The 72,089-nt window shown below is 40.5% G+C and overlaps 1 protein-coding gene and 1 non-coding gene across 2 annotated transcripts; both read left to right on the top strand.

Annotated features, from left to right (window-relative positions):
• The first annotated feature begins 27,943 nt into the window (after positions 1–27,943).
• TNFRSF11B (TNF receptor superfamily member 11b) lies at positions 27,944–57,201 on the top strand. The gene is made up of 5 exons (XM_068983815.1): positions 27,944–28,093; positions 46,385–46,754; positions 50,597–50,791; positions 54,108–54,332; positions 56,026–57,201. Exons 1-5 carry the CDS (start codon positions 28,064–28,066, stop codon positions 56,412–56,414), a joined length of 1,209 nt encoding a protein of 402 aa, XP_068839916.1. The 5' UTR covers positions 27,944–28,063; the 3' UTR covers positions 56,415–57,201.
• On the top strand, positions 35,532–35,670 carry LOC138088858 (small nucleolar RNA SNORA42/SNORA80 family). Its single transcript, XR_011145763.1, has one exon. It is a non-coding gene; the product is annotated as a small nucleolar RNA SNORA42/SNORA80 family (small nucleolar RNA).
• Positions 57,202–72,089: the final 14,888 nt, after the last annotated feature.

Below are 72,089 nucleotides of genomic sequence, written 5' to 3' on the forward strand. Positions count from 1 at the left end.
TGACTAAACAATTGAGACCTTACCAAAATTAAAATGTGGTATTCCAGTCCTACAGAAAAAGGGGGCCACACTCAGCCTAACACTTATGCAGCTGTTCCTTCCCAAATGAAGGCTCAACATGGCTGAAGTTGACCTTATATCAAGTTGTTTCTGATAACAATGGAAACAGAAAGACCAGTAGACAGCATGTGGGCATACTCAGTTGCTCAATCATGTCCAGCTCTTTGGGACTCCATGAACTGTAGCCCATCAGACTCCTCTGTCCATGGAATTTTCCAAGCGAGAATACTGGAGTGGGTTGCCATTCCCTTCTCCAGGGGATCTTCTCAACTGAGGGATTGCGCCCATGGCTCCTGAGTCTCCTGCATTGGCAGGCAAATTCTCTACAATTGAGCCACCTGGGAAGCCACCCTGTAGACAGAGATAATGCTAAACATGGCTTAATCTTTGGCCACAACAAAGTCAGACTCCATGCAAATCTCCAAGAAAGATCAAAGACTGTAAAGAGAAGAGGCTTTGGGTCCAGTGCTTGAGCACAAGTCATACCTGTGACAAGCACTATCTTTGCGATCATTAACCAAGATGCTTAATTTCTTTGTGCTTCACTTTATCCATAAGATTGGCATCATTGTAGTTCTCACTCATAAAATTATTGGGAGGATAAAGAGAATAAATGATGGATGCAGTATATGATGCATGGAAAGGGCACTGTAACCCTCAAAGACATATAATGCTTCCTCCCAGAGATAAAGGAGCAAAAGGAAGTAGTCAGTCATGCTCGCTTTAGAAGGAAAAAAGTGTGAACACATAATGAAAGTCCACTTGGCCCCAGACACTGCTTAACATACATTAATTATTGACCACCTATAAGATGTCAGTATTTCAATTTCACAGGTAAGAAAACTGGGTCTCAGAGAGACCACACAATTCACTCAAGATTGGAACTTCCCTGGCAGTCCAGTGGTTAAGACTCTGAGCTTCCATTGCAGGGGGTAGAGGTTTGATCCCTGGCTGGAGAACTAAGATCCCACATGTCATAATGAAGCAACATGAATTCCCAGATGATGTTTTTATTCCCTACACCATCAGTCCTGCTTAAGCTACTCCAAGAACACAGAAAAACTATGTGTTTCATTTCAAACCACTCCTGGGCATGGAGCAGCTCATCAACAGCTACTGTAGAGTCCTTCCCACTCCCTCTCTTGGTGAGAAGCCAAGAAGTGCACTCTGCTAGGTAGCATCCAGGACTGGGGCATCTCTGCCCAGCCCAAGGTGCTGACTGCTGGATTCAATGTGCAGCGGTGTTCCTCCTTGATTTTCAAAGTCCTGAACTGCCAACACTCCTTCTCATGTGGGAGCACACAGAACTGCAACAGGGACCTCTGCCTTCCCACCTTGGTGGAAAGAGGCCCCACATCACAGAGCTCATGCCTGCTGCCAGGAACCCACTGAGAATCATCACCATGCTTCCCAAAACTGTCATTCGTTTCCAGAAAGGGAGTGAAATAAATAGCCTTTTGATTGGTTGCTTCTCAGCTTCTTCAGAGAGTTAACCTAAGGCTGCCTGGTAAGCTGCTGTCTATGGGGTTGCACGGGGTCGGACACGACTGAAGCGACTTAGCAGCAACAGCATACGCAGGTGGGTCTAACACACCCCGAGTGGATGGATGGTAGATCAGGATGGGAAACATTCGGCTTTATTTTGGTCTCAGGGGACGGGGAAGGGCTAGGCAGAGTGTGAGTTCATGTGATTGAATGAGGCTGTGTGTGTGTGCTTAGTCACTTCAGTCATGTCCGACTCTTTACGACTCTATGGACTGAAACCCGCCAGGCTTCTCTGTCCACGGAATTTTCCAGGCAAGAATACTGGAGGGCATAGCCACACCCTCCTCCAGGGCATCTTCCTGATGCAGGGATTAAACTCACATCTCCTGCATCTTCTGTAGTGCAGGTGGAAGAAGTCCCATCATTTCCATAAGAGGGCCATTTTGTTGGGTGTAACTGTAGCATAATGGGTCAGGGAACTCGGAGCAGAAGCACCAATGAAGGTGTCACAGCCCTGCAGGAATCACACCTCCAGGCTGCCCAGAACCAATGTCAACCAGGTTACACCCACTGTACCCATCTGATCTTTGGTTCTTGGGTAGGGATAATGGTTCATTGCCTTTCTGTCCCTGTATGAGTGGTTTTTCTCCATTTTGGAAGGATAGCAGGCTCAGCATAATTGTGAACTCCATGAAGTTAAGGACTCTGTCTCCCTCTTCACCATGATATTGAGCCTGGGAAGCATCTTGTCACCCCGCTTGTTTAACTTATATGCAGAGTACATCATGCAAAATGCCAGGCTGGATGAAGCACAAGCTGGAATCAAGATTTCTGGGAGAAATATTAATAACTTCAGATATGCAGATGATACCACCCCTACGGCAGAAAGCAAAGAAGAACTAAAGAGCCTCTTGATGAAAGTGAAAGATGAAAATGAAAAAGCTGGCTTAAAACTCAACATTCAGAAAACTAAGGTCATGGCATCTGGTCCTATCATTTCATGGCGAATAGATGGGGAAACAATGGAATCAGTGACAGACTTTAGTTTTGGGGGGCTCCAAAATCACTGCAGATGATGACTGCAGCCATGAAATTAAAAGACTCTTCCTCCTTGAAAGAAAAGCTATGACCAAGCTAGACAGCATATTAAAAAGCAGAGACATTAATTTGCCAACAAAGGTCCATCTAGTCAAAGCAATGGTTTTTCCAGTAGTCATGTATGGATGTGAGAGTTGGACTATAAAGAAAGCTGAGTGCTGAAGAATTGATGCTTTTGAACTGTGGTGTTGGAGAAGACTCTTGAGAGTCTCTTGGACTTCAAGGAGATCAATCCTAAAGGAACTCAGTCCTGAATATTCATTGGAAGGACTGAAGATGAAACTGAAACTCCAATATTTTGGCCACCTGATGCGAAGAACTGACTCATTGGAAAAGACCCTGATGCTGGGAAAGATTGAAGGCAGGAGAAGGGGACGACAGAGGCAACTCAAAGGGTGGAACCTGGCTTTCAACTTCAATCACTTAACCAACCTGTTGAATCTTGCTATCATCAGAGCCTGGCAAGCTCTGTAAGGGGAGACACAGTGAAATTCTCAGGGTGTCTAGAACCAGATTCATCAAGCATCTATGCATGAAATCATTAGGCTACACGTGATAGACCTTAATCCCTGTAGGCAGTTACCTCTGCTTTCCAACTTATCCCTTCTCTTTGTTGCATACATGCATACTTAGTTGTGTCCACTCTTTGTGACCCCAAGGACTGTAATCTGCTAGGCTCTTCTGTGCATGGGATTTCCCAGGTGAGAATACTGGAGTGGGTTGCCATTTCCTACTTCAAGGGAACTTCCCTATCCAGGGATCGAATCTGCATCTCCTGCACTGGCAGGCAGATTCTTTACAAATTGTGGCACCTGGGATGCTCTCTCTTTATTGAAGAACTTGCTATTCCTCAAGGAGGATGATAGCTACTTATTCAAGCCATTATACAGCTGCCATCATCCCTTCCATGGCTAATTTTTTAGAGGTTATCCAGCAATGGTAATTTTCTTACTTGCTGGTGGTATATAATATTCTTGAAATTATTATGAAATTCATATTTACAATCAAACTACTCCTTCCATAATACACTTGAGCAGCTCAGACATTAGAGAACTGCAAATTCAGTCTGTGGTTCATATTTTTCTTTCCACATAGAGAAAAATATTTCTCAAATACTGAGATTAGGATGTGAATTTAGCTTCTTGGGGATGAAACATCAGTGGACTGATGGCCTTTAGACTATTTCTGCAGAATCAAGTGAGCTTGCTAAAAGTAAATTGTTGGTCTTAAAACACTATCAACAGACCTTTGATATAATCAGAGGACATGACTTCAGCTATTTATTTAGGTAACATATTAGAGTGGGCATAAAAGCCACAGAAACACACTCTAGCCAGCTTGTGTAGATGAAGGAATTTGTATGTCCTAGGCAGTTCAAAAAATCAAAAGAAAAGCAAATTTCCAAGTCCTTGGAAGGAATGGAAAGAGTACAATTCTGGGGTTCAGACCTACTATCATCAGTATTCATCAACTCCAACTATCTTTTTTTTTGGGGGGGGTTCTCTCCACTCCAGAGTCTAAACCCCAGGGTCCTGGGAGAAAAGTTCAGAAAAGCATAGCATGGATTGTATGCCTGGTTGCTCACAGTGCCTGGCACATGCTAGAAGTTCAAGTTCAATAAATTGTTACAGGAGTGAATGACCAAGCTCTCTGGGCCTTATATCACTCAATCAAAAAAAAAGAAAAAAAAAGAAATGGGACTTTCCTGGTGGTGCAGTGGATAAGAGTCTACCTGCCAATGCAGTGGACTCAGGTTTGATCCCTGATCTGGGAAGATTGCACATGTGATAAAGCAGCTAAGCCCATGCGCCACAACTACTGAGCCTGGCTCTAGAGCCCAGGAGCTGCAAATAATGAGCCCAGGCGCTGCAACTGCTGAAGCCTGTGCTCCAGAATAAGAAAAGCCACCACAATGAGAAGTCCGTCCACTGCAAGGAAGACTAACTACCGCTCACTGCAACTAGAGAAAGACCGAGTACAGCGATGAAGGCCCAGTGCAACAACAAACAATTTTTAAAAATGGAATGTGATGATTCTATGACGTCAGTATTACTTGCGTATAATTGCTGTAATGTATTACCACAAGTTGGTGGCTTAAAAATCCCACGAATTTATATCATATGGCTCTGGAGGTCACAAGTTTGAAATTGAGTCTTATAGAGCTAAAATCTACATATCATCAGGGCTGGTTTCTTTTAGAGATTCCAGGGGAGAATCAGTTTCTTGCTTCTATCAGGTTCTAGAAGATGCTGGCATTACTTGGCTCCTGGCTCCATCACTCCAATCTCAGCTTATACTGTCACAATTCCTTCTACCCACTTTGATCCTCTTGCCTTTCACTTATGGCTCTTTATGATTAGACAGGCTTTCCTGGTGGCTCAGTGGTAAAGAATCCACCTGCAATGCAAGAGGCTGCCTGCAGTGTAGAAGACGCGGGTTCAATCCCTGGGTCAGGAAGATCCCCTGGAGAAATAAATGGCAACCTATTCTTGCCTTGAAAATCCCATAGACAGAGGAGCCTGGAGGGCTACAGTCCATGCAGTTGCAAGAGTCAGATATGACTTGGTGACTAAAGCACCACCATGATTAGATTAGGCCCACCCAACAATCCAGCATCATTTCCTCATTTCAAGATCCTTAATTTAATTAAAGTTGTAAAGTCCCTTCTACCTTGTCAGGTTAACATATTCATATGTGAACACCTTCAAGGGACTATTTTTTGTCCCACCATAAGACGCTTCACAATTCTAAAATTCTGGAATGCTTTCATTGCTGATATTGATACTAGGAACTGGACTTCCCAGGTGGTGCAGTGGATAAGACTCTGCCAATGCAGAGGACGTGGGTTCTATTTCTGGTCTGGGAAGACTCCACATGCCTCAGAACAACCAAGCCCGTGCAGCACAACCACTCAGTCTGCACTCTAGAAATTGCAAGCCACAACTACTGATACTAAGAACCGTGGAGTCCACCTGGTCCTGTTGTATGTGGACCTTACAGTCTATTACAAAGTTAGCAAAGCTGTCTAATGGTAAATCAGAGCTACTGAAGGAGAACTTATGTATCAGATGATTCCTGTCTCTTGGATGAACTAGATGGCTCAATGTCTATGCCATACATGTAGGGATAAGAGTAAACATTTTTGTTACAGTATTTCTACTGACCTCACCTTGAAATGGCATTACTGAGAGGGCACTGTCTAAAGAAACCACTCACATGGAATTCTCACATCCCCAGAAGGGAGTTTGACTCAGAACCAGACTAAGAACAAGATACTCTCAAGCACTGAAAAGATTATTAAAGATTATTGTGCCCCACTCCCATTTGTAACTTAAAAACAAAACACCTCTAAAGGACAAAATAGGAACTAAGATAAATATCTAACTTTATGATGACTACTGAATGCTTGTTTTGAAATATTTCTCAAAATTTTAAGAATTGCCATTTTATTCTCCTGCCTTCTTGTTGAAGCACTAAATGCATTCTTAATCTTTTTGTTGGATGGTGCAGCCCAAACTATTCATGACCCACCAGAAAAAAAACAAAACATCTTTAATTAATCAAAACAGCAATTTCTAGATGTCATTTTATAATACCTTGCTGCTGCTGCTGCTGCTGCTGCTGCTGCTGCTGCTGCTAAGTCGCTTCAGTCATGTCCGACTCTTTGTGATCCCATGGACTGCAGCCTACCAGGCTCCTCCATCCTTGGGATTTTCCAGGCAAGAGTATTGGAGTGGGTTGCCATGGCCTTCTCCTTATAATACCTTACGGTTTTACTAATACAATTAAAAGGGGCTCTGGCATTCTAAATGCTAATATAATTAAATTAAATATGGATCCAAAATTTATAATACCTAGGACCTAAAACAAAATCCCACTATGGATCTCAGGCTTTAAAATAGTCTATCCATTAAACAAAAATGCTTTTATTTATAATTACTCGTGTTTTCATTTTTAAAATCAAAGATATTAACTTCTAATCTGAGCCCCTGAGCAGCCTGAGATAATAAAGAGTTGACATTGTCTGAATAACTGTTTTATGTTGATGTATCAGCAAATACTTTATAAGTTTTTAATCTTATATGTAATACATAATTAAATCCCTAAAATACTACAGGCATTATTATTATACTGATTATAAGGGGAATAAACAGGTTCAGAGTGGTGACTTAATTTGCTGTAGGTCACACAGCAGAGCAGAAATTTGAATCCAAAGAGTTGGTCTCTTAACCATGATACTCTGCCAGTTCCCAGTTTTGCCATATTGGTTAGCTATCCCTCTAATCAGGTTTAAGGGTTGTCTATGTAGCCTTTGTTTTGCTATTTCTTTTCTTTTTGTTTTCTCTCTCTCTTTTTTTTTGAGAGTAAATTTATGATTTCCAATAGTCTGATGGTTTGAACCAGATCTATACATCAGAATAACTCAAAAAAAAAGAATTTTCAGGTATGTTTTTGACAAGCCCAACTGTAGAGCTTCTGATTTTGTGCACTAAGGCAAGTAGGTGCCTGGGGGTAGGTAAAAGCTCCCTCTATAACTCTAACCTGGACTCCTGAGGAAGAACACTGCATCAGGTCTTATTAGACACTGAAAAGAGGGCAGAAATTCCATCAGTATCTCCAAGGACTTGTACAAATACAGGAACTCCAAGTGGTGTTAGAAAACTGGTCAACAAAAGTATCTAACAACTTCAGAAAGATTGTGAATCTAGTCTAGATGGAAAGAAAACTTTACAGCAGAAATGTGGTACCTTGCTTGACACATCACAGCAAACCCCATGAAAGATTTAAAGATGAATCAACCACCTACGATACTTTGCAGCCCCTTTTCCTGAGTTATAACCTGCCTTTGCATTCATGAGAAGAAAATTAGGGTGGAGTGGAGCAACAGAATAAAACTCTAGATGAAAAAAAAAAAAAAAAACCCTCCACTGGAAATACATTGTGGTTAGAGCTAAATAGTCCCAGTCATTTAAAAATGGAGCAACTGCTTCCAGGAAAGAGCAATGGGAAATAACCCCATATATTTTATTCATCTTTAATGCTTTCTGTTCTCCAGACAAGCTCTCACAATTCTGCAAAAGGGTTTAGCCGGCTTAAAAAGACATGGTGAGAAGTCATTTCAAAGGATCAGTGTGTTTGACATACTCAGACTAATTTTGCAGTCTATCTGCATTATTTCATATGAATTATTTAAAATAATCTACAACCCACCAACACAATGACTTGTGCCTTCTTTCATTCTCTATTTAATGTTCTTGTTGTTGTTAAAGTCAGAAGACAACTTTTTGGCTTTTTGTTCTATTTATACTTGTGAGAAAGGCAAAGGAATTTTTTTTTTAATTGGAGGATAATTTCTTTATAAAGGAAGCTTTAAAAAATGTTGATATCTGTTTGTACACAGAGTTGATTTTTTAAAATGTCCTAATTTGGTGTCCTAATTTTGCTTCCTTGTTGTGAGTTTCCATGTGTAAACAACAGACACTAAGTACATCATTAGGACATACTAAATTTTTTCCATAGCCCTGGGGCCATCTTACACTCTGTTTTTTTCATTAGAGCCCCACACATGGTATTTTTAGTAAATTTTCAGTTCTTAGGATGTGGTCCTTTTCCATTGAATACAGATTTTTCCCTGATTTGCTTTTAAATTATATAACTGTTGCTAAATTAGGCATAAAAAAAAAAAAACACCACCACTATCTCTCTTGATGTTGAATTAGTATTTAATTTAGCGACCTAGTAGAAATATCAACAGTTACCCATTCAAGTGACAAAATTAAAAAAAAATTTTTTCATCAAGTCATGGCTTGGAAAGAATAACTGATTTTACTACTCAGTTACAGGACTTGACATTGATTTTCCGGTTCTATGACAATGATCCCACAATCAACAAATATCAATTGAATGCCTATAATTCTGAAAGCAAAAGGCTGTGCCAGGGCCTGAGTTGGAGATCCATTAATAACTCTCCACTTCTTTTTTTCCTGTTTTGAAGACAGTGTTGGAAGCTTACCTGGCATCCACACCATTCCCTGCTTCCTCCCTCACACACACACTTCCTCCCAGCAGACAGAATCTGCCATCCAACACGGAGACTGAAAACACCAGGTACGTATTCTCCCAGCCTCCCTTGCGTTTGGAGCGCCAGTTGTGGCCACTGCAAACTGAAGGGAAGTCTGCTGAGACTGGGTAAGAAACAGAGGAAACAGGGCAAGAAAAACGTGGCTCTTCTCTCTGATTAAACGGATTTTGAGAAAAGTTGCCCCCTTTCAGTTTTTTTTAAGATACTGTTGTTTTAAAAAATGCTGAGGGATTAAGCAGCCATCTTGCAATCATGAGGGAAAAAGCTAAAGACCAGAAACCAATATCCTGAGAAAAAGACCAAGCACAAAAGAAAGAAAGAGATTGCATTCTCAATGCTACTTTGAGCCATTGCATTACACCTGGAATTTCCCTGCTCCTGCAATTTGGGTAATCCGTATTTTGCAACTGAAGCCATCCCAACTAGTATGAAAGAAAAAGTGAAAGAGAAAGTCACTCAGTCATGTCTGACTCTTTGTGACCCATGGACTGTAGCCTGCCAGGCTCCTCTGTCCATGGAATTTCCAGGCCAGAATACTGGAGTTCGTAGATGTTCCCTTTCGATCCTAGGTCTCCTGCATTGCAGGCAGATTCTTTATGGTCTAGGCCACCAGGGAAGTCCCAATTCCTCCCAACTAATATACCTGCTTCAAACTTTAACTGACACATTAATGCTCTATTAAACTTCCCTCAGTAGCATCTCTGACCCACTCCACAGCACCTCCTATGTCCCATCACCATCCATGTGGAACAAAATGATCCTTACTTTCAATTCCCATGTTACTCTGGCATACAAATGCTCATTTTCTTACTTAGGTTTTCAAAGCTCCCTCATTCACTAGCTCTCAAATGCAATGCAACATGTCTGGCTGATGTAACCACCTGCTCCATCTGTTGGTGGCAGGCAGAATTAAATGTCTTTACTAAGAGAATCTCTGCTCACTCTTGGGAAGGACAATGATAGTAGCTGAAAGCTCAGAAGCAGAGGAATTATTTGTTCTCTTATATTGAAGCCATCAATCGTCTCCTCCTCAAGATCGTAAGCATCTTAAATGAATGGATTATTTCTTTCTCTTCTTTCATCTTAATTCCTCCAGTACTCTGCAGCAAGTTTAGCAGTTTAGCACATCATATCTCCTCAATAACTGTTTGTCAAAATGGGCTGATAATTATGGAATTTAAATGTTAAAAGCACAATGACACCTTAGAGATTATTTAATATAACCTCCGAATTTCAGATAATGTATATAAAAAGACCCTAAACTTAAAGGAGACTCAATAAATGATGGTATTTTTTTAATCATTTTACTCAGTAACTCTTCAACTGAATTCTAGTTGATATCCTATTTGTTTCTTTTAACTGTTGGACCCTTGCCTTGATTTGCCAGCTCTGGGCTTCCCCAGCCCCGATGACCTCCCATTGCACTCTGTGCTCACCTTTAGCACCTTCTGTTTCAACTTGTCAATTATCTGTCTTCTTTACTAGGTTGTAAATTCCTTGAACATGTGAACCCTGATTTATTTGTATCTATCCAGAATACAATGCTTAGAACCTAAAAGTTTCTTACAATATCTGTTGAGCAAATTAAGAACAAATATATTTATGTTGGGAAAAGGGCCTTCCAAGAAAAGTTTTTATAAAAGCCTTTGTGATATACACATTAGGCATTCATCTATTCACTCAACAAAACTGTTTTGAGTTTTGTCTATAAGCAATAGATTCAGAGATTTGTCTATGAGCAATAGATTCAGAGATTACTGCTCCTTGGAATACATAGGTACATCCCATGGAAAAAGTAGGTCTTTACTCATCTTGGCTTTTCCCAGCCAGCTAGTTAATCTCTAGTATAGGTAGTTACTCATCCAGTTTGACTTGGACTTGCTACTCCAACAGTCCCTTCCATGGAAAGTTATTAACTTTATGAGGTTCTAAAGAGACTGCAAATGTTTCTCAACACTTTCACACACACCACTGCTCTGCGGAAGGGCTGGCTCTTAGGTAATGCAAAACAACAGAGGGCTGACTGACTTGTCTGCCTCCTCCCTACAAGTGTGGCTTGGAGAGCATGAGTTCAGCTCTAGGCCCACAAGCTGACATGCCAACTGGCAAAGTCATTTCTTTGGAAATGATTTAGTGCTTTTTTAAAAAATTACTTGTGAACTGAGCAGGGCATTAAAAAATGTCCAAAACGAAACTCCCCATTGAAACGTTGAGGTCTCTCTAAGCAAGAATAACCTACTCCCGACTTTGTGGGTCAAGAAACCATTAGAAAGAAATCATCTCAACTGCCCAAAGATGGTCTTGAGTCCAACCACCAAGGCGCCAAAGCCAACACCATATTGACGCAGATGGGTAGCCAGCCAGAAAAGGTAGCGCTCCGATGTTAGGCTCCCTCTGCTCCTCTAGCCTGGGAGTGAAGGGACGGGAAGAAGGGAGGAGAGAAAGGCAGGCCAAAAAATCAACAAGGTGCAACATGTCTCACAGCCACGTCAGCCACGGCAGGGTCCTGTGATGCTGTTGACTAGTTTTAGCTTTATGGAGACAGAGCCAGCTTCTGTATCAGATGAGTCACTTGTAATCTTCCATCTTGGTACCTACCCACAGGCCTCAAATAATCAAACAAGGAACTGTTCTGCTAACAGTTGAAAATACCTTTTAGAGCTTCCCTGGTGGCTCAGTGGGAAAGATTCTGCCTGCCAGCACAGGAGACACGGGTTCGATCCCTAATCTGGGAAGATTCCACATGTAGCGGAGCAACTAAGCCAGTGCACCACAGCTATTAAGCCTGTGCTCTAGAGCTGGGGACTCGCAACTGCTGAGACCCCATGCTGCAACTTCTGAAGGCAGTGCACCCTAGAGCCTGCACTCTGCAACAAGAGAGCCATCGTAGTGAAGTCTGTCACCACAACTAGAGAGTAGCTCCAACTCTCTGCTGAGAGAAAAGCCTGCACAGAGACGGAGACCCAGCACAAAGATAAATAAATAAAATTATGTTTTTAAAGAAGAAAACACCCTTTAATCTACAGATGCTTGCCATCAAATGATGGACAACAGCTTGAATTAAGCAGAAACAGCAAAATATAATGGAGCACAGAAGGTTTGAATCTACAGTTCAAGCTCCTGCTTTAATTTTGAGCCTATTTCTTGCTAACTCTGTCACTTTGGATTGGTCACTGGTCCTCTCTGAGTGCTACTTTCTTATATTTTCTAATTTTCTAATAGAAATGTTAACTATATTTTAACTTACCTACTTGTCAGTTATTGGTCAAAGGTTAAATGATTAAATGATCTCATGATGCTCTCTTGATTTAAAAAAACTGTACAAGGTATTGCCTGGTGATCCAGTGGGTAGGACTCTTCCATGACCTTACTGCCAAGGCCTGGGATCAATCCCTACTTGGGGAACTAAGATCGAGCAAGCTGCTGTGTGGCCAAAAATAAACAAACACACAAGTAAATAAATAAGAATTTTTAAAAATAACTATAAAATTTTGGATTGTGTCTTAAGGGTTATATGATAAAAGAAGAGATTATATTTAAAGTGAGTGTGACAATATAGGTAATGTGTGTGCGTGCTCAGCTGTGTCCAACTCTTTGTGACACCATGGACTGTAGCCCACCAGGCTCCTCTGTCCATAGTATTCTCCAGGCAAGAATACTGGAGTGGGTTGCCATTCCCCTCTCTAGGGAATCTTCCTGACCCAGGGATGGAACCTGGGTCTCCCACCTTGCAGGCAGATTCTTTTATTGTCTGAGCCACCAGGGAAGCCACCACCAACAACAACACACATCCACTCCTACCCACATCTGGGCCTCCAGTAGCCTTGTTTTTTCTGCCTGGAACCAATTTCCTTCTCATCTCTGTCTCTGAAAGGCCTGCTTATTTCTCAAAACCCTTCACTTTTAGGAAGACTTGCCAGGAGCCAGACCTTCATCAGTCCCATTTCAATGTATCCTTCCTATGTACTTAAAATAGAGCCACAACCTAAGAGTTGAGAGTTATGTTTTATTCGGAGGAAATTTTTAGGACTTAAGCCCAGCAAGCCGCATCTTAAGTAGCCTTGAGAGAACTGCTCCAAGGAGGCAAGGGGAGGAGCCAGCTCATACAGAAATTTTGTAACAAAGGGCAGGTAGCCTGAACATCAAGAGATTATTGTTAATGAAAAGAAGCCAGATACCCCAAGTGAAGGAGTTTAGCACTTTTCTATTTATGGGAGGATGCAAGAGTCTGGGCTCGCTGAAATCATTCCTTTCATATGCATCTCAGTTATCTGGGACCTGTTTCCTGCGTTTTCACGCCCTGAGTTCCGCGGGCTCCCAGGAGGGAGTGGCTGCCAGACCTGCAGATAGGTTTCTCCTTCTGTGCGCCCTGGAGGGCTGGAATGGCTGAAGACCCCGACATCCTTGTTTATTAATACGGCAGGAAATACTCCATTTCTCAGCCTAAACTCCTAAGGACTTCACACGATGCTGCTGGGCTTAGTCCCTCAGTCATGTCGCTCTTTGTGACCCCATGGACTGCAGCATGCCAGGCTCCTTGGTCTGTGGGGATTCTCCAGGCAAGAATACTGGAGTGGGTTGCCAGGCCCTCCTCCAGGGAATTTTCCCAACCCAGAGATCAAACCCAGGCCTCCCGCATTGCAGGCAGATTCTTTTTTTTTTTTTTTTTTTAATTTTTTTATTTATTTGAATTGGAGGTTAATTACTTTACAATATTGTAGCGGTTTCTGCCATACTGTCTTTATGCCTTCTGACCTCCTGTGCCACTTCTTTTTTGTAATTTTTAAAAAGCATGTGTAACAGTATAGGCCAAGCTCTGATTAAAGAGACGAGGCGATAAACTCCCAGAAGGCAAGAAAGACACCTGGATATCCACGTTCAGTTGGCTTCCTTCCACCCCTCCCCGATTTGACTGCCATGGATGCTGGGAGGTTTTCTGCTTTAAATATCCAGTTTATACTTTTAAATAGGTGGTAACTGTAGCATAAACAGTCTTTGAAACTATAAAATCTCTCCATTCAATGGCCTAGACATCCATGTCCACATAGCACCTGTTACAATCATTTTAAAGTAATACATCAGTGAATTTGATGACAGAGGTACTGATGTTTATGGAAAGCTTACTGCTTGCCAGGCATTGTTCTTACATATATATCTCTATTTACTACTCAAAACACTCCTAAAAAATAATACTGTTACAGCTTCTCCATTGTATAGATAAAAGAAGTTGAGACTCAGAGAAATGGAAGTGTTAGGGAAAGCACACTGATTGAAACCGCCCACTCTGGCCAGGCACCATAGTAACCATTTGCGTGAGTTGTTTTATGACAGGAGATCCTGATAAGGAATACAGAACTAATAAGCCACCACCAACCAGAAGAGTTTGGGAAAGGTCTAAAGGAGACACCGTGTGTCCGTCCACTTCCCAGAATCCCTCTCGCTAGCATCCATCTTGGCTGAGCGGTGCGTGTGCCACCAGGAAAGACTCTGAATTAGAATGATTGGCCAAAGACAACCCGGAAACTAATCCCATTACCATAAAACCTGAGACTGTGAGCCACGTGGCAGAGCAGTTCTCCTGGGGTCCCTTACCCTACTGCTCTCCACCCGGGTGCCCTTTCCCAATAAAATCTCTTGCTTTTTCAGCACATGTGTCTCCTCGGACAATTCATTTCTGAGTGTTAGACAAGAGCCCAGTTTCGGGCCCTGGAAGGGGTCCGCCTTCCTGCAACAGAACCATAGCTACACTCTGCTCTATTGCTTTTCATCTAAAATGACTACTTTGGCTGCGAAACTGATCTTTATTCTTTGCAATTCAGGAGACACAGCAGACTCGAGTTTCATCCCTAAGTCAGGAAGATCCCCTAGAGGAGGAAATAGCAACCCACTCCATTATTCTTGCCTGAAAAATCCCATGGACAGAGGAAAAATCCCATGGGCTACAGTCCGTGGGGTCACAAAGAGCAGGACACGACTGAACAACTGAGCCCACACGCGTGCACACACACACACGCACTCACACACCCCTAGACCTTATCTTACTTGAGTTTAAAGGAAAAGCCACAAAAACCCCCTCTTCTACACTTCCCACTGTGCCTGCCCCTTGGGACTTCTGCTTTTGTGTTCCTTTCATCTCCCCAGAATCTCACAACCACTGAAGCAGCAGCAGGGCTTCCTTCAGATGTAAACTGTGGTAAGTACCAGGTTGTTTGGAGCCCAGGGAGCTGCTGAATCAGTCACTGTTCCCTGCTCCTGTTAACAAATACCTCTTTGAGCTCCTCCAATGACTCAATCACACAGCCCACACCTGCCAAGCAGAATCAGCTACCCTGAGATGTGAGCTGAGCTGCGAGTACACAGTGTCAGAGGTGAAGCCCATTTATAGACTCGGTCAGGACAGTGATGCACTAGTGAGAAGAAAACAAGGTTCATTTATGTAATATTGAAAATTCAGGATGGGTAACCTAGACGAGAACCCAGGAAACATAAATATTGAAACATGACAAACGATGATACAACAATATTATTACTAACCAAGGTACAAACATCTCTTTAAAACGGAGCCGCAAAATGTTTCATCATATTCCAAATCGGTTTCCCTCCTGGAGTCACAGGCTATGAACCTTCTGAAACTGAATGCAAAATTTATGTGTTTATACATATTTTTTTTGCCTGGAAGACCCACAGCTCTCAAATTTGAAAGCTCCAGCCATGAGCCTACTCCTGCCAAGAAGGCTTTCTCCTGTTGCACAGTGAGTGGAGTTGGATCCACTCAGTCATGATCTCTGTTATTGCTGTTTAGTCACTAAGTCATGTCTGACTCTTTGCAATCTGATAGACTGCAGCACATCAGGCTTCCCTGTCCTTCACCATCTCCCTGAAGTATGTCCGTTGAGTCAGTGATGCCATCCAACCATCTCATCCTCTGTCGTCCCCTTCTCCTCCTGCCTTCAATTTTTCCCAGCCTCAGGGTCTTTTCCAATGAGTCATTTCTTCGCATCAGGTGGCCAAAGTATTGGAGCTTCAGCTTCAGCATCAGTTCTTCCAATGAATATTCAGGGTTGATTTCCTTTAGCATTGACTGATTTGATCTTGCTCTCCAAGGGATTCTCAAGAGTCTTCTCCAGCACACAATTAGAAAACATCAGTTTTTTGGTGCTCAGCCTTCTTTGTGGTCCAACTCTCATATCCATACATGACTACTAGAAAAACCATAGCTTTGACTACACAGACCTTTGTGGGCAAAGTGATGTCTCTGTGTCTAGGGCCAACTTTCGGTTCCACTGTTAATGCAAGTACCTGTACCTCACACATAGTTAAGCCAAACAAACTGAAATGTCAGAGTTTGGTGTAGAAAAAGGTTTACTGAAGGGCAATGCAAGGAGATAGGTGGCTCAAGCCCTAAAAACCCCTGAGGTCTCTGAAGGATTTCAGCAAAACACTTTTAAAAGCCAGGTGGCAGGGAAGAAGAGGGGTCTATAGGGCCAGCTGGTGCACAAGTCTCTGACTGGCTGATGGTGAGGTAAGACTGGTGTCACAGGGATTAAAGTTATTAGTCCTTAAGCTCCATGAGGGCTGAGGCTATGTGTTCATGGTCATCAAAAAGTTAATGTCTTCTATTTGGTTGGGGGTGGGGTGGGATTTCACATCTGCAAAACAACTCATCAAATATTATTATCTGTTACCTAGGTATTTCGGAGAGGAGTTAAAACAGAGGATAAGCGGGGAGGCCTGTCTCTTCCCTGCCCCTCCTGCTGCCTCTTCCCTCATGGTCTCGCTCAGGCCTCATGGGTCCTTTTGATTTGGAACACCACAGTTCAAAATCCTTTCTAATGTCCTAATTTACAATACCAAGTGTGTCTTTGCCTCTACTGGAACTCCTCCCAACAGAAGCAACATGTCTTTTAAGAGAGAAAAAAAAAATCGTAACAGTTAATGTTCTCAGCCTCTTCAGTCATGTGTGACTCTGTGCAACCCTATGGATTGTAGCCTGCCAGGCTCCTCTGTCCATGGAGTTCTCCAGGCAAGAATACTGGCCTGGGTTGCCATGCCCTTCTCACTAGGACCCAAAAGGTAACCCTGACTGTTCTCAGGTTCTGCTGAGTCACGCCAGTCGTGTCCGACTCTGTGTGACCCCACAGACGGCAGCCCACCAGGCTCCCCTATCCCTGGGATTCTCCAGGCAAGAACACTGGAGTGGGTTGCCATTTCCTTCTCCAATGAATGAAAGTGAAAAGTGAAAGTGAAGTCACTCAGTCGTGTCCAACCCTCAGCGACCCCATGGACTGTTTTTATAATGTTTATTAATAGTTAAATAATCATGTAATTATTCTATTTTAATTTATCTATTGAGCTTTTACTATATTTCTTTGTATAGTATTTTTAGTTATTGTTTTACACTTTTTTAGTTGTTGTTATCCTGTCAATGAGTCATGTCTGACTACATAATTCTTATTGACTACCATGTGGTACCTACAGAAATATGAACCTTCAAAGACCATTTCACTTCACATACAGGAGGAGGAGGAGGAACTATAGTGACACAATTTGTAAATGAAACGATTTTTCACTTACACGTTACCATTCCTCCAGAGTCATATCCTATCCTGTCTCTCCTATTGTTGTCTAAGCTATTCCCCATACACAGCTCTTTCTCTGCCACTCTCTTGTTCTGAATTCCTATGTGTCTGAAATTTATTGTAGGATATTTTGGCACTGCGTGTATATAATGTGTCATATACACATTAGTCATGTTAATCTACCCTGTGCATGTAGGCAGTTGACTTAACCAGGACTCCCACTTAGCAGAAAGTGAATTAGCATTTCAACAGAAGGTCCACATTCCAGGAATTCAGTTCTGTCCATCTTCCAGCAATACCAAAAACTTCTCACTCTACATAATGGTGGTAAAATGGGCTCTCAATGCTGAAATTATGGGTATTTCATCAGGACATTGGCTAAAGCATGTATTCTCAGTGGGAGACATATGTTCCGCAAGTGGCAAAATTTATTTGGTGGGGAAGGGTAAAAAAAAAAAAAAAAGCCTGAAATATTGCAAGGGATTCATGTTCTTCCAAAGCACAACCTCACCTAAAAACATCTTATGCCTTAGTGTTTAATTTCTCTCCTTAAATTAAGTTATATCAACTTAAAAATTTCTCCTTTGGGAATAATAATGAAAAATATGTGGAGAAACATTTGACTAAAATATTTTAACACCCTCTATGGACCTTCATAGGAATACAGAATGTAGCCAATTCTTTGTCCTTTATTTTTAGGATCACTGAGTACCTTAAGCACTGACATTGTCTTATGTGACCTTTATTATGCTGAGGTATAGTCCTTCTATGGGGATTCTTAGGTGGCACAGTGGTAAAGAATCTGCCTGCCAATGCAGGAAATGCAAGAGAGGAGAGTTTGATCCCTGGGTAGGGAAGATCCCCTAGAGAAGGAAATGACATTCCACTCTAGTATTCTTGCCTAGAAAATCCCATGGACAGAGGAGCCTGGCAGGTTACAGTCCATGGGGTCGCCTAGAGTTGGACATGAATGAAGCAAGAACGCATTCACGTTCCTTCTATACCTAAGATACCAAGAGTTCTTATTATGAAAGGATATTGAATTCTGTCAAACTTTTTTTTCTGCATCTATTGAAATGATCATATAATTTTTATCCCTCTCACTCTGTTTATGCCCTGTATCATATTTATTGACTTGCATATGTTGAGCCATCCTTCCAACCCAGGGATAAATCCCACCTAATCATGTTGGATCCTTTTAATACGCTGTTGAATTTGGTCTGCTAGTATTTTGTTGAGGGTTTTTGCATGTGTATTCATCAGGGATATTGGCCAGTAATTTTCTTTTTCTGTAATGTTGTCTGGCTTTGATTTCAGGGTAATGCCAGCCTCATAAAAAGAGTTTCAAAGTGCTCCTTTCACTTCAAAGTTTTGGATGAGTTGGAGAAGGACTAGTATTATTTTTTGTTTAAATATTTGGCAGAATTCACCTGTGAAACCATCTGGCCCTGGGCTGTCATCTGTTGGAAGATTTTTGATTACTGATTTAATCTTCTTCCTGGTAACTGATCTGTTCAGATTTTCCATTTTCCTAATTTTAGTCTTGATGGGTTATGTTTCTAAGACTTTTTATTTCTTCAAGTTCGTTCAGTTGGTTGGTATAAATTGTTCATAGTAGCTTTTTATGATCATTTGTATTTCTTTTGTATCGGTTGTTATACTCAAGAGTGAAAGGTTGAGTCTTTCCTCTAAGATCAGAAACAAGACAAGGATGCCCACGTTCATCACTTCTATTTGACTTAGTACCAAAAGTACCACAATTAGGCAACAAATATAAATAAAAGGCATTCAAATTGGAAAGGAATAAGTATAAAATGATCTTTGTTTCCAGATGGCATGATATTATATACAGAAAACCCTAAAGACTCCATCAAATAGCTGTTAGAACTAATGAATAAATTCAGCAAAACTGAAGGATACAGAATCAGCACACAAAATCAGTGGCATTTTATATACTAACAATAAACTCTCTGAAACAGAAATTAAGAAGGAAATTGCTTTTGCAATAGCATCAAAAACAACAAAATATTTAGAAGTAAAATATTTTCAGTATCAATGCCCTAAATTTGATCCCTGAATTAATCTACCTCTGATGTTAAGAATATTTGTTTGCCTGATGGAGGCATTGTTGCTACATCTTGCCACTGGCCCCTGCATGGTCTAGCCCTGTCCATCAATCTGAGCACATATGGTTTAAATCTCTCTCTTACTCCCTTGGCTTTAGCCCAGTCACATTTCTCATCTGGGTCACCACACTTGCTCTTTGCTCTACCTGGAAGACTTTGATCCCTCACCCCCGCTCCCAGAATACACAATGTGCTCATCATCCCATCATCTGATCAGGCGTTATACATCTTGCTGCTGCTGCTAAGTTGCTTCAGTCATGTACATTTTGAGAAAACCACAATTCAAAGAGACATGAGTCCACCAATGATCTCTGCAGCACTATTTACAATAGCCAAGACATGGAAGCACCCCAGATGTCCATCAACAGATGGATGGATAAAGAAGATGGAGTACATATATACAATGGACCATTATCAGCTATAAAAGGAATGAGTTTGAGTCAGTTCCAATGAGGTGGGTGAACCTAGAGCTATTATACACAGTGAAGTAAGTCAGAAAGAGAAAAACAGCTATCAAGTATTAATGCATATATATATGGAATCTATGAAAATGGTGCTGATGAACCTATTTGCAGGGAAGGAATGGTGACACAGACATAGAGAATGGACATGCAGACACAGTGGGGAGAGGGTGGGACAAATTGAGGAAGTAGCATTGACATACATATTCTACCATGTGTAAGTACACCAGAGAAGTAGTGGGAGGCTGCTGTATAACACAGGGTGCCCAGCCTGGCATCTTGTGATGACCTGGAGGGGTGGAATGGGAGTGGGCAAGCAGGCTCAAAAAGGAGGGTGTATATATATATATATATATATATGCTTCCCAGGTAGCACCAGTTGTAAAGAACACGCCTGCCAAGGCAGGTAGACACAAAGAGAGGTGGGTTTGATCTTTTGGTCTGGAAGATCCCCTAGAGGAGGGCAAGGCCATCCATTCCAGTATTCTTGCTGATGAATCCTACAGACAGAGGAGCCGGGCTGGCTACAGTCCTTAGGGTCGCGAAGAGTCAGACATGACTGAAGTGACTTAGCATGCATATGCATGCTATATATATATATATATATTTATGATTCATTCACCAGCATATGGTAAAGCAATGATTCCCCAATTAAAAAATTAATAAATAAAAGAAGTTGCTTCTTGAAAGAGCTTTTCCCTAAGAAACTCAGCTAATGTAGCCCCTTTCTAGGCAAGCACCATTATGCTAACTTGTATTATGGACTTCAACCCTCTTATCACTTTCTGAAACTGGCTTATCACATTCAAAGAGTTTATTTCCCAGTTTATTTCATTACTGTCTCTCCCCAACCTGACTGAAAGCTTCAGAAGTGTGGTTAACTATTTCTGTCTATATTGGGGGTACAGCATCTGGTACCCACTAAGTATTAAATACTTTATCACTTGTTTGTTGAATAAATAAATGATAAAGTACTTTATGTGTACTGAAACCTGTCACATTAATAGTGTCCCTTCAGCTGGGTATTAAACAACTTAATTTCCCTCTTTAGCTTAACAGTCACTTAGAGATATTCCTTTAGGCTAAGCCTTTTCTAGGTAAACTCTCATTTCAGGAAGCAATTTTATCTTGCAGGTTAGTTTCTCTGAAAATTATTACATCAAAATCTTTGTTTATAAAGGTTTGTTTTAGTTAAAGAAGGGGACTTTCCCAGGCAGAAACACTTAACTGACTACTGAGAAAATAGTTCTAAGGATTCTTATCTGTCTTATTTTCATTTGCCAGGTGCAAACAAAATGCATTGGGGTTGGGAGAGGGGCAGAATCTTTGAACTGACACTAGAGATGACCAAATTTCTTGAAGGACCTTAGAAGAGGAAACTGTGTAGGTAGGCTACATTCGTCTGATAGGAAGACATCACACGTATTTGTTCAGAAGCCTTCAGGTGAGTGGTTGTTTGGATATACATCCCTGTGTAATTAGGGAACCTGTTTTGTGGGCCTAAGTAGACACTAGATGGTATCTAAGTTTCAGGAAATCCTGGGTGAAGTAACTGGAAGTATTGGCAGACAGGTATGTCACTTCCTCTAGCTGAAGAGGAACAACAGACACCATGCTTTGGTCTATTGAAATGCCTTTCTCTCTTCCCCCAAATTCCCCACTGATAGTTACCATGAATTTGGCACCATTCTTGACAATAATTTCAAAGAGAAAATTGTGATGGGTGTCACATGTGCAGAAAGGCTTGACTTATGCTTTTCTCTGTTTGAGAGGGCAGGGTATGCTATGCTATGTAATGTAATTCAGCTCATCTATTAAGAACTTTTTCAAAACCTTGTTTATTTTGCTGCACCAGGGGTTAGTTGCAGCATATGAAATCTTTTAGTTTCAGTATGTGAACTCTTAGTGTGGCACGTGGGATCTAGTTCCCTGACCAGGGATCGAACTCAGGGCCCCTGTATTGGGAGCACGGAGACTTAGCCACTGGACCACCAGGGAATTCCCTCTATTAAGAACTTTTATCAAAGAATGTACAAAATTTTCCCCTGCTAGTATCTTGCCAACCTCATTCAGTCAGGGAAACCAGAATCTGCTATCAGGTGATGTGTTCAGAAGGAAATACAGACATAAAATGAAACTGCCTGAACTATGGAAGTTATTTTCTTAAATTGAGTAGGAGAAAGAGAATCCTAAAAAGGAGGCAAAAAGAAATTTGAGGATAAGAAAAACTATGACTTTACAGTTCTATATTCATGGCATTTATTGAGCACTCTAGCAAGTACTGCAAAAGTCTAAATTCCCTTGAAAATTAAGCATGAGCTTATATACCCTAAAAGAGGGGAATAGAAATATGCTGCTATGGATTGAATTGTGTTCCCCCTTAAATTCATATCTTGAACTCCTAACCCTCAGGGCAACTCTATTTGAGATAGGGCTTCTAGGAGGGAAACAAGTTTAAACTAGGTCATAAAGGTGGAATCTATAGAACTGCTCACTTCATAAAAATAGGAAAAGAGGCCTCTCTCCCTCCGAACACACACAGAGAAGAGGTCATGCTTCCACACGGCGAGATGCTGATCACCTGAAAGCCAGAAAAAAAGGTCTCACCATAATCTCAAACTCAATATCAATCTCAATCTCAAACTCACCTCAACCTCAATCTCAAACTTTCAGCCTCCAAAACTGTGAGAAGTAAATGTCTGCTGTTAAAGCCACCCAGTCTACGGTATTTTGATAGGGCAGCCCAAGCTGACTGAGGCAAATTTCCCAGCTTGCACTTCTCTTGGAGGGCTAGCAGAAGTTGCTGAGCCCTGAATCATAAATGAGGTAGCTTTCTTTATAGAGCTTGAAACACCAGACTTCCCACTTAAAGTCCTCCCTCCAGTGCTACGTGACATGCGTTACAGAGAGTAGTAGTCATTTATTTTAGGTATTCCTTCTTGCCCCAAGCACACACCAAGTGGTGAGATTAATATTAAGAATTTGTAGTTGTTTAGTCACTCAGTCGTGTCTGACTCCTTTGTGACCCCATGGACTGTAGCCTGCCAGGCAGAGTCCCCTGTCCATGGGAGTCTCCAGACAAGAATACTGGAGTGGGTTGCCATACCCTTCTCCAGGGGACCTTCCAGACAGAGGGATCAAACTCACGTCTCTTGCGTCTCCTGCAATGGCAGGCAGATTCTTTACCATTAGTGCAACAACAGGATATCTATCCATAAATATGTGTCTTTATATGATCTGAACAATCATATAAAAACCATTGATAGTAGAAGCTTCTATAAATGGGCAGTGGAGGTCTGAAGCAAAATGGAAATTTACCCTCCATGGGATATGTATTAATACTATTTAAATTTTTACCATAGGCAGGCATTTTAAAAAGCTTAAATTTAATTAAGTTAATAAAAATACTTTTCCATTTATGCTGTGATTTTCTTAATTTAAGAAGGCTTTCTATTGTGCACTATGCTTGGATATGACCCTGAGGTTGGCAGGGTGAAGTTCAGAGAATTTCTACCCCACAGAAGCTATAATGATCATGTCACTCTCACGCTTAAAGCCTCCAGTGCTTCCTATCAATGTTTGGAGGAAGAATAGAATCAATTACACTTTGCAGCCTGACCACTATCCACTCTCCTTTGCAGCCTCTTCCAGCCCAGGCAACATCTTGCTCTCTGCCATACCGGGCTTCCTCTAATTCCTGGAAATCACACCTCACTTCCTCTTACCTCAAGGTCTGCTAACACTGTTCTCCCTGTCCAACGGCTATCTTCTCACTGCTAGTTAACATATGTGAGATGTGGCTTACAATCACACTGGCCGAGTAGCTCCTGTTGTTATTTCTTTCCATGTACTTATAGATTTGAATATTTACATGTTTGTGTGATTGATTTATGCCAGCTTTCAATGAAAAGGTTATTGTAACAAATGACTGACAATGTTGGAATCATACTACTACTGAGTGGGAAACTGTAACCAGCCCTTAATGACTTCTGGTCTAATACTTGCAGATCTTTAAGAAATGGGTGACCTACTGAAGCAGAAAGTGCTTCAGCTATATATAACCTTGCCTTTCTGGATGCTTTTTTTAAAAGCTTTTTATTTTGTATTGGAGTATAGCCAATGAACAATGTTAATAACAGTTTCAGGTGGATAGCAGAGGGACTCAGCCACACATATACAGGCATCCATTCTCCCCCAAACTCCTCTCCCCTCCAGGCTGCTACATAACTTTGACCAGAGTTCCCTTGTACACTCTTTTTAAAGCAAGTACATATCCATTTTCACACAGAGCTTGTAACACCTTAAAACATTAATGTGCTGTGCTTAACCGCTTCAGTTGTGTCCGACTCTTTGCAACCCTGTGGACTGTAGCCCTATGGACTGTAACCAGGCTTCTCTGTCAATGGGATTCTCCAGACAAGAATACTGGAGTTGATTGCCATGGTTGGGAAGATCCCCTGGAGGAGGGCATGACAATCCAGTCCAGTAATAAAACATTAATAGCTAAAATTAATGTTTTGTCTGCTGCTGCTGCTGCTGCTAAATCGCATCAGTCATGTCTGACTCTGTGCAACCCCATAGACGGCAGCCCACTAGGCTTCTCTGTCCCTGGGAGTCTAGAACATTAATAATTAAAATTGTATTTATTAATGAAGAAATGGGCAAACATTAATGAAATAAAATCAATAGGATAACTACCTATTTCTCCTCTTTCTGTTCCATCTCCTATGAAACCAGAAAAAGATTTAGTAACAGTGAAACAAGGAATGAGTTCTTGTTCTTCTACTAATAACCTTTCCCATACACAACCTCAGAACTTGTGTTTCCAGTTTCTATATGTGGGAGCTTATGTGTAAGATGTTCTAGGCATTCAATCAGTCTCTAGGGAACCCATCAGTTTGTCTTGTCTCCCAAAGGACCAAATCAATCCCTGTCCTGAGATTAAGGCATTTCTGTTATAACAATGATTATAAATGGCCTCCTATAGCAGGTGCTTGGCTGTTGTGTTAAAAAGAGGTAAGTATTTTTCTCAAGGGGGTCCCCCATATTCAGACACCATTTCTTTAAGCCATACCAGTGGCTGAAATGGAAGCAGGGACAATCAGAAATGTGCGCAATGAAAATGTGTTCAACATGGGACCAAACCCAAAACAGTTCAGGGAAGAGAAGATGATGGCTATCTGATGAGGGGTCACCTACAGTCAGCATCACACATCTCTGGTGATCAGAAAGAGAAGGTTAAATTTACCAGACACTCTGTTTCATGTCACCCTTGGCCCATGCCAATGAAGGATCTGTCATGGGAAGATGGATGTAGTCTGTCTGCCAAGCGAGTGTTCAGACATCGCCCCATGGATTCAGTTCTGAATCCCCGGGTCCCGTCCAATCTAGACTGAAGATGGACTCCAGCCTCCAAGTGTTCAGGGCCTGCTGCTCACTGTAGTGGGTCCCATGGGAAGAGCCAGGGGGATCGGCCAGACTACTCCAGGAATATAACAAATGACGTGACTGCAAACTCAGAGTGTCTGTTTCCTGTCAGTGGGTGATTAATAAACAGCCCACAGTCAGGTCCCGAAAGGGGCACAGTCAATACACTGTCTACTCTGTGACTCTATAAAAATGGGGCCCTGGCTTTTCTCAAGATGACAGCTAATTACACTTCCTCTCCTCCCTCCCCCAACACACACATACACACACACACCAAAATCACCACCACCACCTCTATTGCCGTTATTCATCAAACAGTTATAGGGAGGCCGGATGCGGAGCTAAAAGTTTCAAGAAATATCATAAGAAAATAAATGATTGCTGCTCCCAGAAGCTTAGAGTCCAGACTCACCTAGTGCTTGTATAAATGTCCCTAAGAGCACCTCAGATAAGTATAACAATAATAGCTAGACTTAGTGAACCCTTACTACATGTTAAACAGTACAATGAGCACTTTACACGTTTTAGCCGATTTAATCTCTGAAAGGGTAGTATGATTTTTATCGTCACGATACCAATAAAGAAATCAAACAGAAATACAAATAGGTTAGTTAAAATCTGCCTGAGGTAATAGAGCCAGAGCGCAGGAGATCTGGGTTTCAAGTCTGGCTCTAAAGCCTGGTATCTTATATGTACTGCCTGTGAACAATCATAGCTATAATTTAGTAAACATTTCCTATCCAGGCAATGTGCTAGGTTATCTTATATGCATTTACTTATTGACTGCTCATGGTTAGTGAATAACCTCATTTATGCATTACTAATCTAATTTATGCATTACTTTTCAAAATACTTTCATTTGTTCCATGCCACATTTCTGTATAACTACTATTTTTAACTGATAGACGATAATCATAAGCACTTTCCCAGGGTTAAGACTGCAGGATTCAGTCCTTGATCAGTTTTCTCCAGAGTGCGACTCCTGCATGTGAGCATTATACGACAGTTCAAGAAAAATGCCTTCAGGCAGTATCCCAGGTAGGCATCACCTCACAAAGACAACAATACTGCCATTTACTTAGTATTTTACAACTAACATTCAAATTTACCTGAGTCCCATGGTCAGTCTAAGTGCTAGTAGCTCAGACTGTGGATGTCAAAGCTGAAGTTCAGAAGCTGAGGGGCAGGGCTGGAGTTAAACCATTTGGTCAGTATGCACTGACCTTTGTTCACTCACTAGTTCACTTAAGAAACCATCATGCTGTGGAGAGAGAAAGCTGAGTAAGACACTCTGTCTTCTGTACTTCACAGTCAGAGTAGAAGAGCTGAACTTGTTCCCTCTAAATATTTTCTACTCTGTCTATGGATCCACTTTGACCTTCTGGTGGAAAGATGTTGATTTGAAAGCGCAGATACTCTGATCCCTGCTGGTAATACTTGCTCCTGGGGGCCACTTTTTATTGCATGAGATAGTTTGAGCCTGAGAGAATCACCTTCATCTCCCTCTCCATGAACTCTGGAGAAAAGCAGAAACTGACCTTCTCAGGAGAGGAGAATTGAGCACATGGCCCTGATGCGGAGGCTGGCTTTGCAGTGATTTCCCCCCCCCCCCCCCCCCCCAGCTTCTGTAAGTGAAGAGCTCTGGTGGCAACCTAGAAACAAATCAGCAAACTGCAGGACCTCAGAAGGGGTCTACCCTTTAGAAGTCATGGGGTCCAACTCTCACAAAAGCAGCTGGTGGGGATGGATGGGGAAGCCTCGAACCCTTTAAGCAGAGCCAACTTCCACCAAAAGCTTGGGGGCAACGGAAAGACCTGGAAGAGGCAACTTCAGAAGTTCAGTTGGTACCAAAAACCTTCGGATGATGATGGTGTTGATAAAGACGATCAGTTCAGTTCAGTATAGTGGCAAATCCTACGGTGGTGTTTTTTCTGCCCTAGGCAAGAAGTTTGTCCTCTGCTGATTCTCTCTGGCTGAAACTACCACAGGCAATAAAAAGTGAGTGGGAAAAGGCATCGGCTTTCGAACCAGACATAAGTTAGAGAAGTTTCTTCTCCATCTGTGCAACCTTGGAGATAAATGACTGCAAACTCCAAGAAGAGCCTCTGAGCGCAGCTCGTGAATGAGAATACTTGTTATTGGGGATCTCAAAACCCCTGAGAAGCGGGTCAGACGAGAGTGGGGTGTAGTGTCTGGGGCGCACTGCAGGCTGCGCAATCTTGGCTGGATCCTACGCTCAGGGTGGAGGAGCCCAGCAAAGCGACTGCCCAGCGTGCGCCCAGTCCTCCCACCTCTGGTCGCGGCTGCCAGGAGGCCGGCCGCTGGCGGGAAGGGGCCAGGAAACCTCAGAGCCGCACGGAGACAGCAGCTGCCTTGTTCTGCAGCTTTTTTTTTTCCGCCTCTCAGGGGCCAGACATCCCCGCCCCACCCCCTACTCCCACCGCTCGTGCCACTTCTTTCCGCCCTGGCGCTGAAAGTGTTAACCCTGGAGTGTTTCGCACCTCCCCTCCCGTCCTCCCCATCCCCCCGCGTCCTAACTCCCCGCCCGACTCCCGCCCAAGGTTCCTAAAAAAGAAAGGTGCAAAGTTTGGTCCAGCTAGGGAATGAATGATCAAAGCCACGCCGATACTTCCTGTTGCCGGGACACTATATATAAAGTGATGAGGGCACGGGCAGCCGAGACGCACCGTAGCGCTCGCCCCGCAGCCGCCGCCTCCGAGCGCCTGAGGTTTCCCGGGGACCACAATGAACAAGTTGCTGTGCTGCGCGCTCGTGGTAAGTTCCTGGCCCGGGACGCCGGCAGCGGTGCTCTGGGCGACCGCGGAGGCTCCTCGCCTCCTAGTCTCCCGACCTGCCCGCCTGTTGATGGGGACAAAGCTCAACTTGCTCCCTTTCCCAGGAGAGATCTGGGGTCAGGTTGGAACAGGAGGCCTCTTTCAAGCTGATGGTGCTTCTCCTAGGGTGTCCCTTTACACTGGAAAGTTCCTGCTGGGTTTATGAAGAAGAGCTCTGGACCATTTTTATTGGAATGTTTTTTTATCCATTTTATTTATTGGCTTTCTTCATCTCAGATGGCTCCATACCATCTTTGCTTAACTTGGGCATCCTTATTATTAATTATTATTAGTGGTAATAATAGTATCAAAGTAATTTGGGAGATTATTCTTAATGCTAAGAATAATAATTCTCAAAACTACTGTAATTAGAATAAAGTTTGGATGCAGTGAATATGACATCATTAGGCTTATTTGCCACTTAAGCAAATATTATAGGAAATTTTGAATAATTGGCACCAGAGAAAAGATCATACATACACACATATTTCTTATTGTGCAATTTAACATTTTAATCACATTTTATTATTAAAATGGGACATTTCAATGTAATGTGGAAAATACTGGTGAGATAACGTTAATTAGGTTATAAAATAGATTTAAATAATTGAGGTTCTGCACTCAATAGAGCTAAAAGTTATTTTAAATTTGGAAAAAGAAAGGAAATTTGGAAAAGAAAGGAATGTCTGTAATTTTTAGCTTCTTTTACTTAAATTTGCATTTTGACCAATCAAGTTAATAAGATTTCTATGTAGATTATTCTATGACCAATGATTTATTTCCTTTATGTCAGTAAAATGTAGACTGCACTGAGATATGAATCAGACATTCATGAAAGAACAGGAAAATCCATATTTAAGCCGCATATGTGTTTTGAAAGTTGTTGCAGTAACTGCTTGAATGTGAATGTCCAACCCACTAAGAGTGAATGGAAGCCTAGGAAGTCCTCCAATTAGATCTTGGGATACACACACATAAATAAGTAAATAAACAGCAAAGTCACTAAAGGAAAGGTAGATTAATAAGAGGTCACACTTAAGCAAGCTAATCTTATGTATAGGTACTATGTATACATATATGTGTATATATATATTTGTATATATGTGGGTATATATTATATATATAACTTCACTAATATGGAGAACTTTTAAAAAAGTGAACCCTTACTTAAAAAGGACACATATAAAGAACTGCACAAATCATAAGAACCTAATTAAGTTTCCCAAAGTGAATACTTGTAAGCCAGCACCCAGCTCAGACACCATCACATTACCAGGACCCCAGAAGCTTCCTGGGCTTCGTCCCTATCACCATGCCAGTCATGGCCAGAGGAATCAACATTCTGACTTATAATGCCATCCATGAGTAAATGAACTTTATGTACTTTTTTGTGTCTGACTGCTATCACTTAAGGTTCTACTGTGAGATCATCTCCAGTATTGGATGTCCATCCAGTTTCAGTGCTGTATAATATTCCATTGCATGGCTACACCACAAGCGACTTCATCATTATAGGTTTTGGGTAGTATAAATAATTCTGCTATAATATGGGGACACTTTTAGTCTTCCTAGCCTTTTGTATGCTGTCAAAGATTTGATTAATAATAAACATATTATCAGTAACTTTTAAATTTCAGAATTTCCATTAAATAATATGTATACCTAATAATGGGCTTCCCTGGTGGCTCAGATGGTAAAGAATCTGCGTGCAATGCAGGAGACCTGGTTTTGATCCCTGGGTCAGGAAGATCCCCTGGAGAAGGGAATGCCTACCCACTCACTCCAGTATTCTAAGTGTTCCAAAATAATAAATAGACAAATGTTTTGATATCTGGTCTGTATAAGGATGTAGATATGTATGTAGATAATACCAACTGCAGATGTTACAGCATTATCAGAAAAGAAACCTTTTATTGTGTCTTGAACCTAGTAAATACTTCAAATAGGAATGTACTCCCTTTCCCTTCTGTAGCTTCTGAGATTGATTTTATTTTATAAATAAGTGATAAAAGATACTTTGCAGTTACATATGAAGAGTCCAGATGCCCTTTCATAAACACCAAGAGGTAGTGCTAAGGACTGGAAGCATTACTGCTATTTAGTCCTTTGTACCAGGCAGGCCACTGGATACTAGACATAGGATGGAAAACATGGGCACCATTTCTGTCCTCATGGACCGCACGGCAAAATGGAGAAAGCAGGTACTGGAGTGTCTAAATGAGAATTACAAAAGGGGAAGTATGAGGTGACTTGGGAATATAAAAGATCCTGCCTTCCAAGACATTATAAAGGCAGCTGCTGTGCAGTGGTTATGAGTTTGGTTATTTGGGGTCGAAATTCAAAATTCAAATACCAGTATTTTACTTGATAAAAGATGGTGGGCAATTTATATCTCTCTTGTGTTTTAGTTTTCTATAAAATAGAGATAGTAATATGCACACATGCAAGATAGCCACACATAATATAGAGTTCCTATTCCACTAACACTAGCTTCTAGTCAACATTCTAGACCCAAGTGAATTATGTAAACAAAGTGCTGATGATGCTCAAAGATGGGGGAGAGATGGCCACCAACTGTTACCTTGCAGAAGCAATAGAATGTTTATTATTCTCATTATACACTCTAAATGTTTCATATTTGGAGATAAAATCAAGGCATCCTGAATTTAAGAAGTGGAAGAAGATAAAATTGTGAGGCAAACTAGAATTCTAGATTCTTTTTGTGACAGCAGAGGATATGCTGGTAGGCAACACAGAAAGGGTGTGGTCATGAGGACTAATGCCATAGTCATGGGCTTTCTGAAATGCTCACTCATGTAGTTAGAGACCTGCTCTGCAAGGTGAGGTGGTTACATCACCACGTCATTTCTTTCATGGTTGCTCAGTGAGCCTCCTGATGCTTTTGGGAACATCCTAGTCGAGTCTTAGATTTTCCCTGGTGGATGAAACTTCCCATCAAGGAGCTCCAGAACTAGCCACTGGCCTTCTCAAAGCTAAGGTCTAAATTAATGTTAAGATACTAGGACCTGGGGTGGGGGGTGGGGTGAAGCATTTGGAGGTAGTGAATTTTTTTTTTCAGGACAACTGCCTGATACATTGGTCCTCCTTATGTTTATTTTGGTTTCCTTGCCCTCCCGCAGTGGTTGAGTGTATCTGTCTAGCCTTTTTGTTTGTTTGTTTAAGAGAATGATAACTCTAAAGTTTCTAGGAGAATCTAACATACACTCTGCAGCAGTCCTGTACTTCTGTCTCCAGCAACCTCTCTGGCCTCTATCACCCATGAACTCTCAGCACAATTCCTAATTTCTATCTGGCCTTTAATTGTACTTCTTATTCCCAATTTCAATCTGGCTTTTAATTTTATTTCTTAGGTTAAAACCACAGTTGTCAGATACCATTGGTCAGGGAAGAAGGCGTTCTGTGACAGATGTTTTATCTACATAGTTTAGAAGGAGAGGTATTGCAGAGTCTCTCAAAGGGGCACTAAACACACTCAAATATTCTTGTCCTTGTATCCACTCACTTTCCAGCTGGGTCTTGCTCTAAGCAACCCTCCGCCTCCCTGCCTGCATGTTCCCTTTCCATGAAGGCTATCTGTGAGAAGCATTACCTTCAGTATCTCATTGACCAGAAGTTCTTTATTCAACCTGAGTCTTTTCTTTGCAGCCCAAGAAAAAAAGCATGGTGAAGTATATGGCAGAGAAAGAGTACTTTTATTAAAAAAAAAATTATGTTTACATTCTTCAAAGTCTTGCCTAATGATGCCTGGTTACCCCTAATGTTGTTACTATGGAGCAGAGATGCCAACATTATCGGTGTACCTGTGTATCTTACCTTGCGGAGCAGGAGTTCTCCATCAGATCAGACTTCTTCCATGCGCTTATTAAATAAATCCTTTGTAACAACTCCCTCAGAGAAGGCAATGGCACCCCACTCCAGTACTCTTGCATGGAAAATCCCATGGATGGAGGAGCCTGGTAGGCTGCAGTCCATGGGGCCGCGAAGAGTCAGACATGACTGAGCAACTTCACTTTCACTTTTCACTTTCATGCACTGGAGAAGGAAATGGCAACCCACTCCAGTGTTCTTGCCTGGAGAATCCCAGGGACGGCGGAGCTTGGTGGGCTGCCATCTATGGGGTCGCACAGGGTCAGACACAACTGAAATGACTTAGCAGCAGCAGCAGCTGCAATGACTCCCTGGCTCTCCTGAAATGAAATTGAGAGTGCTTATATTTTTACTTACATACAGAATTTTCTCAAATAACTATACTGGCATAACTATACTATGAAGGAGAAATAAAAAGAAAATGATTTATAATGAAATAAGCTTCACTAGAAGATTTAATGAAGTAATGATACATTAGCATCTTTATGTAGAACTGTCATGAACAGGCCATGAGAAATAGACAAGAGCACATGGGGTTCAAAACCACGATTGATGTTGGCTTTGGGCTGTGATTTTTTGAAGTGGTAAACAAATCTCACTAAAGTTTTAAACAAAATACAACCCTCTTTCAGGCTTCCCAGATAGCACTAGTGGTAAAGAACCTGCCTGCCAATGCAGGAGACTAAGAGACGCAAGTTTGATCCCTGGGTTGGGAAGATCCCCTGGAGGAGGGCATGGCAACCCACCTGGAGAATCCCCATGGATAGAGGAGCCTGGCAAAGTACAGTCCATAGGGTGGCAAAGAGTCATACATGACTGAAGCGACTTAGCATGCATGCATGCACAACCCGCTATCAAATTTTATGTTGTTAAATTCCTTGAAAATCAATAGGCATAAAAATCTTACAACACACACATAGGTCTACATATGTGTGTGTGTATATATACATATATATATATATGTATGTATGTGTGTGTGCACGCTCAGTCGCTCAGTTGTGTGCGACCCCTTGGACTTTAGCCCACCAGGCTCCTCTGTCCATAGAATTTTCCAGGCAAGAGTACTGGAATGGGTTGCCATTTCATACTTCAGAGGATCTTCTTGACCCAGGGATCAAATCCACTCTTCTTGCTTCTCCTGCATGGACAGGTGGACTCTTTACCACTGTGCCACCTGGGAAGCCCATATGTGTGCATACACACACACACACACACACACACACACATATACACATGTGTGTTTATATTATATACACACATGTGTATATATACATGTGTTTGTGTATATATATATATATGGAGTTTGAATCCAGGCTCATATAATGATAAATATATTTTTTTTAAGCTTAGATCACTTATACCATCATCAGTAGGACATTTGAAAGTGGATGTGGGATTTCCCTGGTGGTCTGGTGGTGAAGACTCTGTGCTTCCAACACAGGGGTTGAAAATTCAGTCCCTGATTGGGGAACTAAGATCCCATATGCCAAATGGCACGGCCAAGAAAAAGAAAGTGTGTGGAACATGGGATTATTCTTGGTCAGTGGGGCATCTAGCAGCACACAGAAACTGTGACAAGAGAAAATCCCACACAAATTTCCAGAACTTCTAGGGGATGGCACGACCCCTGTGGTAAACACAATATGAACTCTTTGCAAACAGAGATTTTTTTCCAATTCATATTTATAGCCTCCAGGTCTCCACAGTGCCTGACACTAAATGTGTGTTTGCTGAGTCAAAGGAGCTACGATGAGATTTGCTGGGGTGTTTGTATAATGTACCAGCAGTTTCCATGGATATTCCAACAAAATGTAGCTTACTGTCAGAGATTTCACATTCTCATGTCAGCTTTGATCTCTTTCAAAATATAAATATAACGCCCTACCCACCTGACCAGTATTTTTCCTACTTATTTTTGTCCATTTCTACTGTGAAGGTACAATACCTTCATGGAGGTCCATTCTTAAGAGGGCAACAATAATGAACCAGGCTAATATACCGACCCTTGCAGGTGCTACCTAACCTTAGCTGAATCCCCTTTCTGACCTTCCCATCAATGTTCATTTTTTGGTTTGATAAATGTGATACATTCTTAAAATATCCCAATGGAGATGTCAAATAGGCATTTGGATTCAAAAAGTTCAGAGAAGCCTGGACTGGTGATCAGAAAATCTGGGTCATGAGCAGAGAACAGGTTTTGAAAGCCATAGGAAGGGAGGATTTCACAGGGCAAGAGAGGAGGGCAGGAGACAGCCCCAGAGTGCATTTCTGATACTGATAGGTTAAAAAAAAAAAGCACATATGAACAGTACTCGCAGCCATGTTTAGAAAAGAAAACAAAAATCAAAATAAAACTTCGCAACCCACAAGAACAGGAACTAGTCAATCGGAAATCCTAGCAACATCTGTAAACTATCCATGCAAGGAGAAGGAGTGAGGTATAGCCAACTTGAAATACACATGGTATTTTTATGTGACATGTAATTAGTTTTAGGAACTCACTACCACAGAATATTTATTTTGGGGTAACTAGCATAGAAAGTCTAAAAAAAGAATTCTTTTAGACAGTTGTAAGGGATAAGAATAGTGTTACAACACATTAGGTAAGAAGCTGTGGGGTACCCACTCCCTCTCACATTTACCTGGCCTTGCTAAATGAATGTTCCAGAGGCCAGAACAGTCTACAGACACACTAAAATGGTTTCTTTCAACTACAAGGTGACATAACTTCCCAGGTGCTTGGGTAGTTTTTTTCAACCCCAGTTTCTCAGAAGCACCTGAATCAGCCAGACCATAAATGGATAGAGGATACAGGAGGAAATGCAATGTCATTTCTGGAGCCCTTCTAAAAAAGTAATGTGCTCCCAAAAGTTCTGATTTATTACTTTGCTATTGAGATTTTTTAAAAAAAATCCACCTCTTTTTATCATAGTTTTAATATGGTGAAAACCATTAATTTCCTCAAATCATCTTCTATAAAATTAAAAAGATTAGCCTTAGGATTCTTCACCTCCATTTAGTCTGTACCTTGGAAGCATTTTCTATAACAGCCTCTTAAATAATCAACTATAAAACAGAAAAATCAGTGTCAAGATGAATATAGATTTAAAAGACAGTAATTCATCTAAGCTTTGTGACTGCCTTTGGTAAATTCAATCTTCTTCTCTGGTCTTTGATCCCTAAACCTCTATTGCCATGTAATATTACTTTCTTGTTAAAAAATGTATTTTATTCTTAGAAAATATGGATATCAAGGTCCTATTCTTAAATTCCCTCTGGCATCCATACCACCATCATCACCACCAACAAAAGTAATTTAGGAAGTCATCTGTGAGGTGTAATGAAAGTAAGACCTCCACAACAGCAGTCAAGAAGCAAGAGATCTTATTCCTCAGTTTTGCCTTAGACTCTGAGGTCCAGCCTGTGACTTCATTTCTCTGGGTCTTACTTTGCTCACCTTTAAAATAGGTGTGTTGTACCAGATGATATCTGGAAGGGCTGCTATAATTTTACGCTTTTGGCTCATCCCCCTGGGCCTCTTCATAGTGTCCCATGCCAGAGCAAACCCGGCCCGAACCATTGCCTGGCCTCTACCAGTAGGCTGCAGGCACTGAAGCGGGTTGCACAGTGGACAAAAAATTTACACTTTTGTCATTAAAAATAAATTAAAATGTTTTATTATATATTGATACTATTTAATATGCCAGACATACAAAAAGCAAATGGACTTAGTTATCTATGAAAAAAAGCATGTTAAAGAAAATTTTTAAAAATCTACTTTGTTGCAATTGTCAAAGTTCCTCAACTGGTTTCATTGATAAGAAATTCTGTTTAAGTCAAGGAGATCAAAAGAGGAAGCAGCTTTTTGAAATGTCACCTACTTTTAAGAAGACTTCTGTGTTTTAGGTTCAGATTATTCTTTTAAGCTAAAAACTATTTTTTAAAAAAATGGAAACCAGACCTTTTTGTCTTTAGCTAGCACAGAAGCCGTTAATGTGCATGTTTTCATATCCTACTTAGAAGCCCTATTCCCTCAGGACTTACTAAAGAGATGTAATTATGGTCACTAACAATCTCTTTAGCCTCTTTGAGCAGTTTTCTTTGAATTTGTATTCACAAGGAAGCATTTCACCTTCAGGTGAAATAAGCGTGTTAATGGGTAGGTTGGCATGACCATTAATACTGTGGTGGAATACTACTATATTGGGCTTCGCGGATGGCTAGATGGTAAAGAATCTGCCTGGAATGGGGGAGTCCTGGGTTCGATTCCTGGGTCAGGAAGATGCCCTGGAGAATGAATACTACATGGGCTGAGAGACAGAATCCTCTGTTCCCACACTGTATTTCCTGTCTCTTCATATCCAGTAAGTGAAAGTGAAGTCGCTCAGTCGTGTCCGACTCTCTGCGACCCCATGGACTGTAGCCTATCAGGCTCCTCCGTCCATGGGATTTTCCAGGCAAGAGTGCTGGAGTGGATTGCCATTTCCTTCTCCAGGGAATCTTCCTGACCCAGGAATCGAACCCGGGTCTCCCACATTGCAGAAAGATGCTTTACCGTGGGAGCCATCAGGGAAGCCCAACTAATATCCAGTAAAAGGGGAAAAAATCAATGAGATTGTGCTAAAATAACGGGTCAGTTAGAAAGTATGAGTGATGTTTACTGAACAATGATGTAGCTATTCCTGCTGTTTGTAAGCCTTCTCTGTGGTCCTGCCTTCCAGAAACATGGTAAGATTGTACCTTCCAGCTTTCTCTGGTGAGGAAGGAGGTGGATGTGATCACTCTGGCAGATTTGTGAGTCTAAATAATACAAGTCACTTCTACATTAGAGCACCTCATTGCCTGTATATGACTCCCAACATTTTCTTTCCCAGCAAACCAACCTTGTCCCAGATATTAATTTTTATAAGATCCTAGGTCCTGGACAGAGGACAATGCTAATAAGCCTTCATTTTCACAAAAACCTTCTGATGCAGAGACTGGAATCTGTTTTACAGGCAAGGAAACCAAGGTTCAGAGAAGTGAATTAATTTTCCCTAAGGTGACCTAGCTGAGGATTTTTTTTTTTTTTTTCTGTCTAATAGGAGCTGAAATCTAGCAGTGGAGTCCAGTGAAAAATACCCATAAAGCAGAAGAAAGCCTCTGAGTTCCTTCAACCAGAGTTCTTTTCTCTGCTGGAGATACAAACGTCCTGGGATGGGACTCAGAGTCATATCCTTGGGCAAAGTGATCCCAATGGATTTTTTAAATGCTTTTTTCACCTCCTCCTTCAGCTAGAGGAGGCCACTGTGTTTTTTTTTTTTTTTTTCTTTTCTGATGAAATTAAATATCCCAGCTTCCTTACTGGACTTGAGTTCTAAGTCCAGACCCTTTAGGATAGAGAACATGAGGCAAACACTTTATAGTTTAGCTCCTTATTAGAAAGAGCAATCCTAGGGAAGCAGGGGTTAGCAAAAGAGTAAGCAAAAAAGGAAGACAAATTTAAAGGGGTGCACGACTGACTGAGAAGCTGCTATTTTGTATAAAGTGTAACTGACTGCTCAGTCCCACAGGACCATCTTCTAGAGAAGTTGTATGAACTACTGCATTTCAGGACAGAAGAGCGAGGAATTTATTCACCGGGATAAATGATGTAAGTGTTAGATAGATAGATGAATAGATATAGGATGAGGCATGGATGGCTGTATGGACACATGGACAAAATATAGACCTTCCAGAGTTTTACTTGGTGTCATAGGTGATCACTTAAATGCCTGTCTCCTTCCTAATACTGCAGGTCCCTAGCGAGAAGAGTCAATAGTTAAAGGCTTAGGTTCAGACAGGATTAGATTTGAATCCTATCTTGAATGTATACTAGCTCTGTGACTTTTGAGCAATCACTCAACTTCTCTGAGGCTCAGTTTCTTCATCTACAAAATGGGGATAATACTATCACCTCAGAGATGATTGGAGTGGTGGATGACAAGTGAAGTATACAGCTTACTATGTAATGATAGTATAATATACTATGCTATTATTATTCACCATAGCATCTAGTACTTCCAAGAGGATGTTTCACATTGTTGTAGGCACATGATAAACATCTACATGTTTAAGTCACATCCTGTTTTATCCTATTTCCATTTCTAATTTCTATTTCATTTCCTAACCACCATGGCTGTTCTTTTCTAAATTTCTCTCTCCAGATGCCCTTAACCATACATTGACTGGGCTTCAATCTAAATCATGACCAACCAGATTAATTCATAAGATGATGTGAACAAGGTATTATCTTCAAGGAAATGTAGAAATAAAATGGGAAGTAATAATTGATGTTCAAAAATATCAACGTCCTAAAATGTATTGCCAATTCTAAGTCCAAAGTGCCAGGGACTCTGTAGCTGGAAAATTCTGAACTTGGGATGTCGCCCTTGTGCTTGTCTGGTGGGCTTGAATGGATATAATTATAAGGAAAATTGTAGCCAGCTCTGTTGTTGAGTTGAAATTTTCAAAATGGATGTTATATCCCAAATCTGGTGATTATGGCCCAGCAGGTAAAAATTCCCCTGCAGTGCAGGAGACGCAGGAGACATGAAGTCGATCTCTGGGTCAGGAAGATCCTGTGGAGAATTAAATGGCAACCCACTCCAGTATTCTTGCCTGAAAAATCCCATGGACAGAGGAGCCTATGGGCTACAGTCCAGGAGATTGCAAAGAGCTGGACACAATTGAGTGAACGACTAAACAAATAAGCAAAGAGAAGAAATATTAAGATCTGAGATTCAAAATGCGGGAGATGTCCACACATTTGCCTTGGAAAGTTTGACGTGTTTACTTGCATCACAAGTTCTTAGAGATTTTTCTCATTTATTTGTTAATCTAGCAAATGTTAATTATCTGTAAAACTCTGAAGCAGCAAAAGCATCAGACGCAAATCTTTTCTGACAATTCTGGTAGATTCCAGACATAAACAAGGTACTGCTAATTAATCCTAAAAGCCTCCAAACAAACAACTAAAGGGAAAGTTCTTGAAAGGAACAACAACAAAACGCATTTAAAGTTAAGTTGTACCTAGAGACAATGCTTCAGCTCAAGGGAAGCAAAGAGTGTAAAATCTGGCCCAGCGATTCATCTAATAAATCATAATTGTTCCTGTTTCCTTTCTCTTGTTTATGTAGCAAAAGCTGTTGGCAGCACATAAGTTCCGAATAGATGAATAGATTTAATGCATTTGCTCTGCATCCTTACCTAGAGACCTCATCCTGGCTGTTCTGGAAATGATTAAGCAGTGGCAGACCCTCAGGTAGAGAAATGGCAGCAGCAGATAAACCTCTCAAACGAGCCACCTGCCTTTCCCACATTTACCTTCAAAACAGAAGCTAAATACAAGCAGAACGATCCACGCAAAATGCCAAGCAAAATGAAAGGTGCTTAGGAAAAAAAAAAACAAACTTCCTTTAGGCAAATTTTGTCATCACTATCATTTTACAGATGAGAAAGTTACAGATTTTGTGCTTGTCCTTGAAAATGCATCCTTTACCTGGAGGCTCTGTATCTGTCTATAGAATCACCAGCAATCCTAATTATACATAGTCGGTATTCAACATCTACTGGATTGAATAAAATATATATTGAATACTTGCTGTGTATAAGACACCATGAAAAAAGCAGTGAAAGTGTCAGTCACTCAATCATGTCCAACTCTTTGTGACTCCATGGACTGTAGCCTGCCAGTCTCCTCTGTCCATGGGATTCTCCCGACAAGAATACTGGAGTGGGTAGCCATTCCCTTCTCCAGGGTACTTTCTGATCCAGGGACTGAATCCAGGTCTACTGTATTGCAGACTGATTCTTTACCCTCTGAGCCACCAGGGAAGCCCTAAGACACTATGCATGCTGCTTGCTAAGTCGCTTCAGTCGTGTCTGGCTCTTTGCAACTGTAACCCGCAGGCTCCTCTGTCCATGGGGTTCTCTAGGCAAGAATAATGGAGTGGTTGCCATGCCCTCCTCCAGGGAATCTTCCCAACCCAGGGGTTGAACCCACATCTCTTACAACGCCTGCATTGGCAGGCGGGTTCTTTACACTGGCGCCACCTGGGAAGCCTGTAAGATACCATGCTAAACATTTAAGGTATATGGAAACAAATCCTTTTCTATCTTTGCCCTTTAAGCAAATCTGTGGAACTGCCTTTCGACCAAATCAATGATACAATTTGGGAAGATACTTGAACTGATTTTAAAAACAAGTCAGAGATGCTTTTTCTGGAGACAACTTAAGAATAGGATAAATAACTGACTGTGGCACATTTTAGGTTTGTGACTTCCTACTGAACAAGAGACTTCAAAATGTCTCCAAAAATGAATCTGATTCAAAATGTTCCCTATTTCCCACCTCCTGTGTAATTAGCATATGTAGTCATGACTCATTCTTGTCTGGAATCTTATTCTTTACCAAGTTTATTTGTATCCCTTTACTCAACTGAAAACAATTGTATAGGAATAGACGAAATAAGAATTATCTCTTTTTAGAGCTAAGATAATGGCCAAGGGTTATTAAGCTGGTGGTTGAACTGAATTTGGAACTCTAATATACAGGTTCCCAAGAAAGAGATCTGGTTAGTTCATATCAATCTAATGGATCTAAACGCTGTACATTTTTCATACCTTATTATTCATCATCCATTTAGCATTTTTCTTGAAACTTTCCGTAATATCCCTACAGTTTTTTTCCTTCTTTTTTTCATCTTATCTTGCAAATGTTTGTAAAGTCCCAAGGTTATATTTTAATATTTTTTTGTTTATGTATAAAATCTTGGGTAATGCCATCCTACTTTTCTGTTTCTGGAACCATTTATGTGCTCATAACCTTGTGCTAAGTCACTTCAGTCATGTCCAACTCTTTGCAATCCTATGGATTGTAGCCCACCACGCTCCTCTGCCCATGGGATTCTCTAGGCAAGAATACTGGAGAGGGTTGTCATGCCCTCCTCCAGGGGATCTTCCTGACCCAGGGATTGAACTTTCATCCCTTTAAACCCGTGTCTTTAGCTGCATTTCTATCCTGAATACCTGATACGTATATTTAAGTGTCTACTCGACATCACCACTTGAGTCTCATTGTTGGAAGACCCAGAACCAAATTCATTGTCTTCCTCCGTAACTGCTTCTCTCTCCTGTTGTCAGTAATTAACAGCAACACCACATACCTAATAGTCATAATCCACGGGCATGTCCTCCTTTACTCTTTCTAGTACCTCCCTCCATGGGCAATCAGCTAACATATAATATTTATCTTTTCTCTCCTCCTTACTGCTACCTAATTTCAGCTTCTCATTTCTGACCTGCTTCTCTATTGAGTCTTTTCTTGATCCTTTTTTTCCTCTGTTTTCCCTCTCATTGTTTTGCAGTGATTTGCGACTTTTTACACCAACAGAGGCTTTTGGATGAATTCTCCTAGGAAACAAACATTAACTTACTCGGCTCTATTGCTTAGCAATATTTCCTGAGTGTAGTAATTGTTTCAGTAAGTGTTTGCTGAATGAACGAATAAATAAATAATTTAAGGATTGGAGGAAATAGGGAAGAGGCCACTATACCATGTGTATGCTTAATAGTTCAGTCGTGTCCGACTCTGCTATCCCATGGACTGCAGCCCTCCAGGCTTTTCTGTTCATGGGATTCTCCAGGCAAGAATACTAGAGTGGGTTGCCATGCCCTCCTCCAGGGGATCTTCCCAGCCCAGGGATCGAACCCAGATCTCCCGCATTGCAGGTGAATTCTTTATTTTCTGAGCCTCCAGGGAAGCCCCATTATACCATAAGACTATAGAAAGTTAAATAAGCTAAACTTCATAGCAAAAGAGTTTTTTTTTAAATAAGCTTTGTAGTTTATACTACAAGAGATCTTTAGGAAACTCACTGTGGTATATATCCTGAATGTTTCTTTTCTTGGCTAAGATGAACTGTAAAATATCATGGTTTCCAAATTGACCAGAAGTTTAGCTAACTCTGGTAGTCCTCAAATAGTTCTTTGTGGCAAAGATCATGACGAGGGATCACAAAAGGAACTCCCAAACCAAGTAGTTATTTCAAGCTTTGTGTGGGCTCCTTTTAATGAATTTTCCATAAACGGAAACCCACTGGGTCACTCGTGGTTCTTCATACCAGAGAGCAAGCGCAATAGCAGGGGATTGACTACATTGCATCATGCAAAAATAAACTTGATGGAGGAAGTATATTCCTATATCCTTTAAGAAGAAGCAGATACCGGTAGTCAGCTATACTGAAATCACGTGTCATCTAAGAAATTTCCATATCAGTTACCTTGAACAGGTGCTAGTCTTAGCACAAAGAAAGAAATATCATCCATTCATCTGGACTTCAGGAAGGCATTGGGTGATCTCACTTCTGTGATCTCCTAACATTATGCTCTTGAGTCTGAATGAAAAACTAGCAATGTTAGGGCTACGCAATGTTTTGGATTTGGTCAAAATATACTATTCTATGGCACATGCTCTGGGTTTTAATTCTGCTTCCACTAATTACTGTGACCTGGGATGGTTCCTCATTTACTTTTGCACTTTTGTAGCTGGTGGACAGATATAGAATGGGAAGAGGAAGAAAGAAAAAATGGAGAGAAAATTCCATTTTAATGTTTCTTTATCATTATCACATGTAAAATAGACAGCCAGTGGAAATTTGCTGTGTGACACAGGGAGCTCAATCCAGTGCTCTGTGACAACATAGAGGGAGGTTCAGGAGGGAGGGGTCATATGTATATCTGTGGCTGATTCATGTTGATGAACAGCAGAAAAAAACACAATATTGTAAATCAATTATCCTCTAATTTAAAAAAAGTTAAGCATGAAAAAGCAGCTTCTTTTACAGGAAACTATAATATAGGACACTTCAGGCTTCTGCAGAGACCCCTATGCACGAGGCCTAGCTTTTGCAGATGTTTATCAGTGTTTATGCACTTCACACAGAAATTACTTTTGTACTCTTCTTAGACTTTAAATGCTATCAGCTGGCAAAGGACCCAGAGCCAGTGTTAAGATGGACTGTCCTCCTTTTCATTGCTTTTCTAGAAAATTCAGAAGAAAGTGAGAGAGGGGATTGAGATGAAGAGGTTTATTAATTTTGCCAATCCTCTGTCAAGAATTGGTTCCAGAAATTCCATGCGGGGATTGAGGCTAACCAGAGATGGAGAGCTAAGCATCCCATTTTGGCCACACAGAGTTCTGTCTCTACCAAAGTGGAAAATTTTCAAATAAATCACAGAGGCCCCATAGAATTTGCTGAAAACAAGTCTGCAGTTCCTTAAGGCTTTCCGATTTTTAAAAATATATATGATAATTCCATGCGGTAGCCTAGGGGAAATGATCTTCACTATTATAATTGCTCTCTAATCCTTAAGTCAACCTATTTTTTTTTTTTTTTTCCCCCTCTGGATTCCTTTCATCTCAGCTTCCCTGTATTTTGAAGAAATGGCAACTAATTTCTTAAGCATGGTTTCAGAAAACCAACAGTGTCATGTCCAATTGCCTAGAAAAATACAAATTGCATCAGTATTCTTGGTCAGATCTTGTATTTGTGTGGCTGCTTCTAGTGAGGAACACATGCACCATCTGTGGGGTTTTCCCATTTCATCCTCATCACTTCTTGGTAAGAGAGAAAAGAGTCAGCTAATGGATAAATGAGCTGTGTTGTCATGGGAAGGGCAGGATGATGGGAAATCAGGCAGGGTTAAGTTTCAGGACTGCCAGCCCTACCAGGATGGGGCTCACTCAGCCACAGTAAGCAAGACAAATATGTCCCTCTGGACCTCTGAGGTGGCCCTCTTGAGAAAACAGAACCCTCAAAAGTGGCTTTTCAGGAAATTGAAAGTGAACATCAAGACAGAGAAAAAAATAAAAACATTTCTCATTGCTTTCATGCGTCTTTGCAAGTTGCATCAGGAATACTTCATTCCCTAGTGTTGAAGACATTAGAAATATTTGAGCTAAATCCACACAAAGAGCCTTTAAAAAATACAGTACAATATTATTAGAATGACCAAGTAGCAACAAAGTTAGTTCATCTTGTTTCATTTCCTTCAAAAGATTGATTGTTGTCTTCTTGCTAGACTGTGAGCAGTCTGAAGAGCATCATTGTTTTGTGGGTCACCATATACTAAGACCTTCTACAATACCTGGTACACAGTGGGTGGTCAAGAGACATATGTTGAATGAATAGATTTCTGAAAGATACAGACCAAACCAGAGCTTTCACTCATTACTGGTCCATTTCTTTCTCCTACTGTTGACCCACTTTATCTGAGCCAATAAAAAGCCCCAGGGGAATTCAAGAACATCCTTTTCCCCAAAACCATTGGGTCATGAAAGTGTCTTGAAAATATCACGGCAGCCCCAATTTTCCACTGTAGTCTATCTTTTGTAGGTTAGGGGTCCTTTACATTATAGCACTCTGAAAACTGCTCTCAGTTAAAAGGTCTGTGGCTGTAGGTAAGATATTTTATTCTTCAATTCTGGTTTATCAGCTCATATTAGGTCCAAACAGCCTTGTTGCTAGTCGTATCCCAATAAGAAATGAGGGCATGCGTTTATGCATGCTCAGTTGTGTCCCACTCTTTACAACCCCATGGACTGTAGCCCACCAGGCTCCTCTGTCCATGGAATTTTCCAGGCAAGAACAGTCGAATGGGTTGCCATTTCCTTCTCCAGGGGATCTTTCCAACCCAGGGATCGAACCCACGTCTTAGGCATCTCCTGTATTGGCAGGTGGATTCTATTGCTTATTAAAATGCCCAAATGCTTATAAAAAAGGCCTTTCTTTACTTCTGTAATTCCTCATTCAAAAAGGAGTGCTATTTTCCTACTTGGCACACTTTCCCCCAGGTCAAAGGGTTTCTGTGAGATTTGCTGAGTTCTGCAAAGAAGAGAGTTTAGAAAAAATTATTGTGTTTGGCCTGTCATTTCCCAAAAGCCTGAAAATAGTCAGTGTTGATCCCTGTACCAAAAACAAACAATAAAAGCCAAACAAACAACCCCTATACAGAAACAACACTGTTTCTTTTAATTAGTGTGAAGAACTACTTCAGTGTTCCCTTGAAGACCTTTAGAGATCTAGAATACAAGACAGAATACTCATTTGGAGCCACCTTCCAAGCAGGATTCTGGCCCACAAAACTGTCTCTCTACTATGCACACACCTCTTCGGCCATAATGGATAGAAACTTTTGAAACTCTGCCTGCTCCCTCAAGTTTTCCCCAATTAACCTTAAGAGAGGTGATCATTTCATTTTCTAGACGTCACTCACCTATAAGATTCAAGACTGCACTGATATTCTGGAGGAAAAATCAGCCTTACAATTTTAATACTTCTCCAGCAGATTACCAGCTGCACAAAGATTACATCTTCTCATCAGCATATTTCTGGTAAGCATGCAGTACATATCTGCTGCATGAGTGAATGAATGACCAGAGTGAGTACAATCACCAACTGTTTACATACATGTGAAATCATTACATCTTAGAACAGGAAAACTAAAAGAAAAATATCTGGTCTTAAATATACTACTGTGACCACTACCCGATATTAAGATTGCAATTTCTCCACCTTCCCCTCCATATTTCCAATCTTTTACTTGCTCACTTTTTTACAACAGTCATCTTCTAACACATAATCTATGTAGAATTTGTTATTAGAATAAAGTCCATAAGACAGAGTTTGTTGACTATTTTATTCACTGCTGTATCCCAAATACCCAGAACAGAGCCTGGTACATAACTATCAACAAGTGAATAAGTGAAATAATATTTATTGTGTATGGGTTCTACAGATGGGAATCATTGCAGGACATTTTAAAATCCTCAGTCCCAACTTCACATCTGTAGAATCAGAATTTTTAGGAATATAAATTCCAGGAATCTACATTTTTATCAAGGAGTCTAGGGATCCTGGTATAGCTATCCTGAGAATCTAGTTCGCCTAACTCACTAGTTCACCCAACTCACTAATCTAATGATTATCCTAAAACCCAGGGAGATAAAGTATTACTCAAGGCACACAGGCTATTTAGCTGTGCATCTAAGTGTAATAATTTCTACTCTGATGAGCTTTCCACTGCAGCTATCTATGAGCTATGTTTTCCTAATATACTTTGCTGGTACTGCCATCATGGTCTTGGAGATTAATCTACTTAGAGGCAAGATTTATGGCTTCTGAACATGTTTTCTGTGGCCCTAGATCCGTAGGCAGGAAGAGCACGAGGTTCTAGGTAGTAAAGGACTGAGGTTAATGATGCTTTTGCACAGAATCACTCCATTTCCATGCGAACATACCACTATTTCCCTTTCTTCTTCTAGTTCCTAGACATCTCCATTAAATGGACTACCCAGGAAACCTTTCCTCCAAAGTACCTTCATTATGACCCTGAGAGCTCTCGTCAGCTGATGTGTGACAAATGTCCTCCTGGCACCTTCCTGAAGCAGCCCTGCACGGCAAGGCGGAAGACCGTGTGTGCCCCTTGTCCCGACCACCACTATACGGACACCTGGCACACCAGTGACGAGTGTCTGTACTGCAGCCCAGTGTGCAAGGAACTGCAGTACGTCAAGCAGGAGTGCAGTCGCACCCATAACCGCGTGTGTGAATGTGAGGAGGGGCGCTATCTGGAGCTGGAGTTCTGCTTGAAGCACAGGAGCTGTCCCCCTGGGTTTGGAGTGCTACACCCGGGTATGTACCAGCCAAGTTCATTAACATCGCACAGAGTCAGGTAGTGGGGGAAGTTTAAGGGAACAAGTTGGTCCTGATGACATTACAGGATAGCAAATTACAAAGGTAATAGAATCTGCTAGGTATGTACTATGTGTCTGGATGGCTGCCAAAGAACCATTCCTCAGAGGAGCACTTTGCCACGATGGGCCAATTTAGTGACAAATCTCAAATGCAGCAAATCACTCTCTAATGAGATGCATGATGGATTGCTCTTTCTTAAAGGGACACACTCTTCATTGCACCATTCATAGCTGATCTATATGTCTGTGTTTCACTTTGGCATGGACAGCCTCAGAGTGCAGTGCTTTTGGACAAACATCAGAAATGTTAATTGTTATCAAGAGAGTAATTATGCTGATATTAATGAGGCTCTGGCGTGCAAACAGTGAGTAGTTATAATTAATTATATAAAAAGTGAGAATGGCTAGGGGAAGTGCAGCTCATTATTAAAAATGAAGCTAGTTCTTCCTTTGGCAGGGGAGTTGAGTGTCTGGAAGGATAACAGCCATAGCAGCATCTCTTCTGTGAAGCTGATTCTTTATCTTAGACAAAACAGACTGGCAAGCCAAGAGTAAGTACTTGTCTACAAACAAAGTACTTTCTCTTTTTGCATTTTGAAGAGCAGAGATTAAGGCCAGTTTGCACTGAATTTTTTAAAGCTGCAATCCACCTTTTTTTTTTTTTGCTACATTCATGAAGTTTCAGTATAGTCTGCATGTTCTCCTGGCCTGGAAAAATTAAGAGTATTCACTCACTTTTCTGGAGAAAGCAGTATGGGTATAGATTCCAATTATTCAATTTGAAGCAGTGTTTCTCAGTCTCAGCACTACTAACTTTGGGGGCCGAATAATTCTTTTTGTGGGCAGCAGTCCTGTGCATCGTAACATGTTTAGCAGCATCCCTGGTCTTTAGCCACTAAAATAGTACTCTTTCCACTAAAGTGTCCCCTGGATGGCCAAATCAGCCCTAGTTGACAACTGTGGGTTTAGAGGATGTGAATTACTTGTAACTGTTTTGACTTTCAGAAGTAGCAATATAGACTCTAAATTATTATCAACATTTTAGGTTTCTGGAGAAGGAAATGGCAACCCACTCCAGTATTCTTGCCTGGAAAATCCCATGGACGGAAGAGCCTGGTAGGCTACAGTCCATGGTGTCACAAAGAGTCGGACACGAATTAAATATATTCAAAAACTGAACTATTAAGTGTCCTAAGTTGTGAATTTTATAAAACCAGTCATAGAAGGTGCAAATTGCATGACAGTTCTTTAAAATGCTCCTAGTATAAGTCTTTGAGGGAGAAATTGGTGACACTTCCTAATTTTTACTGGATGACAATTTGGGACTCAAAAGCTAACCCAAGTTATAGAGGGAGAAGCCCATCCAACAGAAACAAATGCTTTTAATTCAATTCAGTAATTTATATATGTAGGAAAATTCATTAAGCAGGGCATTGCAGTTTGGAAACTAGAAAGTTTGGAAAAATAATGGAAATAGTAAGAATTTTACTCATATAAGCATGAAAATCTGTTTAGAATGAAGTAAGCAGGCAACAGAAGTCTTAGCACAAAGGTACACAGAGGTTTATTTATTTTCTCACCTCTCTCTGCCTAAAATATAAAAGGTTTCCAGACCAAAGGGAAGGCAAGATTCTGCAATTTTAGTCTAAAGAGTATTTAATACTCATTCTCTGTTGTTTTGAAGTCAGATTGCCTCCTCTTCAGATTTTACAGCTAACCCTTGAACAACATAACATAGGTTTGAACCTCGCAGGGCCACTTCTATGCACATTTTTTTCAATAATACTACAGTAATACCTGATCCCAGTTGCGTGAATCTGTGAATGCAGAACTCTGGCTATAGATGGCTGACTATAAAGTTATAATGGGATTTTCCAGTGCAAGGAGGTTGGGTCCTCTAACCCACCATTGTTCAAGGATCAACTGTAGTTAGTTCTATTAGTTGTATAATTCTTATATAATTGTTTATGCCTAGCATGGTGAATTCTCAACTGAAAAGCAAAATTCCTCTTGCCATTCTGTTTCACATTTTGCCTGCCAGATTATACTTTGGGTGTTTCTCTTGACATTAATAAGGCAAATCATTTACTTAGATGCATGCATCCTTTTATAAGAAGTTCTATCAATCATGAGAGAGGGAAGTCATTTTCAGAAAGGTCATTACATAAAGCCTCCACATATATTAAGAAACTTTCCTTCTATAATTCTTGCATTCCTCTTGGTAAGGAACTTTAAAGGCTAAATTACCTGGAAGAATGTCCTGTGCCTATGACCTTCTCATTGGAATGTAGAACACCCAAGCCATCAACACATATGTGAAGAATGACAAGATTCTTCTTTGTGCAGTTCACAGAGGGAGATTTGGGTCCAGATGTCTAAGACCATTTATTCCCAGAATATTCACAATAAAATAATACCATGCAGTCCATGCCCAAATACCTCTGCTTATGATACTGTAGAATTTGGTATGGGGTTGGATCCCCTTTAAGGAGAGGAGTGTAGAGAGAAAGTACTAAAAAAAAAAAAAGAGAGACCTCTTTGTAAGGTGGTTCCTAAGATGATGTCACTGAAACCCTGGAAATGGCATTTAACATGTTAAAATTTCATGCTTGGTCTCCCCTTTTCTTTTTTCCTGCCATCCTTTTGTCATTTTTGCTGGTCAATGCGTCATCAAACCCTTTAGAAAAGAAAGAAGCCAGAGGTGAAAATAAAACCAAATTCACTGTGCTCTTTTTCCCTTTTTTGGTAGAGAATACAGTGAGATGGGAGGTTAAAAGTTTTAATAAATGAAGTTTATTAACTTTCTTTAACTTTTATTTGTCTCTTTAGTATTTGGTACCTTGTGTCAGCCAGAATTGCCCTGTAAAAGCTACATTTGAACACTAGAGTCTAAATCTGTTCAACTAGCTTACACTAGATGGAGGTATTTTCATATGCAAATACACTATAATGTATGATCTACTCAGGCATACAGTCAAGGGTTTTAAAGATGTTTATTTTTAAGAGCATCTTGGGTTGTTGACTGGTTCAAGTTTTCCTGCCAATGATTTCCCCAAATTTATCAAGTATCTTTCCACCATGAAAGAAAATGCCCTTTCAGTCACCCTTGCCTGAAATTTTAACAACTGTGCCCTTTTTAAACTCAACCATTTAAGCAAATGGTATATCATCTTCCATTTATTATGTAACTGCAGGCTTACACTTGAGTCCACAGTTAACTTTATTGCCACCTTCAAAAGTTTATTATAATGTTGTAAATTTTTACTTCTTGGGGTTAGCACACTTACGAATTGCTTCACAATTAGGATTCAGGAATGAAAGAAATTCCGTAGGAAGCGATTGGGATTTAACGATGTGGCATACCACGGGTACTGATTTCAAAGAATGATATTAACAGCGGTTACACAGCAGTTATCGTCATGATTTTCCAGGGATAATTGTTTGGAGAATATGGCTGACAACAAGATCTTCCTGACAACTTCAGCACAGGCAGGACTAATTGAACATCCTACCCTTTTCTTTCCTCTCCCATTATGTACTTTGTAGGTAACAATAGAAGACATTTGTGTTTGTATTGCAAGGAGGAAAGAATGCCTAAGGGGTTCACTGTAAAAGTTTTGTTCTGTCTAATGAAGTGAAAAATGAAAATGCCTGAAGTTTCCTGCAACATAATAGTAGCAGTAAAAACCAAGTGAAAAGTCTTACCCCAACTCTGTCAAGATGGTTTCTGCTGCGAGAGTACTTGAGAAGAATGTGCTAAACGGCTTGATATTTTTGTAGGAACCCCGGAGCGAAATACAGTTTGCAAAAGATGTCCAGATGGGTTCTTCTCGAATGAGACATCATCCAAAGCGCCCTGTAGAAAACACACGAATTGCAGTGCATTTGGGCTCCTTCTAACTCAGAAAGGAAATGCAACGCATGACAATATATGTTCTGGTAGCAGCGAATCATCGGCTCACAAATGTGGAATAGGTAATTATGTTTCAAAATATCAATCTTCGTACCACCTCTGGGATGAATACAAGACCCTCTGGTCCTTCTTAGTTAAACTTATATTTCCCCTTTCTTGAATTTTAACCAACTAAGACTATTCTCTGTGCATCATTGCTAAAGCCACGACTCAAAAATCTTTCAAAAAGTCTCCATCTTCCTATTATAGTGCTCACACTTGAATCACGTTACCCACAGAAAAGGGGTGGAGTAAGATTATGTTGAAGGTCACATTATCAGAGTCCGAGTTGCAGAATGTTTTTAAGCTATGCATTTTTTATCGCTTTTAAACACATCTGTATTATTAGCCAAAGTATAAACTGGCAACTAAGAAGCCAAGTACTTGAGAGTACTTGGATTGGATTGTGTTAGTTGCTCAGTTGTGCCAATTCTTTGCGATGCCATGGACCATCGCAGCCCTCCAGGCTCCTCTGTCCATGGGATTTTCCAGGCAAGAATCCTGGAGTGGGTTGCCATTTCCTTCTCCAGGGGATCTTCCTGACCCAGGGATCAAACCCAGGTCTCCCCACATTGCAGGCGGAGTCTTTACCATCTGAGCCACGGTGATATAAATAGATGACAAATTAGAAAGGCAATACTGGCTGTGTTACCTGTGGTATTGCTGCATCTATTGCACAGAAGTACTGAGTTCCTGTACATGTCTTAAACTCTATTCAGGAAGGGTCACTAACTCCAAGTTCAAGGTATCTGAGTGTACCCCATGTCGGTGATGACGCTAATCAGGTTGGTGTCCTCATCTTGTCACTCCTGCCACCACACTAATCACAGACCTCCTACCAACGACTCATCACACCGAGGACAACTGACCTTTTAGTATTTAATCAGCTTGACTCTCTTCAAACATCTTTTTGTGCAACATAGATGTATATAAACACCCCACTCCGGTACTCTTGCCTGGAAAATCCCATGGACGGAGGAGCCTGGTGGGCTGCAGTCCATGGCGTCGCCAAGAGTCGGACACGACTGAGCGACTTCACTTTCACTTTTCACTTGCATGCATTGGAGAAGGAAATGGCAGCCCACTCCAGTGTTCTTGCCTGGAGAATCCCAGGGACGGGGGAGCCTGGTTGGCTGCCATCTATGGGGTCGCACAGAGTCGGACATGACTGACGCGACTTAGCAGCAGCAGCAGCAGACATATATAAAACATAGCAATGTGGATTGGGAGATTTAAGGTTTAAGCCTGGTTCCAACATTTTTTCTGTTTTATAAAAATCTTAGCTAAGTCATTCATCCTGTCTGCTTTCTTATTAAATGATGGAATGTGAGGAGGGATGATAAAAGGAGTGACCTCTAACTTTAACATTCTCTTTAATCCATTTATAATTTTATTTCTATCACTCATTGAATACTTACTATTTGCCAGACACTTTTGCTATATGGGTTTTAATCTTTACAAAAACACTGTGAAGTTTGTTCAAGTTACTGTATGAACTTGAATGGCAGAGTAAGGATTCAAACCCAGACCGAATGAATCCAAAGACACTCAGCTTATTGGACCTTTTTTCTAAATGACAAGTTTTTGTGTTTGATTATTTTCTCACTTAATGTATGCTTATACTTCTGTATCCATCCTAGTTCCCAAAGGTACTATGTGTATGTGTGTGTGCAGAAAATAATATGCTATTTCAGGTTACTTTTCAGGCTTTCTTAAAGACAATGATTTGACATTGGTCTTGAAGTAACTTTTAGATATTAGGTAAACCTGAAACAGAATGTTTAATAGTTACATTAAGATATGTTAATATTATACTAAGTAATAGAATTTTTGCTGTAATTTTTTATAGCAATACTATATTCTTTAATATTAGACATTTTGTAAGCTCTTCCCCTCCAAAATATTCTAAAAGAATATTTCATTGGACCAAGCTGGATTGGCAATCTGCCATTCAGTTCAGCTCAGTTCAGTCCAGTCGCTCAGTCGTGTCCAACTGTTTGTGACCCCATGAGTCGCAGCATGCCAGGCCTCCCTGTCCATCACCAACTCCCGGAGTTCACTCAGCTTCACGTCCATCGAGTCAGTGATGCCATCCAGCCATCTCATCCTCGGTCATCCCCTTCTCCTCCTGCCCCCAATCCCTCCCAGCATCAGAGTCTTTTCCAATGAGTCAACTCTTCACATGAGGTGGCCAAAGTACTGGAGTTTCAGCTTCAGCACCATTCCCTCCAAAGAAATCCCAGGGCTGATCTCCCTCAGAATGGACTGGTTGGATCTCCTTGCAGTCCAAGGGACTCTCAAGAGTCTTCTCCAACACCACAGTTCAAAAGCATCAATTCTTCAGCACTCAGCTTTCTTCACAGTCCAACTGTCACATCCATACATGACTACTAGAAAAACCATAGCCTTGACTAGATGGACCTTTGTCGGCAAAGTAATGTCTCTGATTTTGAATATGCTATCTAGGTTGGTCATAACTTTTCTCCCAAGGAGTAAGCGTCTTTTAATTTCATGGCTGCAGTCACCATCTGCAGTGATTTTGGAGCCCAAAAAAATAAAGTCTGACACTGTTTCCACTATTTCCCCATCTATTTCCCATGAAGTGATGGGACAGATGCCATGATCTTCGTTTTCTGAATGTTGAGCTTTAAGCCAAATTTTTGACTCTCCTCTTTCACTTTCATCAAGAGGCTTTTTAGTTCCTCTTCACTTTCTGCCATAAGGGTGGTGTCATCTGCATATCTGAGGTTACTGATATTTCTCCCAGCAATCTTGATTCCAGCTTGTGCTTCTTCCAGCCCAGCATTTCTCATGATGTACTCTGCATATAAGTTAAATAAGCAGGGTGACAATATACAGCCTTGACGTACGCCTTTTCCTATTTGGAACCAATCTGCCACTAACACCAGGCAATAGAAGGTTGATTTTATTAAAATTTTTTATTTTAACATGCAATATTCTGGAAAACACAACCTTGTTGGTTTTTGTCCTTTTTTTCTCTATCTCCCTCTCCCTTTCCTTCTTCTTCTTCTTCTTATTATTATTATCCATTAGATATCCAAGAATCCAATTATTGAGTGAAAGTGAAAGTGTGAGTCACTTAATCATGTCCCACTCTTTGTGATACCATGGGCTGTAGACCAACAGGCTCTTCTGTCCCTGGGATTTTCCCAGGCAAGAATAGTGTAGTAGGTTGCCATTCCCTTCTCCAGGGGATCTTCTCTACTGAGGGATTGAACCCAGGCTTCCTGCATTGCAGGCAGATTCTTTACCATCTGAGCTACCAGGGAAGCCCGAATTATTGAGTAAATCTTCTTAATCTCCCCACCTTCCTTTTAGACATGACCCTGTGTGAGGAGGCGTTCTTCAGGTTTGCTGTTCCTACAAAGCTTACCCCGAACTGGCTCAGTGTCCTAGTAGACAGTCTGCCTGGCACCAAAGTAAATGCAGAGAGCGTAGAGAGGATAAAACAGCGACACAACTCACGAGAACAGACTTTCCAGCTGCTGAAGTTATGGAAGCATCAAAACAAAGATCAAGATATGGTCAAGAAGATCATCCAAGGTATGGTAGCCTGAACTAAACAACTCAAACAGAAATCAGAACACCTGCTCATCATACAACAGAAATGAGACTATGTACCTGTTGGTTTAGTTGTGTGGATGCTGTTTCCCTTTGGGAATTATTGTTGGACTGAAATAGTTTTCAAATGATAGAGGAGAAGCTGTTCCTAGATCAGTCATGTGAGGTTTTATTTTCACCTTCTCTACTCTCCAATTTTTCAATTGTCTCTCTGGAAAGAGGGAAAATACATTTCAAATGTACGAATAAACCTCAGGAAATCTGACTCTGGATCCCTTAGCAGCTGTACGAGCATCCTGTCTGATATATCTAGAACTTCTTTAACTATTTTAGATCTTACCTCGCAGTTCTACCAAGAAACTATGTAGTATTTATCTGGTAATTCTCTCCAGAGAGCCTCTAAGTGTCTAGGTATCCTCTCATTAATCCTCACAATACAGTCTATTTTAAAATTACCATTTTAATAGCACATGTCATGAGGATTAATGAGATAAGTTCTTTAAAGTGTTTGAGCTTCTTGGAGAAAAGTGCTATTTAAATCCAAGTACTCTCATGTTTTAGTTTTGTAAAGAATCTCCTTTCGAAACTCTGTGTGTGTGTGTGTATTATGATGGGAGTGAATAAATACAGAAGGGAAAAGGAAGTAAGTTTCATCCAGAGTGTACTATAAGCTTTGGGATACACAGAAGAGAAAGTTCTGACTTGAATTAGCATTGGACATTCTGGAAAAAAATGGTTGGGGGAGGTGCCTTTCATGATGCAATGTTAATAAGAAATCCATTCTGCTCTTCATGTGTAGTTAAATGATTGAGGAATCCTACACAACTCTAAAGCCTCAAACATCTGAAACTGAGGCACAGATTTTAGGACAGTTGAATGCTTTCACTTGTGCAGAGTAAACTTGTCTTCTGTTTTTGGCAAACAAAATGCATTCTTTGAAAGTATAATTAGCCCTGAGCCAGAAAGGAAGGGAAGTAGGGAAACAGAGACAGTTAGAATTGGATGGGACCGAATTCCCTGTTTTATAAATGAAGACATTTTAGCCCAGAAATATGAGGGGACTTGCCTTAGGTCTTACAGATACTAAATGCCATCAACAGAAACATTACTTACTCCATCTATGTTTATGTCCTAGCTCATTACCAAAATATTCTGTAGGTCATGTGTATCCTACTGTTCTTTGGCCTCGAATTATTGAATTTTCAGATCTCCTGTGTGCTGATAATCCTCTGGTGCTATTTATTAAAGACTATTTGAAGCAACTAATTTTTCAAATAGCACATATATTGGTATCAATTAATGAAAGTTTATATTACAAAATAGCTAACTGTATTTTTTCTAAAATGTTATGCTTTTCATCACTTCAGATTTTCTTAGAAAACTGAGAGCAATGTGTCTCTAGTTTCTTACTGTTATTTTCCAAATGTGGGCTTTTCACAAAGCTATGTTGGATGCCGAGAATACAGAAAGCATATTATTCTATTGTAACACAAAATAATATTGAACTCAGTTCTCAGAAATAACTAGCGTGACTTGAGACCTCCCTCAAAGGAAAGGAGGAGGTCAGCCTTTAAATTATGAAATGCTGCGGAACTCCCTTTTGCCTCGGGGTAGTTCTGTAGTGGCTTTAGATAGACTATGTGAATGAATGCCTCTGCGTTTTCGCTTCATTCAGATATCGACCTCTGTGAAAACAGCGTGAGGAGGCATATTGGACACATGAACCTCACCTTTGAGCAGCTTCTAAAGTTGATGGAAAGCTTGCCGGGGAAGAAAGTGACGACAGAAGACGTTGAGAAAACAGTGAAGACGTGCAAATCAAGTGAGCAACTCCTGAAGCTGCTCAGCCTGTGGAGGATAAAAAATGGTGACCAGGACACCCGCAAGGGCCTGCTGCACGCCCTAAAGCACTTGAAGACGCACCACTTCCCCAAGACTGTCATTCAGAGTCTGAAGAAGACCATCCGGTTCCTTCACAGCTTCACCATGTACAGGTTATATCGGAAGCTATTTTTAGAAATGATAGGAAACCAGGTCCAGTCGTTAAAGATAAGCTGCTTATAACCGGAAATGGTCACGGAGCGTTTCCTCACCATGGACCAGATCTAATAAATGAGTAGACTGTTTCTCAGGCTCTTGAGGAGGGAACAATGATTTCTTTCTCATCACCAAGGACTGGCTTTGACCCCAGGGCCCAAAAAGAAACTATGGTGTGGAGAAAGAACGCTTACCTCTCCCCCAAAGTATAATAAACCCCAAACTGTTTATCTAGCTGACACATCTGGTCCAGTATCTACTGACTCTATTTTCTCTTGTTACTGCTTGCAGTAATTCAACTGGAAATAAGAAATGAGACTCCATTGTGTCTTACTAAATATCAGAATGTCTAATTTAAATAGCTTTGAGATTTCAGCTGTACCAGAGGCTTTTATTTAAAAGCCATTTGTTTTCTGTAAAAGTTACTAATATATCTGTAACACTATTATAGTATTTGCTATTTATATTCATTCAGATATAAGGTTTGTACATATTACCATCCTGAAGGGAAACTGTGTAAGACTTAATTTTAGAAAGAAAAATATATATATTCTGTTTATTATTATGATACACAAAAGAGATAAAAATATATATTTTTAACAGAATGTTTGTAGCATTTCCTAATAGGTACTGCCATTCTTTCTGTGTAGAGTATTTTTGTAATATACTTTTACCTGTATAAGGTGTAATACCATTTTTTAGAAAATACATTATGTAGTCAATTGTTTAATGTTGGAAAGTGTATGAAATATAAGTTATCTGAATATTAGATGCTCTGAGAAATTGAATGTACCTTATTTAAAAGATTTTATGTTTTTACTACATAAACAACATCATTAATTAAAGTTTTCAAATTATTTTTCATTGCTTCTCCTCTTGCTTTTATTTGAATGGGACATGAATGGATCCGAGGTTTCACAATTTTCCCTTTCTTTCATCATCAGGACCATTTGGGAACACTGTTAAAAATGCAGATTCCTGGGCCAATTTTTTGAGAAACTCTAGGGAGGAGGGCAGAAACCTGCATTTTTAACATGCTCCAATGTAGTTTTTACTACACGTAAGTTGAAGAATTTCTGAAGTCAAGTTTAGTAAACAGATGACACAAGCCACTTATAACTGCTGCCACTAGCATCAAGAGACGAAACTACATAAGTTCTTTTGGTTGCCAGTGATAAAAACGTGTGGGCTTCCCAGGTGGCCCAGTGGGTAAAGAAGCTGCTTCCCAATGCAGGAGCACAGGAGATGTGGGTTTGATCCCTGGGCCAGGAAGATCCCTTGGAGGAGGGCATGGCAACCCATTCCAGTATTCTTAACCTAGAGAATCCCATGAACAAAGGAGCCTTGTGGGCTACAGTCCATAGGATCACAAAAAGTCCGACATGACTGAAGTAACTGAGCAAGCAGGCATGCACTAGAAACTGGCACTATTTAATTTAAGAAAACATTAAATGGAAGGGTGATGTATTTGGTTGAATGGTACTCCCACCTCAAACTATGTTTATACCATATTCTCCAGAATCTGTCAATGTGCTTTAGAAAAATCATCTTTCTTTGTACACGTAATTAAGTTGTCTTGAGAAAATCATCCTTGATTATCCAAGTGGGACATGCAGTGGCAAATGTCTTCATAAGAGACACAGAGCAGAAAGACAGAAAGAAAGACAATGTGCAGTCAGAGGCAGAGATGGGAGTGATGTGGTTTCAAGCCAAAAAGCCATAAGTTAGGGAAGAGAGGAACACTTTCTCCCTGAGCCTCTGTAGGGAGTACGCCCTGCTGACATCCTGAGTTTGGAATTCTGGCCTCCAGGACTATGAGAGAATTCACATCTGTTGTTTTAAGTCATCCAGTTTGTGGTAATTTGCCACAACAGCCATAGGTACTATTACAGGTTGTATCTAAGCCTCAGAAACAGTAGAATTAAGAAATCTCTGGGCCCCTGGGTGGCAGAAGTTCCTACACTTTCTCTTAGTCTTATATTTCTGTATCTTTTAGTTCAAATTTCTAATTCCTAGCAGAGAGACTCTGGTTGTTCAAATAGGGACCGGTGTAAATACATGGCCAGTGAGGGTCTGTCTTCATCAGCTTCAGTTCCCAAGAAGGGGATATCACTGTGAATGGGGTCCACATCTCATCCTTTCACAGTCTGCATATCTCTTTCTGGCACTTTACTAAGATTTAGAATGCAACACCTACATTACAGGTGAAACCTTAATGTAGGTCAACCTTACCTTTGTGAAATCAGATCATTATGGCTGCTTTGACAGAAGGGTTATTGTTGTTTAGTCACTAAGTTGTGTTGAACTTTTTCGTGATCCCATGGACTGTAACCCATCAGGCTCCTCTGTTCATGGGATTTCCCAGGCAAGAATATTGGAGTGGGTTGCCATTTCCTTCTCCAGGGGATCTTCCCGACCCAGGGACTGAACCCACATCTCCTGCACTGGCAGATGGATTCTTTACCACTGAGCCACCAGGGAAGCCCTTGACAGAAGGGTAGATCCTGCTAAATGTCACACAAGCTAATAAATCTGGGGAAATAAATGGCAGAGGTAAAGTCAAGAGGCTCAAGCCTGGAGAATTAGAGTTCCAAGCTGCAATCCTGGGAATGGAAAATGTGGAAATTAAGTGCTGAAGGCATAAGTAGGAAGACAGGGGTTAACTAACAGCCAGCTTGTTGCCTTCAGAAGCGCCAGTTCTTCCACCAAAGTTCTTGTGCACAGAAAATGAAATGGCCTCATACATATCAGTTAAGTTTAAGAAACGTTTGGAAGTTTAATGGCATCAAGTATAAATCCTTTAAGTGCTAATTTGATTGGACTCCCTGCCTGTTCCTTTGGGTTGAGTCTGCCTCAAGCTTCTCCTCCAAGGGAAATATAATATGTAAATTCATGTCAGTTTCTCTCTTTTTTTTAACTTTTAATTTTGAAATAATTTTAGACCTACAGAATCATTGAAAATATTATATAAAATATCTCCAGTAAGCTATTTTGTAAAATACATCTTAATTTCAGTCTGTCTGTTTTCTCATGAACAGATGATATTATGGATTTGGGGGAAGAATATCACATAGGTAATTGTCCTTCTTACATCATACCAGGGGCAAATGATATCAGCATGACTACTGTTGATATGAACCTTGATAAAAGTGAATTTCTGTATAAAATGTGACATATACATTGAAGTCCCTTTTTTTCAGATATATGATCATTCACTTGTTCCTATAGGATCTGTTGAAAAGACTAGCATTTCTTTATTTAACTGCCTTTGTGTCTTTGTTACAAATCAGTTGATTATATTTCTGTGGGTATATTGCTGGACTCCATTCTATTCCATTTATCTATCAGTCTGTCTTTTCACCAATACCACCCAGTCTTTATTTTCTTTAAGTTTAGGGTGTACAGCATAATGATTTGACTTATACATCATGAAATGATTATCACAAGTGTAGTGAACACACATAATCTCACATAGATACAAAATAAAAGGGAAAAAATATTTTTTCTTGTGATGAGAACTCCTAGGATTTACTCTCTCAACAACTTGCATATACAATATACAGTAGTGTTAATTATTTAATCATATTGTGCATTGCATTCCCAGTTCTGTGTTCTTAGTCACTCAATCATGTCTGACTCTTTGCAACCCCATGGACTATAGCCTGCCAGTCTCCTCTTTCCATGGGGATTCTTCAGGCAAGAATACTGGAGTGGGTTGCCATGCCCTCCTCCAGGGGATCTTCCCAATCCAGGGATCCAACCCAGGTCTCCTGCACTGCAGGCTGATTCTTTACCCTCTGAGCCACCAGGGAAGCCCAAGAATACTGGAGTGGGTAGCCTATCCCTTCTCCAGGGGATCTTCCTGATCCAGCAATTGAACAGGGACCTCCTGCATTGCAGGTAGATTCTTTACCAACTGAGATATCAGGTTAGACCTATATCCCTAGTACTTATCTATAATTGGAAGTTTCTACCTTTTGACCATTTTCAACCAATTCCCCCTCCCCCTACCTCTTACCCCATGCTTCTGGTAGCCACAAATCTGATCTCTTTTCCTATGAATTTCTGTGTTTCTTTCTGGCTTACAGTTAACTTGCAACATGATATTAATTCTGGTATACAACATAGAAATTGGATGTTTCTGCAAATTACAAAATGATCACCATGATAAGTCTAGTTATCATCTATCACCATACAAAGATATCACATTATTAATATTGTATACTTCGTCCCTGTGACTCATTTGTTTGGTAACTGGAAATTTGACCTCTTAACCTCCCTCACCTGTTTTATTCATCCCCATACTTCTCCCTCTGGCAACCACTTGTTAGTTCTCTGTGTCTATGACTCTGCTTCTGTTTTTTTGTTTGTTCATTTATTTTGTATTTTAGATGACACGTATAAGTGAAATCATATGACATTTGTCTTTCTCTGTTTTAATTCACTTAGAATATTATCCTCTAGGCTCGTCCATGTTGTCACAAATGGTATGATTCCATTCTTCTTTATGGCTGAATAATATTTAATTGCATATATACACCACATCCTCTTTATTCATTCATCTATGGACAGCACTTAGGTTGCTTCTATAGACTGGCTATTTTAAACTATGCTGTGATAAGCATATGGTGCGTGTATCTTTTCATATTGATGTTTTTGTTTTCTTCAGAAAACTATCCAGAAGTGAGATTGATGAATTGTATTGTAGTTCTATTTTTAATTTTTTGCATACTTCTTTGCATAGTGGCTGCACCAATTTACATTCTCACCAATAGTGCACAAGGGTCCCCTTTCCTCCACATCCTCAAAACTTGTTATTTGTTCTCTTGACAATAGCTATTCTGACTGGCTATCAAAACTCTTTGAAGTTTTGATTTTCATTTCCCTGATGATTATTAATGTTGAGCATCTTTTCATGTGTCTATTGGCCATCTGTATGTCTTTTTTGGAAAAACGTCTATCCAGGTTCTCTGTCCATTTTTTAACTGATTGGTTTTTTTAGATGTTGACTTGTATAAGTTCTTGGTGCGCTTTTAATTAACCTCTCCAGTCCCACTGTCATGGGCACTGTTTTCCTTCTGCTAAAATTGTAAAGGAAGCCTTTCCATTAATCCAGTTAGTAACTGCACTAGTTTTGTGATTTGTTGTTGTTGTTGCTAGGTTACACACCATGAATCACAGATTTCAAATCTCTATAGATACCTATTTCTAAGGTGGCTGATGTACATCAAAGCAATGGCTGTAGGATCCTGAGCTTCTGTTGTTCCCTTTAGCTTGTGCCTCAAACTTGTTCTCTGTGCACATTCTTATTCCTCTAACAACCCTTGCCCAGAAGTATTTTTGCTGTTGTTATTTGAAGTTTCATAGTTTCACAGTGCGGGGTGGGAGGTACCATTACCGTGTTATTGTTGATGTTGTTTTCCTTCTTTTTATTTATTTATTTTTGACTGCACTGGGTCTTGGCTGCTGTGCTTTCTCTAGGTGCAGTGAGCAGGGGCTGCTCTTCATTGCAATGCGCAGGCTTCTCATTGCAGTGGCCTCTCTTGTTGCAGAGCATGGGCTCTAGGGTTTCAGTAGTGGTGGCACACAGGCTTAGCTGTCCCATGGTTATGTGGGATCTTCCTGGACTGGGGATTGAACCCATGTGCCCTGCATTGGCAGGCAGATTCTTAACCATGGACCACCAGGGAAGCCCACAGCTGGTGGTGTTCTCATTAAGGCCCGTAAACATAGCTGTGTCCCTGGGGTGTAAAGCCTTCTCGGTTTTCTTGCCACTCCCTGGCTGCAGTTCTGGTTCAGTACTTAATTCTGTGCTTTGTCCCAAGAATAGACTTTTCCCTTCTCCTGTTCCCTTTCCTTAGCTATCAGGACACATCATTATCCCCCAAAGTCCATAGTTTGCCTTAGAGTTCACTCTTGGCATTGTGCATCCAAAACGAATTTTTTTTTAAGTCTGAGATTTGAATTTAGTTTGGTTCCTTTTCATCATAAGTTTGAGAATGTCACTCACTCCAGCTCTCTACATCCTTCAGCTCTACACATTCTTCCCAGGAGGAAGTCAAAACTTGGTCAATTTTGTTGTTTAAAGACTTGATGTGAAAGACTGGATGGGAATTAAAACTATCCTTGTGAGTGCAGTCCCACTATCTCCTCTTGTCCATGTAGAAACTTACACAAGTTGTGAAGCAGTTTTAATGAATTAGTATAATGGGGAAAAAAAGATTCAGGCCAAGGAACAATTTTGAAATCCTTATTCTACACGTGTCATGAAAAATTTCCTTGAAGTTTTAATCTACAAAACCGTGTTTTTCTATCCTATCTATTTTATTAAGCATCTAATTCAATAGGCTACCTTCAGTATTTTATTCATATGATGAAAATCTAATGTGTTAACTTATTGAAAAAATATTTGAGTTCCAAATTAGAGTACTCAACACAATATACTTTATACCCAGGTTTACACAAGTTGCAAGCCATCACTACTCTCAAGAGTGTCGACTTAGGTTGTTTTAATTTGCTAATTTTGAAACTGTCCCTGTCAAACAGAGAGGTATTTACATTCAGGTATAGAAATGAGTGTTAAAAAAGGGACTTTAAAGACAGAGAAGTCTACACTCTTCTTTACCAGTGCAGAAATAGCCCTGGAAGTGCATGTGTGCTCAGTCACATCCAGCTCTTTACAACCCCATGGACTGTACCTTGTCAGGGCCCTCTGCCCATGGAATTTTCCAGGCAAGAATACTGGAGCAGGTTGCCATTTCCTGCTCTGGGAGATCTTCCCAACTCAGGGATGGAACCAAATCCCCTGGATCTGCTGCATTGGCAGGCAGATTCTTTACCACAGAGACACATGGGAAGCCCATGGAACTAGCCCTGGAACTAGCTCCTTTCAAAATACTGAGAACATTTGAAGATGTTTCCTAAGTTAGTGAAAGATGTTCAGTCGTGTCCGACTCTTTGTGATCCCATGGACTATACAGTCCATGAAGTTCTCCAGGCCAGAATACTGGAGTGGATAGCCTTTCCTAAATTGATACCCAAACTCACTGAGGAATAAACTTCTACCGTGCTCTTTCCTTGATCAAAGTTCATAACAGTGGGTGTTATCAGTTCAATTAATATAAGTTGTTGATACTGAAAGCAACTGTATTCTCATTCTTTGACTTTCTTGCTGTTGTTTGACAAATTCCTCTCTCTTCACATCTAGGAAACCATAAAGTAGGGATTTATCAGTAATAATAGCCAGCAGTAATCATCTGTAACTGAGTTGAAATATATCTGTTCTGAGGATGGTCATAATCTATTAGGGAAGACAGGATATATGCATGAAAGAGTAACTGTTAATACCAGACAGGATACACTAAGTGCCAACTGAATTGTATAAACATGGCATAGTCATCACATGTCACCTTTGAAGCCCAAAGAAAGCCAAGAAGAAACAGTAACTTCAGTTAGGTCACGTAGCCACATCTAAGCAGAGAGAAAAGGTAGGATATTTGAGATATAAGAAATTGTACTGCGAAAGTCATAGAGGCCAAAAGGTACATAACGTGTTGAAGAAACATTGTCTATACTTATGTCATTTTATATAAAAATTCAAACAGAAGCATTAAATATGTTCATAGAAGTTTATTTTAACCCTCAATGTGCTAGCAATGGAAAAAATTGCTTGATTTACCCCCAAATCTTCATTTTAGTCTGATAAGCACCTCCTTGTTTTAAGGAACTGCTCTCTCCCACTCTACCCCAAACTCTACATGGAGTTCCAATGGGGGCCGATATTAAATCCTTCTCTTTCAACCTCTACGCTTCCCCATTGCTATCCCAAGGTATTCAGAAAGATATATCTTCTTCAGGATTTGTAATTTGAAATGACTTGAATATTTTTTTCTGTCCAATGAAATAACTATAAAAATGTAAACCTAAAGCCACTAGAGGTCACAGAGAAAGGGAGTGTCAACTACAAATTAGCATTTGCATGAGCACTTGCCATCTATCTCTACAAGGATTAAATCAAGTGCTGCTGCAGATGCTGACTTTCAACACCCCCTGGAAAGGAGTTCTGGCTGGAGAGAAGAAATAAGGCACTCTGTGCTCTGGAAAAAACTGGCAGAACAAGTCTTCAGATAGTCAGATATTTTCAAGAGATGATTTTTATCTAAGAAGCTGTCTCCCAGACTATAATCCTCATTTTGCCCCAAATAAAACTTAACTCGAAACTCTCATGTTGTACCCTTTTTAAGCTGGCAGAAGCTAACAGAGAGAACTAAGGAGAAAAGATAGGCAGAGAATCCTAATGATGTTTAAGTCTCTGGGTCTAGCTACATTTTTCCTTCCTGATATTTAGTTTTGTGAACCATTGACTTTTCCTTCTCCCTCAATCCCAGTTTCTGTCATTCATAAGCAGGAGTCCTTATTTAGGTCCCTAAACACTGGACAAATTTGTTTGGATTTGAGGAGCTAACAGTAATGATTAGGAGTACTTATCCATCTGAGAATCTTTCAGTTCAGTTCAGTTTAGCCGCTCAGTCGTATCCGACTCTTTGCGAGAATCTTTAGTTTTATAATATTTACATATAAACACAATTGGAGCCATTGAGGTTTTAAGAAAGGTATTGATGTTTGCAAGGTAGCATTACAAGATTATTGAAAGAGACACATGTACCCCAATGTTCATCGCAGCACTGTTTATAATAGCCAGGACATGGAAACAACCTAGATGTCCATCAGCAGATGAATGGATAAGAAAGCTTTGGTACATGTACACAATGGAGTATTACTCAGCCGTTAAAAAGAATTCATTTGAATCAGTTCTGATGAGATGGATGAAACTGGAGCCGATTATACAGAGTGAAGTAAGCCAGAAAGAAAAACACCAATACAGTATACTAACACATATATATGGAATTTAGAAAGATGGCAATGACGACCCTGTATGCAAGACAGGAAAAGGGACACAGCTGTGTATAACGGACTTTTGGACTCAGAGAGAGAGGGAGAGGGCGGGATGATTTGGGAGAATGGCATTCTATCATGTATACTATCATGTAAGAATTGAATCACCAGTCTATGTCTGACGCAGGATACAGCATGCTTGGGGCTGGTGCATGGGGATCACCCACAGAGATGTTATGGGGAGGGAGGTGGGAGGGGGTTTCATGTTTGGGAACACATGTAAGAATTAAAGATTTTAAAATTTAATTAAAAAAAATAAAAATAAAAAAATAAAAATAAAAAAAATAAAAAAAAAATAAAAAAATAAAAACCAAGTATCTAAAAAAAGAAAAAAAAAAAAAGATTATTCTGGCAGGAGCGTAGAGAATGGATTGGAGCAGAAATAGGCTAGAGACAATGAAAGCAGAAGGGTTGACTATTAGAACAGTTTCAGCCATGAAGTAAATAGACAACACAGACGAGGCCTGGGAGCCCAGAATGGAAGAGGAGGTCACATTAAAGCATCTTCCATCTTTCCAAGAGTCATCAGAGGAACAGCACCGTCACTGGACACTTGGTTATGACTAATGGATTGAGATTCTTGGCTTTTTCCAAGTATTTAATACAAAATAAATCTCCCATTTCCTTGGGTTCTCTTGAGTCTTTTTCCAGGGAAATTCTACCTCATCTTTTGAGACACAAAATCTTAAGTCATATTTCCTCAAAAATCCTTCTAACTAACACAAAGACGTCTTCCAAATTGACATTTCTGTAGCAATTTTGGTTTTTCGTGACTCACTGATTTCAGACAAGAGAGGGTAAACAGGACAGATCATGCATGAAACCCGTGTCATCCTTGTGGAATCATAGGTTTCTAAGAGACAACACGAGGTCATCTGTTCACCTCTCATGTCTTGGTCCAGTCATTTCTAAACCATCCTAGGGAATGATGACCTCGAATTTAATCATTTTAAAAGTAATCTTATTGCTTAGTGACTTCCCTACAACATATACACATGGACCCACCCTGCCAACAGAACACAATTCCAGGACTTAAGAGCTTTCACTCTGAAATTGAAACTGGGAAAAAAAGGTTTCCTTAATAGAAACTCTTAGAATTTTAGAGCAGGTGGGCCCTTCTAGATTGTTCTAACCCAGTGTTTATCAGAAATAATCTAACCATAAGCATCACGTGAGATGTTTATTCAAAATACACATTCCCAGCACACTTTCAGGATGACTTCGATTCCATGGGTTAGGAGTTGATGCTAGAATTCTTATTGGGCAATTTTGGAAATGAGTGTATTCTAACTGTTAAGGATCCCAATCAAATTGCACAGCTGGAAGAACTCAGAGCTCCTAAGACTCAGAACTCCACTACAATGCTCCTTTAACTTTGTGCTTCTCTGATGACATGGGAAACAACTAGCTTTCCCTCTCTGAGTGCATTTAATCACTGCGTAGGTATCTATCATTTCACTTATCAAAGGACAGTTCAACTACCTCTTGATACTGATGTTAATGGTGATAATAACAAACAGCAATAGTAATAATAATCTCTATCATTTGTGACATGCTCTCCTGTTATCCCAAGATTTGTGTCCATTTAGGTTCTTAGAAAACAATGTTATGTAAGTGAAGTAAGTCAGAAAGAGAAAAACAAATATCGTATAATATCCCTTATATGTGGAACCTAGAAAAATGGAACAGATGAACTTATTTGCAAAGCAGAAACAGAGTCACAAATGTAGAGAAAAAACTTACAGTTACTAAGTCGGGGGAGGGAGGGTGGGATGAATTGGGAGATAGGGATTGACATATAGGCATTACTACGGATAAAATAGATAACTAATGAGAACCTACTGTACAGCACTGGGAACTCTACCGAATGCTCTGTGGTGACCTGAATGGAAAGGAAATATAAAAAAGAGTGGATATATAAAAACATATAACTTATTCATTTTACTGTACAGCATATAGTAACACAACGCTGTAAAACAGCTATACTTCAATAAAAAATAATTAAAAACTAAAATGAGAAAATGATGTTCTATAAAGCCAAAAGCCAGGAAATCCTTGATCTATCCTCGATTTGCTATTCTTTCTACAATGACCTTAGAACTCACAGGAAATGCCCATTAAGAACTTGCTAGGAACACAGCCCTAAGCTTAAGCTCATAGCAGACATCATCTCATTAAATCTCAACAACCTAATTCATTAACTCTCCCTAATCCACTTGTTATATCATTTTACTAAGTCCTCACAGCCCTAGCAGCTGACTTCCCTTGACATCCACCATTTTTTAAAATTGAGACCTCTATTATAACCTACTACATGGACTGGGTGTGTCACAGCTACCCCAAGTCCTCTACTTTCTACCACTGATCTATCTCGATTACACCTTTGGATTTTAGCTCAAGATGCCAAACGTCACTCCTGAAATAGGATGACAGTAAGAGTCCAAAGTCATACTTTTGAAAAACAAAATTCACTAGCCAGCAATCCAAGACTAATAGTTTTGCATGGAAAAGTCCATCTGTTTTTTTGTGGCACCTGGATCAGATTTTTTCCTCCTGCCAGGAGAATATGCCACTCAAAAAACTCTGCCTTGGATGATGACATGATGTATTCTGCCATTAAGCACTCGTGGTGAGGAAAGCATCCAGGATTTGCTCACTAAGAGGAGATGGCAAGAGAAGCAGCTTTGCTAAAGCCTCCAGAATAAATTTCTGTTTAAACCCAAACTATGAAGTTGAAACTGGGTATTAAAAAACCCTAAAGCCTGCCCACTCACACTTGGGTATAACTGGTACTACATCTTTTCTTGATTATTGAAAATAGCCTCTATTGACTAAGCCACATTTAGACAATAAAGAATTACATAATAAAGTTTCTATAAAAAATAAAACTTTATGGAATCTGAGAATAAATATAAGAGATGATTCCACTTCAAAATAAGTAGCCATCTTTCTCAGAAGCAGGCCCACGTGAGTTAATAAACCTTCAGTAAAGGGAAGGGGCTTTAAAGTAAGACACACCTGATTTTAAATATTTTAATATTCAACGTGTGTATATAATATTTTAGGAATTATATCCAACAGTTTCATAATATGTATGATGACTGTATTTACTTCAGTGGAATTATTCATTTTGTCTTAGTGATTGTTGTTTAGTTTAGCAACTAAATTCAGTTGCAACCCCATGGACTGCAGCACGCCAGGCTTCCCTGTCCTTCGCTATCTCTTGGAGTTTGCTCAAGCTCAGGTCCATGAAGTCGGTGATGCCATCCAACCATCTCATTCTCTGTCACCCCTTTCTCCTCTTGCCCTCAATCTTGTTTTAGTTAGTGCACACTAATTTTGTACCATCTGTCATCTTGTGTTCTTACTTTTAGTTCATTTCTTGATTAACTGAAGGATGTTTGAATAGGTGTAGTAGAATGCATGGAGTGTTGTATATTAAAAGGTTGTTTTCCCTTGTGTGATTGTGTTAAAAAAAATAAGATCTTATAGGTTCCGCAGCTTGTTTTCAGTTTGAGACTATTAGAATAAAGCTTCTATGAATATTTGTGTAAAAAATAAATAAATCCTGTCTCTTCTCTTAAGCAGTGTGATTATTTTAGGGCTCAGCCTCTCTGCATAATCCATAGACTAAAACCTTAGAAACTTATCTGGATATCCCATGTAAATTTCTAACAGTACATGGCAGAGCAAACAAGTGTTTTTTAAAACTTCACACAAAGGATGGGTCCCAATCATTCTCTGTGATCATTTTGATCAGGGAAATGAAATCATTTGACCAGGGAAATGAGAAAGGATCATTCCTCCAGAAAACTATGCTGATGATTTGGTTCAGAGTTGTAACCACTTCACCCCCAAAATGGAAGAGAGGCTGGTCAAGAGAAGGCGGTTAAGGAGACATATAGGTATCCATAGGCCTGGCTTTTATTTTGAGCCCTAGGCTTTCTGGGCTTCACTGAAGTTTTGGACTGCTTATGACAGCGCTGCCGTGCAGAGTACAGACACAGAATGCCTGCAACTCAGATGGTTTGTGAGAAATACCATACACGCCACTGCAGGCACCATGGAGAGAGCAGACGCAAATACCCTGGAGATGTTCTCTGTTCACGTGTTCAGCAGAGATGGTGGACAATTATGGGAAGACCCTCTTTAAGACAAAACTCTACCCAGTCACTGACATCTGCCAGGCTGAGTTAGCCTATTGCCACAAAGTCAGACAGGTCTTTGAGTGATCAGGGAAGCCACATCAATCACTCTGACTTCCTTTTGATGAATCTGGATAAAAGAAAATCTCTCTCAAAGAACAATTCCAGTTGGAAATAATCTTAAAGGACAGAAGAAAATAGCAATCACTGGGCATCTGTCATTTGCCAAGATCTTATCTTTTTATGCTCATTCCCTTAACGGCTGTACAAATTACCCCTTAATATTCCCATTTGAATGATAAAGGGCCAGGGCCAAAAGAGAATAAGTTATATGCCCACTATTTCATAGCAAGGGAGTAACGGAGATAGATTTTAAGCTCCATTTTGTCTTTCAAACTCTTGATATTTCATTTTATCATACTGATCCAAAGAGATTTGGGGAAGTCAGAGAGCAGTCAGTTAAGAATCAAGAAGTGGGCATTTAAAAGCTGTATTTAGTATTTCCTGCATTTTCTTGCCCTAGTGTGGAGGGCAAACTGGTTTCATGCAATTTTGAGTTTGGCCACAGATATTTATGTCATGTTTGTGTCTACTTATTCTGTTTTCAGCCCGAGTGGGTGAACAGAAATTCTTTTTCAATTGATTGATTGATTTTGGGCTGCACCGGGTCTTTGGTGCTTGGGCTTTCTCTTTAGTTGCAGCAAGCGCAGGCTACTCTCTAGTTGTGGTGTGCAGGCTTCTCATTGCGGTGGCTTCTCTTATTACAGAGCACGGGCTTTAGGCGGCAGGCTTCAGGAGTTGTGGCACATGGGCTTAGTTGCTCTGTAGTGTGTGAATCTTCTTGGACCAGGGATCGAACACATGTCTCCTGCATTGGCAGGCAGATTCTTAACCACTGGACCATCAAGGAAGTCTTGAAATTCAGTTCTGATGTTAACTAGCCAGAGGTAGCACAGACCTCATAGATTATGGGGAAAGGTCCTCCACAAGACTGACCTGGCTTCAGAGGTATCCACTAGCCACATGTTTTAGGGAGTCCCCAGGCCACTCACACTTCTCACTGGCTATGAAGAATGGGTTCCTACAACCTCCTCAGGCTTGATAATTTGCCAGAATAACTTACAGAACTCAGGAAAGAACTATACTTATGATCATAGTTTATTATAAAGAATACTCCTAGGGGCAAGATCTACAAGAGTCCTAAGAGGACCATGCCTTCTCCGTGTGGAATCAGATGCATCACCCTCTCAGCACATGAATAAGGTGTTTACCAGCTAGGCAGCCCCAGTGTCCAGAGTTTTTATCGGGGTTTCATTACATGAGCAGGATTGACTGAACTCAGTTTCCAGCCCACTTCCACGTCCCAGAGGTCAAGATAGCTCAAAGTCACAACACTAATCAACATGGTTGGTTGATCTTACATCCAGCCTCTATGCTAAAATTATCTAGGAGCCTAACATTTGTGATTATATTGGGCTGGACAAAAAGTTTATTGGGTTTTTGGTAAGATGGTACAGAAAAACTCAAATGAACTTCTTGGGCAACCCATTATAAGCATAAAAATGATACTCTTCATCAGTTAGGACAGTACAAAGATTTAGTCTCCTGGGACAAAGGCCGTAAAATTCTTTATTATATACCCTACCTTACCTGACCCTACTCTTCAAACTTGTTTTCTTTCCTAGCATCTCAATTCTGCCATGGGCACCATCAACCACCCTTTAAGCCTGCCACACTTAAAAACCTGAAGTTGTCTTTGACTCTGTGTTTCCTTTGTCCTTCTCAGGTAGGTTAATTTCCCTAGAGCTGGTTTTCTTTTCCAGGTTTCCTGGATTCATTCCCTCCTTTCAATTTCTACTACCAGCATTGCCACTCAGAATTCAGACCCAAAGAACCCTAAGTTGTCCAACTTCCTGAATGATCTGCCTAGTAACCACTTCACTGACTTCAATCCTTTCACAAAACTATCAGATCAATCTCTGCTAAACACTCCAGTAACTAGCAGTAATTTGAGTCACTTGTGGGCTTCCCTTGTGCTTCAGCTGGTAAAGAATCTGCCTGCAATGCGGGAGACCTGGGTTGGATCCCTGGGCTGGGAAGATCCCCTGGAGAAGGGAAAGGCTACCCACTCCAGTATTCTGACCTGGAGAATTCCATGGACAGAATAGTCCATGGGGTCACAAAGAATCTGACATGACTGAGCGACTTTCACTTCACTTCATTTGAGTCACTTGTGATACTTTAAAAACTATTAATGTCTGGATCCCATTCTTAAGAGACATGGATTAAACTGGTCCAGGTGTTAACCTGAGCAAAGGATTCTTTTTTGCTTTTTTTCCACAAAGCTCCTCCAATGGCTCTAATAAGGCAGCCAAGATTGGGAATTACTGCTGCAGTGAACTTAAAAAGAAGACAGCAGTCAAATTCAAGTTTTTTGGCTCCACTTCTAATTAGTGGCCAGCTCTTGAGCTATTTAAGCAATCACCTGGTATCTATATGTTTCTTTATTCGGAAACTGGGAAGAATAATAATGCCTTACAGGGCTGTTAAGAACATTTAATGATATCATGCATGAAAAGTGTCTAGTGTAGCACATGACTCA

Source organism: Capricornis sumatraensis, chromosome 11 (genome assembly GCF_032405125.1).
Source record: "Capricornis sumatraensis isolate serow.1 chromosome 11, serow.2, whole genome shotgun sequence".
NCBI lineage: Eukaryota > Metazoa > Chordata > Mammalia > Artiodactyla > Bovidae > Capricornis > Capricornis sumatraensis.

What these genes read in the sequence shown, in the direction of transcription:
- TNFRSF11B (XM_068983815.1), top strand. Translation starts at nt 28,064, where the DNA reads ATGAACAAGTTGCTGTGCTGCGCGCTCGTG. An exon ending in TGCTGTGCTGCGCGCTCGTG is followed by an intron (nt 28,094 to 46,384) that starts GTAAGTTCCTGG and finishes TTCTTCTTCTAG; the next exon opens with TTCCTAGACATCTCCATTAA. An exon ending in GGCTCACAAATGTGGAATAG is followed by an intron (nt 50,792 to 54,107) that starts GTAATTATGTTT and finishes CCTTCCTTTTAG; the next exon opens with ACATGACCCTGTGTGAGGAG.